The sequence below is a fragment of the Hyperolius riggenbachi genome, chromosome 1 (genome assembly GCF_040937935.1).
Source record: "Hyperolius riggenbachi isolate aHypRig1 chromosome 1, aHypRig1.pri, whole genome shotgun sequence".
Taxonomy (NCBI): domain Eukaryota; kingdom Metazoa; phylum Chordata; class Amphibia; order Anura; family Hyperoliidae; genus Hyperolius; species Hyperolius riggenbachi.
In genome coordinates, this window is record NC_090646.1 from 548,111,531 (window position 1) to 548,183,619 (window position 72,089).

Sequence of the window (72,089 nt, forward strand, 5' to 3'; positions counted from 1 at the left end):
CAAGCCTACCGCCTGTCTACCGCCAGCTTAGCTCGGGGAATCTCCGCACTGCTTCCGCACACGGATACATCTTTATGAATGCCCACCCAGAAGTCTAAAAATCCGCCAGCGGTGTTTTCCCGCACTGATTCTCTTTACCGACAGCCTGTTCATGAATGATAGCCTATGTGATCTAAACCTCTATGAACATGTTAGTGCAAACCTTGAATACATTCTACGTGGTTTTAAATATATGGCGTGATGAAAGATTTTTAATCTTCGAGGAATATATCCGGGTATTAAAGTGACACTATTGACAATTGGTGGCTGCAGCAGAGAAAGAGTGGCTCGGTTAGGCGTGGGGAGCCTGTGATTACCCCGACTGCGCAAATGACCATGATAGTTTGTGGTCCAACCTATCTGGTGAGTCGCTCTCCACTTGGTGTTGGAAAGTGAGGTGAATTGCAGTGCTGATCAATATATTGTTACATTAGGTAAAGTATTGTAATGCACATGCAGCACATTTACATTTGGGGGGACAGCGGCTAGAGGTTTAGTCATGTTCATCGTTTTCGATTATCCTACGCCGTTACTGCCGCACACTAAATTTACAATGTTGGCCCGAGATTTCCCAGCATGCCCGATCAATACATTCAACCAATTTTGGCCCTAAATCAGTCGAACTATTGGCGATCGGCCATCCTTGTGGCGATACTGATTTTCATGTGACTCAATAAAAATTATTAAATCAAATGGTCAATCGGCAGCCAAGTTGCTAGATGTATGGCCACCTTAAACATTTTTAAAGATAATTGTAACACTTTAACATTCTACTGATATAACGTGTGTTTATTGTCGCATATGACATTGTCCATGGGAAATATTGGGATCCAGACAGCCATGCACAGAAATGTTTGCAGCAGATCTTGTGATTGTATGGATGTCGGCTGCCCCTCAGCCTACAATCTCTTCCACGTAACCAGGTCACAGAACCCCTGGCACGCCGATCCCCACATTCCAGAACTATGTTGGCCCGACCCATCCATGACGTCATGTATGCGCCCTTCCCCCGCCGCACACTATTGTGGACTAACTTCCTCCGCCCTGCCTTACGAAGTCGCTGTGACTTCTCAGTCAAACTTGAGACGGCTGCACGCACGATGCGCTGGAGAAGACTCGTGCGTGCCGTCCTCCTACCGCGCCTTTATGCTCCAATTGGCTGGGGAACCTCCTGCTAGTGACCAACGGCAGGTAGCAAGTTAGGTGCGTCTCATATCAGACGGAGGAGAGCCCCGCCTGCACCGTCAGAACGGCTGCAGCGCAGGTTGGAGCAGTGCACAGGGTGACTTGGGGGGGGAGACCCCGGCTACAGGAAGCGACCATGGCCGCGGTAATGTCAGCTTCGCCTGGCTGGAGCTAAGTCTGCGCGTGTGACTGTCTGCTTCCGCCTACATTCCAGAGCTTCTGTGTCTTTCCGAGGGTTGGATCCATCCGCGTACAGCAGTCTGTTGTGGCCCGTGGCTCTCCTACTGCTGTGGAACTACAAAACCCAGACTGCCAGGGAATACTGCGCTTTATGGCTATTCCGTATATAAAAGGGGGCAGACGCTTTATTCTGGGCTTTGTTGTACAGAAATATAGGAAGAATTGTGGTCTGACTCTCATTTGAGGAGATAATATATAAGAAATAGTGGCGAGTGATTTGATGGGTTTCCCCACAACCAAGCAGATGGTCAAATCAGCCACACGTTATAATCTTGTTTTTGTTAACAAATTAGACTGTAATGAACTTCATTTCTGTACAAGTCTACTAAAATATGGCAGATTGTATTATGGGATTAAAATGCCTGGTACACACTGCAATTTCCCATCAGATGGACATCAGATGATAATTTCAGACAGGTCCGATCAGTTTTCTGATAGATTCTTTTTGCAGAAATGATTGGAAAATTGATCAGACCTATTGGATTTGAATTGACATGTTGATTTGACAAGAAATTGCACGGTGTGTGCCATACAAAATGTGTTAGGCCAGAGAGCCACAGGTCATTATAGACATTGTTGTTTCCTGAATTGTGTGCTTCACCTAGCTGGGGGTTTTCCATTCAGAGGCTTTGGTGTAAAAATCCAGGTTTGCATTGCTGCTGTTGATCTTGAATGCAGGGATTTGACTTTCCAATAGTTTTACATAAATCCAAAGTTTGTGGGACTGATCCTGAACTTTGCACACAGCTAATCAGATTTCGAAAGCAAATGATTCTTTGATTAATATCAATCAAGCTGTTAAGTGATAATTTGCATTGTAAACTAAGACTATACATCTCCTGATTCAGTCCCTAGTAATTCTAAAAATGGAAAAAATAGACCTAGTGCACGCCAAAAAGCCTCTAGCAGATCTGCAAAACGCTAGAGGTGTTTGAAGCAGATTTCAGAGCGATTCTAGGCATGTTTTCTAAACCTGCCTAGCGTTTTTGTGTAGCAGATTTCAAATATTGTTACAGTAAAGCGCTTACTGAATAGCTTCTGTAACAAAAACGCCTGGAAAACCGCTCTGATCTAGCGTCTACAATCTTGGTTCCCTTAAAGCCCAATCTACACGATACGATTCTTTGTGTGATTCGATTACGATTCTATTTACGATCTGACATGTCCGATCGGGATTCAGTTCGATTTGCTATTGTTTTGCAATGTCGAATCGAATCCTGATCGGACATGCTGGATTTAATTGTATCGTAAATAGAATCGTAATCGAATCGTACAAGGAATCGTATCGTGTAGATTGGGCTTTAGCCTCATTTACAAGGTACAATTTTCTATCACCTGAATCTATTAGCTTTCCAATAACAGATCGGATTGAAATAGATTTTGGGTACTTATCAATACAAAAATCTATCTCAAAATTGATCAGAAACAATTTGGATGCCTACACACTATGCAATTTCTTAGCAGATCACCAGCTGATCCAATGGAAAATGGTACCATGAGGCTTTAAATTCGTCACTTTGAATTTTATTTGCGATTGCTTTGAATGACAGTTTAGCATGATACACACTCACACACTCACACTCTTCAGTTATCTGCGGGACCTTTAACAGAAGTTGCCTTAAAGAAGAACTGTAGTGAGAGGTATATGGAGGCTGCCATATTTATTTCCATTTAAGCAATACCAGTTGCCTGGCAGCCCTGCTAATCCTCTGCCTCTAATACTTTCAGCCATAGGCCCTGAACAAGCATACAGCAGATCAGGTGTTTCTGACAAATTTGACAGATATGACAAGATTAGCTGCATGCTTGTTTCTGGTGTGATTCAATCACCTGGTGTGATTCAGACACTTCTTCAGCCAAACAGACCAGCAGGGCTGCCAGGCAACTGGTATTGCTTAAAAGGAAATAAATATGGCACCTCCATATAGCTCTCACTACAGTTCTCCTTCAAGAAAAATGGTGGTCAGTGATTCAACCGAAAAGATTGCTAACTACCTCCTCGGGGGCGTTTGGAAATACCTGTACACCTTCCAAAGTTTTGCCTGAGGCAATCATGAACAGTTGTTCTTCTGAACAGGGTTGTGGAGTCGGTACTCCAACTCCGACTCCTCAGTTTATGAAACCCCGACTCCGGGTACCCAAAATGACTCCGACTCCTTACTCTAATATTTAACAGGGCTGTGGATTTTGTACAAAAATCATCCGACTCCTCAGTTTATGAAATCAACGACTCCTCGACTCCGACTCCACAGCCCTGCTTCTGAGAAGAAGTTTTAAAGGCTGGCAACGTTTTTTTTTTTTTTTTCGAGCGCGAAATCGCATTTCAACTGAAAACCAATTTTAGTCAATGGAATGGTTCACGGTTGAATGAAATACTTCCCATTAATTGTGTACATCTCATGTATAACGCACAATGTGACTTTTCTATGTTTTTCGTATAGTGCATGGCATGCGACATCCTAACATGAATCTAACCTAAGGGATTTCTTTAGTTTCAGACACAGGAACGCTCACTATAGGTGATACCATATTACTAAAGTACAGGTAAATTTTCTTACCAGGAAATGGATTGTGATAGAATATTTTAGTAATTTCATTTGTCATCGCATACGTGACTGATCATGATTTAATGTCTGATCATTCAAGCTGTTGAGGTCATGTTTTTTTCATAACCTTTTGGCACTTAGTACTGCTATTTTACAGCTTTTCTTTACAGCCCACATTATCTGGTATTCAGGGTACCAGTATTGCTTACTGTGAAACTAATTGAAAGCTTTTGATTGATTTTCAAGGACTGAATTTACTGAAGAACTTTCCTGATGTTAGAAAATTTTGATTGAATGGACAGTGGATCTGTTAGCTTTGTACATCTAGTGAGGCTGGGCAAATTCGATCAAAAGACAGATCTATCTCTGATCAGTGAAAGAGATGTTGGCTGCCCACACACAGATTCCCAATCGATTTCAGCATGTAACTTTCAGGAATCGTCCTTGTGACGCCACCAGATGTTACATGTGCATTTATAGTTGACCTGTTACTTCGTCACCAAGTGTCCACTCTTTACTTCTGTGACGTCACACAGGCGCCTCGCGTGCTATATGCCGGTAGTCAAGTGGGGCCTGAATGTGGAAATACGGCGTGGACGCACTGACACTAAATCTGTCTGGGGTGTATGGGCAGCCAGCAGTTCTCTCTGACCAACTGCAACTGTACAGCATTATGTACTTCATATTGAATTCATGCGCGTGCATGCCTGCCTGCCTGCTGCAATGTATGCTGGGAGATGTAGTGTGTGGATGCCAGAACAGAGATCTTTTGTTTACAAATGTATTCAACTTGCACCACACAATATTAGATCAGATACCCATAAGAATCTGAGTTAAGGTTCCAGTAAAGGTGTGCACAGGCACCTTGATCTTTGTCGCCAGTCAGGGATCAGGGCCCGATACCTTAGGGTGATATCGCTGACTGGCCTGTACAGACGAGTGACAGCTGTGTAGCTGATGACATGTTCTGTTGTTTGTTGAAGCGGACAGAGCAGCATATGCAGGATGTCATGCAGTGGCCAGGGGAGCGCTGCAGACAATGTGATTGGTTGGGGTCGGCGGCTGCTGTATCTGCTCAGGCAGTCCTTATCGCCCACTTTGGTCAGGTGTATGTACAGGCCTTAAAGGAGTCATCAGGCAAAAAAAAAAAGGTTTCACTTACCTGGGGCTTCTACCAGCCCCATGCAGCCATCCTGTGCCCTCGTAGTCGCTTGCTGCTGCTCTGGTGCAGGAACATTAACACGTACATTTTTACGCGTTAGTGGTTCAACGCGCAAAAATTTACACGTTAAGCCACTAACGCATAAGAATGTATGTGTTAATGTTCCTGCACCCGTGGGAATGCGTAAAAATGTACGCAATGTGGCCCGCTGACCCCAAGGTCGGCAAAAACTAAACTTACTGACAGAGGGGGACCAGAGCAGCAGTAAGTGACTATGAGGGCACAGGAAGGCTGTATGGGGCTGGTAGAAGCCTGTTAAGTGAAACTCATAATTTTTTTTTGTTTGCCTGATAACTCCTTTAAGTACCTGATGTAATACTGATTAAGTTGCTGCTAGCCTTGTGCTGCCCAGTGCATTATAAAGCTGATTGTGTACTGCTCCAACTTGATTGCAAAATGAAATATCCTTACTCGATAAAACGTTCATTCAATAAAAGGATTGTACTCCCAAGAGAGCTGACATTTTGGAATTTATCCAACCATCTATCTGACGAAAAAACGTATGGTGTGTACCCAGCATAACACACCTTCTGGCAGTATAATCTCTAGCTGTCCTTTGAGATTCTACCTAAACAATCTTTTCAAATTGTATTCAACCCATTGACCTTCATGGTGAGCAACTGCTTGGCAATTCTGAGCAAAGTTAGTGCAATCATATTGTAAGGTGTTGCCCGCTGAAAAATGCTGTTCCTCTGTGCTTGAGGTGTATCATAGGAGATAACATGCCAGTTAAATACAGAACTGACACAGGTTTAAGCACATGGCATTCCATATTGGTTACCATGTACACAAGCATTGAAATAGAAATGTGACTAATGCAGACATACAGAGCACTGACAACTATGCGTGATTATAAAGGACCAGCTACATGCACACTTCACTGATAGTCTCCGCAGATTGTCAGAATTGTTTCCTCTCCTGCAATCTGGCATGCTGGATCTCTCTTGCCCATCTGCTTTTATCCTTGCTGGAACTTTCTTGGTCATGTTTGCATCAGGGCACCACTCACTCCTGCTCCATAGAGCAGAACACACTGCTTAGCCAAAAGCTCTTGTTCAGAAACTGCCACCTGAAACAAATGGGAATAATCATATTGGCAAAAAATGTCTTAAATGTTTCCATAATTGTAGTGCTGAAAGAATAGGAAAGGTTGTTTTTAGCTTCTTGACAGGGAAGCACTTGTCAGAGTATGCTGGATATTTTCTTTACTACAAGTATCCTGTATTAAAAACAGTTTCAATGAACCACTGAGGTAAATGTCACCTTAATTTGTATTTTATTACCAAAGGAGTTGCTGATCTGAAACAATTATTGTAACTTTATAGTATCCCAAGCTTCTTGTTTTCCAGATCAGAGATGTGATGGCCAGTACCAGATCAGTGATGTGATATTTGGTGCAGTTAAAGTGCAACTAAACTAAGAGCTTCCTCTTTGCTCTAAAACATATTAGCCATAGGATGATGACCTTTATGGAATAAAAAAATTCTTCATTACTATGAAAATCCTAATACCCACAGCTGCCCCCCCCCCTCCCCCGGAGTTTTAACTTGGTTTCACTTTGCAGGGAGCACTGAAAGAGTTAAGCGTCAGTGTTTATGGTGAGAGCTGCCTTGGCAGAGCTCTCCTGCAGTCTATTTAGGCTTCTTTTCAGATGGAAGGCTGAACTGCGCATTTATCGGGCAGTTCAGCTTCCCGGTTGCTGCCCAGGAGCGTCATTGGGGTTACACAACTCCACATTCCTGCTCTGCTGATGAGAGCTAATTAGACATTTCAATTTTGCTACACAAACACAGAGCAGTGAATTGCCTTATAAACTATATTTAGATTGAAACCTTTTAATTGTGTTCTGTGGAAGAGTTCGGGTCCACTTTAAGTGTGGGTTAGCTGAGGAGGCTATTAATGAGACTCGTATGAGAATCTAGTGTGGATCCCTCCCAACATCACTGGATCCTTTATCAGCGAAGCAAAAATCCATTGTCGTCGTCCTCATCCAACCTGCCAGGAGCTGCTCTCCCATCCCTCTAGGCTAGCAACTGTACAATCATTTGCCCCAAACTGTTGCCCACGTTATCGAGTTCCAATCTCTGCAAAAGTTATAGAGCTTATGTACACCGCTTTAGACTTGGTATGCTGGATTTAGGAATCCACAACTGACACTGGCCAAACATCAGGTAACTTGGCCGATCTGATTTGATTATTATAATGAATTATTATGATAATCTGTGCCACCTAGAGCATGCCTAATTGACGATACAATCATTTTTGGACCGAAAGTGTGACATCCTACACGCCCCCACATTATGCCAACGGCCATGTGGGGCACGTGTATATGAGGCAGTGCAGATTTGTATCCAGTAGTGGTAGGTAAAGTATTTGCACTGGGCACCAGGGGTACATTTTACACTGGGCGTGGGGGAACAGACAACGTGGCAGCGTCTCTAGGTCGATTCCCACAAGATTCGATCAGGAATTGGCCTGAGATGTGTGAGCAGCTGACATATCTCTGTAACTAGATTTTATTAGAGAGATCTGTCTCTTGGTCGAATATGCCCATCATCGCTAGATGTTTGGCTACCCTAAAGCTGCAGACCACTAAGAGAAGAGTATAGGTGCCATTTCAAGCAGCTTGAGTGCTGTGGTCATTTAGGCCAGGTTAGTAGGGCCTAGGGGTTAGTAGTATAGTTAAGATTTTATAGCTGAGAAAACAAAGTTTATTCTACTTCTCAGATTGTAAATGTATCTTGGATATATCGGGCATGATTAGTGTCCTTATTAGATTGCAACAAAGCAGTCTGACTTGTTTGAACAGTTGTTTAGTTGGCCAGTAAGCATCATCACTTATCATAGCTGAACTCTGGACGGGATACAACATTTGTCCTTTAACTTCTGCAGTTCTCCGAATTTAATTAAACTGTATTTTGCACGTGTACAGTGCATGTTCAAATAGCCAGCAGTGAGGGAATGTTTTACAAATAAACTACAGAGTTAAGGGGCCCATAAACTTAGCAATTTTCCCTCCGGTATACAGCCGATTCGATCACAGCTCCACAGATTGAGATCGGTTTCATGCTGAAATCGATTCACAATCTGTGTGCAGTAAAGGCAGCCATACGATCCCTCTCTGATCAGATTCGATCAGAGGGATCTATCTGTTGGTCGATCTGATGGCAAATCGACCAGTGTATACCCACCTTTACCTGACTCTGCCCCATTGTGCTCATGATTCCACAGTAATACCTTATCTGAAGTGGTGTTTTGTCTCTTCCACTCCCCATGAGACCATGGTCCCAGCCTGCTACCTCCCTCCGCATGAATGCATGGGCACCCTATGCATTAGCGCAGATGGCAAGGCAGAAGATGCCTGCTGATTGGTGGTAACCTTGCACCTGCTGTGTTTTCTCTCTAGGCTTGATACGTGAGCCTACCTTCAACCTGCACTGTAGTGTGCTGCAGGGGGGGAGTGAATATGTTGGTCATGTGACTGCCAGTGCTAGCTCATTATATACAATGGACATAGTAATAATCCCTCCTTTGAAATAGTCATATTTAGTTGCATTGTAGCTTAAAGCGGAATATAACCCTGCTTTTCAACTTTGCTCTAAAACATTTACAGCATATTATATACAAAAAGCATTTTTTTTTTTTACTAGACCAGCATTGGAAGGGATAAACACAGAGGTTTAAAGTTCCGTGGAGAGATATGCAGAAGTTCAGATTGTTACATTCTATTTAGTTAAATGTATCTATTGAGAAATGTTACACTCTTTGGCTGTCCTCCAGCTCCTTCTCAGTCAGAGACATTAGTGAGTCACATTCAACACTTAGATACATTTATGTAAACAAAATGTATCTATGTCAGCTTCGGATGGGTCCTGCAGAAATCTACAGGAACTTTAAAGCCCTGTGTAACCCTTCCAATGCTGGTCTAGTTAAAAAAAAAATGCTGGTTGCATATAATATACTGCAAATAATGTTTTAGAGCAAAGTTCAAAAATGCAGGGTTATATTCCGCTTTGAAACACAAAGGCATAACAAAAAATATATTTACACAGTATAACTTGTAGCAGCCAAGTAAAAGATATAATGGCCTCAGATCAAAAATAAACAGGATCAACCACCTAAAAAGTTTGTCAACTCAAGTTTGTCAGGTGTAACGAATCAGCCCGTCAATTACACCCTAAGCGAATTGGCTTCCACCTATGATCACCTGTTATCATATTGATTAGTTCAGTGTAAAAATAGCTATTCCTGGAGCACTCCCTCCAAACTGGATTAAAGAATGAAGAGAAAACTGGTCAGAGAGGCTTCCAAGAGGCCTATGTTAATGCTGAAACAGTTATGGGAATTTATGGCAAGGAGTGCTCATTATGTGCGTGTTACAACAAGGGCTGTGGAGTTGGAGCAATTTTTTGGTACCTGGAGTCGGGAAAAAAATGCACAGACTCCTAATGAATTTAAACTGTAATTAAAATACAAAATATGATAACATTTTCTATTTCTTAGATAGTCGTCATAAATAATTTATATATACAGTAATAGCTGTGCTTAGTCCACAAAAATGAAATGAACCAATCAAAAAATAGTTACTTGTGCTGCTTCAATAAAGCAGTCCCCGTATTTTTTAAGTCAGTTATGCATATCTGATTGTGACTGTGTATCTATGTATCTCTATATCTCTTATATATGTTACGGCCAGAACCCGTAGTGTGGCCACTTCGGGTTCTGGCCGGCCAATGTGCGAAGTGGCCGCAGCGGAGCGGCCAATGTCAGAAATGTAATGACTACACTAAGCTACAATGTATTTTACGGCCGTCTCGCTGCGGCCAAATATATAACAACTTGCTTAATTTTATTAAATATAGCCGGCGGCAATGTAATAGATTAAGCCGCCGGCTTTCACACTGCCTCCTCTCCTCCTCCCCTGCCTCCTGAACGATACGGAGCAGCCGGCGGGGACACGCGTGTCCCCGCCGGCTGCTCCGTATCGTATAGGAGGCGGGGGGGGGGGGGGGAGGAGGAGAGGAGGCAGTGCGAAGCCGGCGGCTTCATCTATTACATTGCCGCCGGCTATATTTAATGAAATTAAGCAAGTTGTTATACATTTGGCCGCAGCGAGACGACCGTAAAATACATTGTAGCTTAGTGTAGTCATTACATTTCTGACATTGGCCGCTGCGCTGCGGCCACTTCGCACATTGGCCGCCCAGAACCCGAAGTGGCTGGCCAGAACGCGAAGTGGCCACACTTCGGGTTCTGGCCGTAACATATAGTATACTAAATAACATCTATGCTGTAAGAATAAAGCCTGATGTGTAGCCATGTCACTAATAAAGATGGTCATTGAGATAGAAATAATTCTGCTCTGATGCTGGTTTATGCAAATTTATGCACTCCCTTTGCTCATGAAATCAAATAATTTGATATGTTGTTAAAATTTGGTTTGATGAATACGAATTAAAGGGTACCCGAGATGGATGAAAATAAGTATTTTTTTTTTTTTTTTTTTTTATTTTATTTTTTTTATACATACCTGGGGCTTCCTCCAGCCCCATTCAGGCTAATCAGACCCTCGCTGTCCTCCTCCACCACCTGGATCTTCTGCTATGGGTCCAGGTACTTGAGCCAGTCAGCGTAGTCCAGCCGTGTGACGCTCCCACAGCCAGGAGCATTCTGTACCTGCGCAATAGTGCTACGCAGGTGTAGTACGCTCCCGGCGGCGGAGTGTGTGCATGCGCATTACGCCCGACTGACTCAAGTACCTTAACCCATAGCAGAAGATCGAAGATCTAGGTGGCGGAGGATGACAGCGAGAGACTGATCAGCCTGAAGGGCGCTGAAGCCCTGGTTACAACATTATCACTTCCAAAATCTGGCTTGTATGGGATGATTAAAGAGAACCCGAGGTGGGATTTACTTATGCTAGTGGGGCACAGAGGCTGGTTGTGCACACTAACACCAGCCTCTGTTGCCCCATGGTGTGCCTCCAGGACCCCCCTGCTTGCCGCTAAACCCCCCTCCCCCCCCCCCCCCCCCCCCCCGCAGTGCTGGCGACATGCAGCGTGTCGCCAGCACAATGTTTACCTCTTGCCTGTTAGCACCGCACCCCCGCCTCCTCCGTATTGGCGCTACCCGCCCGCGTCCCTTGCCTCCCGCTGTTATACATGGCAGAATCCAATACAGCTAACCAAGCCTACTGTAAAGCACAGAGGTGTTAACAGTATGTTTTGTAGATGATCCTCTGCCGCAGGGAGTAGAGCATTTGTCCGGATAGAAGGAAACCTAGATGGGGAGAGATGCTGTCAAATTCTTGAGGAAAACCTGATGCCCTCTTGTTTTCAATAGAATACATATGATTTAAACTTAAAATCCATTGAATATCAATCCAAACGATGGCATTTTACAGTGCTTCCCAGTGAAAGTAAAGGTGGCAGCATCTGCAGTGGTGAGAGCAAGGTTTTGTTTAGCTTTGTGCAGATGCAGTGGTGAGATCAGTATTCGACAAGGTTTCTGCTGAAATCTTGTCTGTCAAATGGTAGAATTTGGTAGAACAGGTAAACTATCCGATATATTTGGAAGATGTCGATCGTTTAATCTGATCCACTATACATTGAATGGTTTATGGGGTACCATTAGGCCACATTTGCATGCGTTAATTGTGAAAATGTATAGCTATATGTGGGCCATTTACATTTCTATGCATAAACACTTATTTATATTTTTTAAACAAATGTTCCAGCAATTTTGGTTATTAAACAGCGCTAGTGGTTTTGGAGAGAGTTTATAGAGCTTTTGGCTGGATAGTGTAATGGTTAAGGGCTCTGCCTCTAACACAGGAGACCTGGGTTCGAATCTTGGCTCTGCCTGTTCAGTAAGCCAGCACCTATTCAGTAGGAGACCTTGGGCAAGTCTCCCTAACACTGCTACTGCAGTGTTCTCCCCAGGCTCTTTTAGCCAGGTTCTCCACCCGGCTAGTTTTGGTGAGCACCCGGCTGTCATTGGCTCACTTCCTACTCTGCTGTAAGCAGATTTGTGCTGAGAAGTGTGGGCCCTGTATTCTCTCATCTCGCCCCACCCGGCTACTTTTTCATGCCACCCGGCTGGAGAAAAATTCTGGGGAGAACACTGTACTGTCTATAGAGCACGTCCTAGTGGCTGCAGCTCTGGCGCTTTTAGTCCGCCAGGAGAAAAGCGCAATATAAATGTTCTGTGCTTGTTTTGAATCGATTTTCACTGTACTTTTGCATTTTTTTGTACTTGTTACTCAGTGTCAATAGCTCCAAAAAGGTACTAAGTGATTCTTTCTGGTGTGAAATGGTCTTTAAAGAGGAACTGTAACGACAAAACGTCCCCTGGGGGGTACTCACCTTGGGTGGGGGAAGCCTCAGGATCCTAATGAGGCTTCCCACGCCGTCCTCCATCCCTCAGGGGTCTCGCTGCAGCCCTCCGTGCAGCGGTGACGTCAATATTTACCTTCCCGGCTCCTGCGCAGGCGCTCTGACGGCTGTCTGCTCCGAAGTAGGCGGAAATACCCGATCGCCGTCGGGTCTGCTCTACTGCGCAGGCGCACGTTTCCGGCGCCTGCGCAGTAGAGTGGACCCGACGGAGATCGGGTATTTCCGTCTATTTCGTGCCGAAAGCAGCCACAGCACCCCCGCTGGAGCCAGCAAAGGTAAATATTGAATCTACAGTCGGGTCTGTCGCCGGCTGTTCGGAGGGCTGCAGCAAGACCCCCGTGGGACAGAGGACGGTGTGGGAAGCCTCATTAGGATCCGGAGGCTTCCCCCACCCGAGGTGAGTACCCCCCAGGGGAGGTTTTTGATGTTAGTCTCTTTAAGAGTTAATTGTCCATGTGATTATCAACATGCTGGAAAGCGCCGCAATCGGAAAAGCTCTTCAAAAGCGCTCTGTGTGAAACAGCCCTAATTGATTAAGTGGTTAGTTAGGGTGACCTATTTGAGAATGAGCACTGTACAGGCACATTGCTTGGCTATACCCAAGCAGCCGGGGTTTTTTTTTTTGTATATGGAGAGCGTGATTGGGGGGGGGGGGGGGGAAGGAATACTGCTTGGTAATTGCCAATGTGCTCATTATCTTGCTGGCCTATTGTGCTTACTGTTGTGGTAGGAGAGATGTATCTGCTTCATATACTTCCTAACACAGGTAGCCGGATACGATTTTGCTGTTCGTAGATTGTGAAAGAGAAGAATCCGCTCACCGGTGTTCCATAACCACTCCATTCTTTATTTTGTACAGACACAGATGAGCTCGCTCATACCCCGATTGTCACTGTTTGTACAAAATAAAGATTAGGCTTTTTATGGAATACCAGTGAGCAGATCCTTCCCTTTTACTGTCTCTGTTCACTGTCCTTAAAAAAACCTACTTGAGCAAAGTCTTCAGCTGTGAAATAGTAATGGGCATATGTAACGGTTACTGCCAGTGACATTGTGCAATAATTGAACAGCTTGCTTTTGGAGTTTTGTGAAGCTTTAATCGTGACTGCAATGTGTAGATCTGTGTGAGGCCTGAATGTTGTGCATAACTGAAAGTTTAATTTTAATTAAGGCAGCAGTAAATGTGTGTGATAGAAAGCAGTGACCATTTAAATGTGCTAACAGTTGTCTGTGCTTTCTTCTCTCTGTTCAGCTTTATGCATCCATAAATCCACATTTATGCTTCTCGTGAGACAACGCAGAGGATCCCATTCATATTGCTTGTGCCTTTTCTGGATATTTCTGGCCGTCGATCTGGTCTCTATTCACATACAGAAGTCTCCCAACGTAGAGCAGCCATGGATCTTAAAACGGCGGTGTTCAATGCTGCCCGTGATGGCAAGCTGCGCCTTCTTTCCAAATTGCTGGAAAATAAGGCCAAAGACGAAGTATTTTTGCTTATGTCTGAGAAAACCAATGGGGCAACACCACTTTTAATGGCAGCACGATATGGCCACCTGGACATGGTTGATTACCTGCTGGATCAGTGCAGTGCCTCTGTGGAGATTGGAGGATCTGTGAATTTTGATGGGGAAACCATAGAAGGAGCACCGCCACTGTGGGCGGCCTCTGCGGCCGGTCACCTCAAAGTGGTTCAGTCCCTACTGGATCATGGAGCTTCCGTGAACAACACAACCCTCACAAACTCTACTCCCTTGCGAGCTGCCTGCTTTGATGGTCACTTGGAGATTGTGAAGTATCTGGTAGAGCACAAAGCTGATTTGGAGGTGGCCAACCGTCATGGGCACACGTGTCTGATGATCTCCTGCTACAAAGGTCACAAGGAGATAGCCCAGTTCCTGCTAGAAAAAGGAGCAGATGTGAATAGGAAAAGTGTGAAAGGTAACGCCGTCTAGAGATCTGCGCTGGAGTTTTCAACTCTAAAAAAACCTGAATCCCTCTCCCTAATTCCTTTTTGTCACAGTCCTGAAATGCTTAATTAACTTTTGGTATTAAATCTGAAGTGATCTGTTTCTGGATGGTCACACCAACCAATTTGCTTTTCCCCCATAAAAGACCTCTAAAATGAGGATATGGAGGCTGCCATATTTTCTTTTAAACAATACCTGTTGCGTGGCAGTCCTGCTCATCTCTGGCTGCAGTAGTGTGAATCGCACACCTGAAACAAGCATGCATGTAATCCAGTCAAATTTCAGTCAGAAACATCTGATCTGCATACTTGTTCATGGTCTGTAGCTAAAAGTAATAGATGCAGAGGATCAGCAGGACAACCAGGCAATGTGTGTTGTTTAAAAGGAAATAAATGTCAGCCTCCATATTCCTCTCACTTCAGGTGTCCTTTAATATCTGTAGGGTACCTGATTTTGGCAGTAAAATAACACACACATATAAAGCTGCATGCAGATTCAGTTTGTCAACTTAAAGGTCAACTCCCATGAACAAATGTATAATACATACATGTAAAATGTAGATTTCTCCCAGAATAAAATGCACTATAAATTATACTTCACATCCCCCCCCCCCCCCCCCTTTCATATGTCGCCGTTAGCGGGCAAGCAGGAGGTATCACACAATAGTGTCTGTCTGTATTTTCTTGTTAAGCAGTTTCATGGCAGTTCTCTGTACCTGTTAGGCCACCCGTCAGCTTCTGAACCTGATCGCCTTGGGTGACATCGCTCGTCCTGGCTGCACACACATGTCAGCTGTGTAGCTGGCGACGTGCTGCATTGCTATGTGGAGGGACGAGGAGTGGAGCATGCGTGGCGTCATGCAATGGTGGGGGGAGCCTCGCAAATGAGATAGATGGGAGGGGATTAGCGTTGTTTGGGTTGATGAGATCCGCCCGGTGCATCGCTCGGGCTCCCTGGCTGCTGTATACACACCTGATTGAAAAGCTTTTACTTATGTAATGCTGTTTGGTTTTAATAAATAAAAAAAAAAAATGCACCGCTCAAATGAGAACACACACATAGCATTACATTATCAAAAGCTTTTCAAAGCCCTGGTGGTTAGAAAAGCATTCTTTGTGTGAAGCAGCCCTAATTCTGGTAAAATAGGAGACTGGCTACAAAATTGGCACAACTGTAGAGATTGCTTATTGCTACCACTGAAGTAGTAAAAGTTAGGAAAGGGGGGGGGGGGAAGTGTGTGTACTAGGGCAAAGGTCAAATTCTCGCCACAGAAAATAGGTCTCTGAAGTCCACAGTACAGAGCTGTCATTTAGTTGGTTCATTGTTGGAGTAAATATCTTATAGCATAAACGCTTTTTTTTATAGATTGTTGATGTTTCTATAGTTGTGACAATTGTCAATAATTTGTGATTGATTGGTGGAGCACTATACTGATACATTACATTGTTTTGTCAAAGTGTAGTGTGTGTGTGTGTGTGTGTGTGTGTGTGTGTGTGTGTGTGTGTGTGTGTGTGTGTGTGCGCGCGTGTCTCGTCTGTAGACCTAGTCTTGAACCCGCATTCCTCCATGTAGTTGTTGGATGTTGTAACTTGCGGAACTTGATCTCCAGTTTGAAAGATGACAATACATATGATGTACTTTATATGTATTGGAGGTGCAGTCCTAATATCTAGCCATATGAAACATAGAAAATGAGTTATCTGGTTGCCAGGGACACATGCTATAGAGTGGCAGGTTTATGTTTGTTTAAAATACTTTCCCTGCAATTTAAAATATTAAGAAAAAAAAAAAAAAGTCCTATGTATGTTAATTGTAAATTTTGAGTTAAGATATGGTATTGCCTCAACTCCCTAGGGTTAAGGAAAGCTATCCTATTGCTAGCTGGCAGACAACTGAAGTAGTTGCCATTAATGTACCCTCTGTTACTTTGTAGATGGTAGAACTACATTGCAAATTAAGGCTGTCCCTTAGAATTTTACACCTAGCCTGTGCCCGTGATTATTGTGCAGCTACTTTTCATTGTCCGCTTTTGGGCTGGTTCAGATGGACGCTTGCAGAGCGTTTAGCGCAAGCGTTCGGAACGTCACGATAAATGCTCCCATTCAAGTGAATGGGAGCGTTTACACCGAGCTTTTGCGCGCATTTACACGATCGCGGCGTTCGTGTCCCGATTTTCGCTAGCGTTAGAGCTGCCCCTGGAAGCGACATGTAGCTTCCAGGGGGTGGCCAACCGCGGCGGCTAATGTTAACTTAGGGAAAGAAAAAAAAACGCGACCGCATCGGAACGCGACGCAAAGGCTACTGAAACTGACCGCGCAGCCGCCGCAACGCCCCCAAACGTGACGCCACGCAGACGTCCGTCTGATCCAGCCCTTAGTTTTGTGTGATCTTTCCGTGCATCATCCAGACTTCTATGCTTTTTCTTTTCAGTGTGGAGTATCAGGAATCCTGTTACTTGGTTCTAGTGATTGCCTTAACCTCCTGGGCGATAATCCCGAGCTGAGCTCGGGGTATGTCACGCAGGAGGGTTTCTCAGGCCCTGGTGGGCCGAATTTTTTTTTTTTTTTTTTTTTTACATGCAGCTAGCACTTTGCTAGCTGCGTGTAACTTCCGCTCGCCGCTACCCGCCGTGCCGCGCAGCCCCCCCCCCCTCCAGACCCCTTGCGCAGCCTGGCCAATCAGTGCCAGGCAGCGCTGAGGGGTGGATCGGGACTCCCTCTGATGCCACGACGTCGGTGACGTCATCCCGCCCCGTCGCCATGGTGACCGGGGAAGCCCAGCAGGAAATCCCGCTTGCTCTGATCGCCAAAGGCGATCGGAGTGGGTGGGGGGATGTAGCTAGCACTAGGCTAGCTACAGGATTTAAAAAAAAAATAAAATTTAAAAAAAGTGCTGCGCCCCCTCCTGGGTGATGTAATTCTATCGCCCAGAGGGTTAAAGAGACTCGGAGACGAACTAAGTTTTATACATACCTGGGGCTTCCTCCAGTCCCATCAGCCTGGATCGCTCCCACGCCGCCGACCTCCGCTGCCTCTGTCCGCCGGTACAGAGTCCCGTCATTTCGGCCAGTTGGCGCAAGCGCAGTGTGCTCCCTCCGTACTGCGCATGCGTACAGAGCCGGAGGGAGCCCCTGCACATGCGGAAGACTGGTTGCGTCCGGCGGAAGTGCCGGGACCCGGGTACCGGCCATAGAGGCAGCGGAGGACGGCGGCGTGGGAGCGATCCAGGCTTATGGGGCTAGAGGAAGCCCTAGGTATGTATAAAATCTTTTCCTATTTTTTTTTTTCACTAGCTTTGTCTCTGGTTCCCTTTAAAAGCAGGGCTGTGGAGTCTGTACAAAAATCATCCGACTCAGACTCCTCAGATTTTGAAACCTCCGATTTCAGGTACCCAAAATGGTTCCGACTCCTTAGTCTAATACTTGCCGGAACTAAAGATTTGGTACAAAAATCATCAGACTCCTCAGTTTATAAAACCTCCAACTCCGACTCCAGGTACCCAAAATTTCTCCGATTCAGACTCCTCGACTCCTCAGCCCAGACAAAATGATTTCCTTTTCAACAATATCAGTTGCATGGCATCCTGTTGATCTTTCTGGCCAGTAGTGTTGGATTTAGGGCCGGTTCACGCTGGCAGTTAAGTGGCAAATGAATCCGTGAAAATGGCTCCCCCCAGACCCCCATCACCAAAGTGGATTTTGCTAGCTAGAACGGTCTGTTTCTCCACTGAAAGAACGTTCTGTTTTCTCATTACCCCCAATACAGTGCTTCAACTTCCGTTTCCGTTCCGCTGGGCTCAGGGGTCCAGAAAAATTGCTGCAGCAGGAAATTTGCGGATTGCGTGGAACAGATCCATTCTAACTGACCAATGTGAACAGATCCATAGGTTAACGTTGGATCAGTTCCCATCCCTTAGGATCCGTTCCGATCTGCGAATGGACACTTTTTTGAATAACAAGTGTGAAGCAGGCCTAACCTGGAACAAGCATGCACCTATTCTTGTTGGATTTTTGTCAAACCTCTGATCTACATGCTTGTTCAGGGTCTTTGGCTTAAAAGTATTAGAGGCAGAGGATCAGCAAGACATCCAGGCAATGTGCTTTGTTTTAAAGGAAATAAATATCTCGGCCTCCATGTGTCTCTTACCAGTTACCACCTGTTCCCTTTAACCTGCCCCTACCCACTGACTTGCTTATCTCAGGCCCTTCCAATGCCTATCATTACCATTTTGCTTTTAAGCCATAACTGGCCACATCCTAGTAGGCAGTGCTCTGCGGGTTTTTTTTCCTTTCTATGCATTTGTCCCTTAACCAGTTCACCCCCAAGGGTTTTTACCCTAACGGACCAGAGCAATTTTCACTTGTCAGTGATCCTCCCTTTTATTCGCTAATAACTTTATTACTACTTATCACAAGAAAATGATCTATACCTCGTTTTTTTTCGCCACCAATTAGGCTTTCTGTGGGTAGTACATTTTGCTAAGAATTTTTTTTATTCTAAATGTGTTTTAATGAGAAAATAAAAAAAAAACATTTTTCTCAGTTTTTAGCCATTAGTTTTAAAATTAAACATTCTCCTGTGGCTAAAACAAACACATTTTATTTGCCCAGTTGTCCCGATTATTAAACCATTTAAGTTATGTCCCTATCACAATGTATGGCGACAATATATTATTTAGAAATATAGGTGGTGGTCTTTTCTTTTTTTTTTTTTTTTTTTTTCTGGCCATAATTACCAGCCCCAATGTAATAAACTAAAATTAATTTTCCCCCATAAAGTCTAGATTAAAAAAAGCTGAGTCCCTAAGGCAACTATTATTTTAAGCTTTTTTTTTTTTTTTTTTTGGAGGGGGGGGGGGTTGGAAGTTTAATTTTATTAATTTTATTAATGTGTATGTACTTGTATATGTATGTATTTTGTATGTGTAATATACTTTTGGGCCACAAGATGGCGCAAGTGAACACTTCGTTATAGGAAGTGATCACTTTTTTTTTTTTTTTTTTTTTTTTTTTACACTTTATTAAAATGTAACAATTTCCTGTTTTTGTGAATGGACGTAGCCACTGTTCGCGGTCACGTCCATTCACTCCAGGCACAGCGATTGGGTAGAGGACCGCTTGGTCCTCTTCCCCAATCACTCAGCACGGGATCCCGACGGAAACTCCGGCGGTAGCGGTGCGCACACGGCGCTAGCGGCGGGAACACGTGACGTATTAAAACGTCATGTTGCCGTTAATAGGGTAAAGCATGACGTTTTAATACGTTAGTGTCACTAAATGGTTAACAAAATTCCTTCTCACTCTTTGGGCAGGCTTTCTCCTTCTATTAACTTGCTTAATCTCTGCTTGGTGATTATCCTGTTTTCCTCCCTGTGCTTTAACTGTTGCCTCCACCTTTTAAAGCTGTTCACAGTTAAAACTGAAAATTAAACAGGAGTGTTCTTCTGTGAGTTGGGAGTGTGACTTTCTGCTTTCCCTTGCGCCTGTATATGCCACCTAGATTTGGTAGTTCAAGCTCCCGCGAGGTGCCTACTACTTATGCAAACTTACAATTCTATGTAATATGAGGGTCTACCTAAAATATCCAAAGTATATTCACTCAGTTTACCCTTCATTAGTCGTGGGAGCCAGGCCTGGCTAATTCTAGGCAGCTGCAAGACAAGGTAATACTAGCTCCCAGCAGGACACTCGCAACGGCACCAACAAACAACGGTTTAGGCTGGCAGACAGAGCAGTAGAATTTTGAAAAAAAAAAATGCAACGTGAAAATAAGTGCATTGAAAGCAAGCAAGGTGCAGATTATTTTTGTGGTGTTAGTTTTGAGAGGTGTTTATTAAAACTTTCTCCGTTTATCTTCTACAAACTCTTATTTTCACTGTTATATAATGCAACAGGGTGGAACCCGACGGGAAATAATATGCACTGTACGTTAAAATGTGTCTGACAGTTACCTCAGAACGCACAACTGTACTGTGAATAGTAACATGGCAATTGCCTTTTCACGTTGCCATGCGTATCACACACAATGTGCAGGGCATAACTAAGCAGCACCCCACGTAGTGTGAACGAGCCCTTTATAAAGTGCAGATTTGAAAAATACCTCTCCATGTCCTCCCCAGGCCTCCTGAGCTGGATGTAAATCAAGGTTTTTGTTTGCTTTAGATTGACTTACTGTACTGTTCCAGACATTTTGTGATGTTTGACTTCTTTCTTTTTAGCAATGACCTTTGTATCCTGGAATGCCAGCAAATAGTACATGGCAGAACCACTGGCCTTTTGTAATCTTGAATTAACTTTGACTTGCGTTTGATCTAGGGTAGGAACTTCTACACTAATGAAGCTGCACCATGTCAGTCGTGTTCCAGTGCTAGCTGTCCTAACGTTTACATGCTAACTGACCCCTCTTTGTCATATTTCTGTTGTGTACATGAACTGACAGTGACAGGGGATACACAAGAGTGCATGTACTACCAGTCCTAGCAAGAGATTGTCTATATTTTTTTACAGAGCAAGGTTTAATGGACAGGTCCAAGGTAAAAAAAAATCTCCTTACCTGGGGCTTCCGCCAGCCCCTGGCAGCCTATCTGTCCTTTAATGCAGCTGCGCTCCCCACCGTTGCAGATGCCGACCTCACTAAAATGTCTTCTTCTGCGGCCACTTTCCTCGCAACTACTCTCACGTAGACTGGAGTGTTCTGTGCAGGCGCAGAAGACATCTGCAACGGAGGGGGACCCAGGACGCCAGCTGGTAGCGGAGCTGCATCGAGGGACAGATAGGCTGCCAGGGGCTGGAGGAAGCCCCATTTAAGTAGATCTTATGTTTTGTGTGTGTTTTTCTGTACACCGGATGTGCTCTTCAAGAAAACCAGTACTTTTTGTAAAGAAGGCAGTTGGCTTGCAGGGGAAAGCAGCAGCAACTCTTATGAAAACTAATCAAAAGGGGTTTTGTTTGGGGGGGGGGGGGGGGGGGGACGTTCCTTTGCTTTTCCTTCTTCCCTAACTCAAAGTTCAAATCGACAATTTTTTTGAATTCCTGTTTGAGAACTCCAGTTTTTGTTTTTCTGTCACAGAAGGTGCAGGAAGCATGTCACTCTTGCACTTGTCTTTATTGGTGTATGCGAGAATGACTGTTAATTTTCCTGAAGTGTTTGAGCTGTTATGGCCCATTTTACATGAGTAGATGAGCCTAAAAGTGCATTTTCTTCGGATGTGATCATTCAATCAGATTTTTACTATCAAAATTGTATAGAAAATTGCACAGTATGTGGAGAAAATTAATTCTATGGACAATTGGAATACACAATTTTATCAATAGTAAATTTGGATTTTACAATCATGTTTGAAGAGAGAAAGTGCCCTAATCTGACCTGTTTGAGAGTAATTGATGATTTAACTTCTAAAAGGGGCACTTGAATAACAATAGTTTTCAAGCATCAAACTGGTATTTAGGCCTGGAACCCACTTGCACTTGGTTGAGAGCGATTTTGTCTTTTAAAAGCGAAAGTGAAATATAGACTACGCAGAAATACTATATGGTGGGTTTTTTTTGGGGGGGGGGTTTCCGTATTTTTGGGACTATAAGTTGAACCTAGGTGTAGAGGACAAAAATCGGGGGAAAAAATATAAAACCTGGTTCGTCTATGATACAGGGGTGTCTTATGGACCTGTGATCCTGCTGCTGCACTCCCCTCTGGTCTTCTTGCTACTGTATGCTCTGCGGGTGCCGTCCTTGACGCTGTATGACCCCAGCCGACACACTCCTCTTCCCCTCTGTCTCTAGCCGCTGTACATCTTGTTGCTGTACATGCACCGTCCTTAAGGCTAGTACACACTAGCAATTTTGATTGACCAATGATTGCTCAATTTTACCACCTCCATGTAGTATGACCATTTACCTATATAATCTGCATAGAATTGAAAATCTGTTTGGCCCTCATACTACATGGAGGTGGTAAAATTGAGCAATCATTGGTCAATCAAAATTGCTAGTGTGTACTAGCCTTAAGTTACGGCATCCTTCTTATTTTCTATTGCCCTGACACTTTGTGACCTGATGGCGCACATTGCGGCAAATGTAATGCGGGGTGCTGCATGTACATCGTTAGGTCACAAAGTAACAGGGTGACAGTAGCTAGGAAGGATGGTGTATGTACAGAAGGATGGTGTGGTGGCTGCAGGCAGAGAGTGAGGGGAAGAGGAGCACAGTGGCTGGGATTGTGTAGTGTGAAGGATGGCGCTATCGTAGAAGCGGAGCATACAGCGGCAAGATGAGGAGAGGCGCGTAACAGGATCGGTAAGTGCTTTCCTGTGCACTCTGCACCATACCTACTGAATATGACACATCAACTTGTTTTTCCCTTTATATTCTGAAAAATACGGTAACATGGGGAAATTACTTGCATAAGAAAGAAACATTTAAAAAATCTAATATCTGGGCAACAGTTGTGGTTATCCTTGGGGCCCGTTTGGCAATTTGTAACAGTTTTTTCAAATGGACATCATATTAATATACAGCATAAGTCATATGTTTGCTGAAATGTGGAAGTTCTTTACCTGTTGAACATGCTGTTATGTACGTTCTTAAACAGGAAAACGCTATTGACTTGGGCATACCCGGTGACCTTGTTAGCAAAAATTATGCTATGCTTTGTGACCTGTCTCAGCAATAATGTCATATAATGGAGTACAAGAGCAGAACATGATTGCTCACTGTATTGACCTGTAGTGGAAAGCTGTAATGAATATGGAAAACAAGTGAGAATATAAGCTCTAATAATGGTATCCTGGTAGCTTTTCCATCTCCTGGGAATTTGATGCAGCATTGTCTTGACATTAGTCAGTGGAACTATTGATGAGACATGATTGCTCACTTAAAGTGAACCTCCAGACTAAAAATCGACTCAGCAGCACTGAAAAGGCTTGGTGTTTCTTTATCAGTTTCACAGCATCAGAACTTTGTTTCTCTTATACAAGCCTCATTTTTAGCTGCACAGAAGAAAACTGCCTGGGCTTTTTCCCCTGATGCTGTGCAAAGCATGATGGGATTTCTGATGTTGTTGTTCTCGTTCTACTGTTTAGGTGCAATTATTTTTTTTTTTATTTTTTTTTACATTTTGAATTTGATATTTGAAGCCTAGCGTGTGCAGCTGGGAGGGGTAATCAGGACACAGGACAGTTGGAACTGTCTCCTGCTCCTTGTCACCTCCTTTCAACCAAAAAGATGGCTGCCCCATGACAAAGATGGCAGCCCCCATGAATCACAAACATTTGCCTTTTTTTTTTTTTAAAACAGGGTGGGTAAGAGATTAGAATACCTATCTATTCTAATTAACATAACTAATGTAACTTGATGACAGTATGTTTGTTTAGGCTGAAGTTCCCCTTTAAGTACCAGAAACCTATAGGTCTACAAGATGAATAATTTTTAACAAAGTTTGGGAAACCCTTTTCTTGAAAGCAAACCTGAAGTCTAAAAAGGTTGAAGCAAGCCATTGCATGTATAATTCTAAATAGTACTTTCCTGAAATCCCATACTCTTATTTATAATTAAGTTGGGATGAAAACTGACTTGCGCTCAGTCCACACCGGGGCTGGATTGCAAATGGCCAACAGGAGCAAACAGTGCAAGACCACTCAAGTGGTCGTTGAGGTCCTTGTAGAGATTATTTTCCACCATAGGCTTCTATGAGAAACTCATCCACTTGTCTGGAAAAATAGTGCAGGTTGGGACTTTTTATTTTGGCCACATTGGATCCCATGGATCTGTTTCAACCACACGCCGTTTCAACCACATTCAATCCACGCTGTCAGGTTTTGCAATCCGTAAAAACGAACAAAAACATTTCAGTTTTTTGGCTCTAGTACTTGGTGTAATTTGCATTCTTAAAACAGAAGGAAGCTTCAGCTATAAGTGAACATTTATGATTAACCACAATGCACCACTACTGCATATGCAAATTATCTTTTTGCCCCTGTAAGCCAGGCAAGCATCCAGAACCGCTGGTGTATAGCAAGCCTAGAGCTTTCAGTTTTACACAGCCACATCAACCCCACATGTAAACAGCCTGTTTCTGGTTTTTGGCCCTTATCAGTACTTGGCAGGGATTGATATGGCTGTATGGGATAGGGCTTGGACCAGTGCAAAAAAGTAACCAAGCAGCTCGGGGTGACCCAAACCACTAGGAAAGTATAGGGGGGGGGGGGGGCAAAAGAGACCGAAAAGCCCTCCTACTCAAAAGCAATGTTTGGTGTAATTTGCCTTCTTAAAACAGAAAGACTTGCAATAATTCAGCTATAACTGAACATTTGTGGTTACGCACAATGCAAAAGCCCGAAACAGGCTGTCTACATGTGGGGTTGACGTGGCTTTGTAATATTTAACTTTATAGGCTTGCTGTACACCAGCGGTTCTGGATGGTAGCCTGGTTTACCGGGGCAAAAAGATAATTTGCATATTCAGTAGTGGTGCATGGTGGGTAACCACAAATGTTCACTTGTAGCTGAATTATTGCACGTTTTATTCTGTTTTAAGAAGGCAAATCTCACCAAGCAGTGCTCATTAGTAGGAGGGCTTTTCGGTCTTTTAGCCCCCTATACATGCCTAGTGGTTTGGGTCACCCCAAGCTGCTTAGTGACTCTCTTGGCTCTAGTGTAAACTGAGCCTTAAAGACACTGTAACGAGAAAAACGTCCCCTGGGGGGTACTCACCTCGGTAGGGGGAAGCCTCAGGATCCTAATGAGGCTTCCCCCGTCCTCCTCTGTCCCACGGGGGTCTCGCTGCAGCCCTTCAAAGCTGGCGCGACAAATCCGGCAGCCTGTTCAATATTTACCTTTCCAGGCTCCAGCGGGGGTGCTGTTTCGGTTCTTCTGACAGAGATAGGTGGAAATAGCCGATCTCCGTCGGGCCCGCTCTACTGCTCCGGCGACTTATGCCTGCGCAGTAGAGCGGCCCGACGGAGATCGGCTATTTCCGCCTATCTCCGTGGGAAGAGCGGATCCTGCGCTGGAGCCAAGGAGGTAAATATTTACATTGCCGCCGCTTTAGGAGGATTTTTGCCGCCACCGTGGGAACGAGGACGGGGGAAGCCTCAATAGGATCCGGAGTCTTCCCCACCCGAGGTGAGTACCCCCCCAGGGGACGTTTTTTCGTTAGATTTTCTTTAAAACATTTGACTGTCTCTGTTGCATAGTAGTCCCTATACAGACAAATCTTGAACTACTGACCTTATCTGTTCTCTGCAATCTTGATGCAGTTTCTTTGGTATTTGGTTATTTTTCAAGCTACACATTTTGCATAAAATTAGCATAAATATTTGCATCAACTCAAAATGGTCCTTTTGATCATCGCTAGATTCATCTTGCAGGGCTTCTTTGGTCCTCTTCTGAGAATGGGCATGTGTGATTTACATTGAACTTTTTTTTTTCTCTCCAGTATATTTGTCATACACTTACACAACTTATTAATTTTTTTTTATAAGGTGGTGAGCTATCACAGCTAGAGGTCTGTTTCCTGTTAAGGACAGGGTCTGCATGGCGTTTTGCCTAGTTCTCCTCGCAGCATCTCAGATATTCCACTTGGGTCACTGGCTTCTCTCAATGTTGGCTAGACTGCAGACAGACTGGGATGTCAGCCGAATGGCTTTTGTGAAACGCTGCAGAAAATGTCATCTCTGTATTAACGTTTGTTTCTTACGCATCTTTTTGCTATTGTAGCCCTTTTTAAATAGTGGCTCTCATTATTATATTTTATTTTTTTTGCTGCTGTTTTCTTAGTTTGAGCTGTGTGTTCTTGAAAAGCTCTTGACATTTTTAGCACTACACAGTGCCTGTTTGGAAAAGGGAAGACTTTCCAGTATCCAGCATCAGAGGCTGGAATACTCCCAGAACTTTGAAGGGAGTCCAGCAGGGATCAGCTCTTTCTTTTTTGAGTGCTGTTACCTGACAAGGATTTGTGTGGCAACAGCAGCTTCAAAAATAACTCCAGCAGCGGCATCTGCACAAGGCTTCTCCTCAAGTGTAATTTATTTCTCAGGAGTAAGGAAATAGCTGTACCTGAAAGCTATATGGCTCTGACTAAATTAACACATGCCATCTGACACCTATTTAGGTTATTTCAAGCTGTTGCAGCAGCAAGTGCAAAGGACATATTTCATGCCTGTCTGTACGTTTCTGTGGATGTATTTAACCTTTCAACTGCCTATTTAATTAGTGGCTTGCGAAGGCTACAGCAAAATTATCAGTTCCCATCGAGGCCAGTCCTCTCCTCTGTACCTACCCTCTACCCCACACATAGTGGACAATCACAGTATCTTTAACTTGGTGCAGAAAGTTGGATTCTTTTGGCCTGTTCTTCAATCCCAAATCCTTTTTATGACCTGGAAGGAATAACATGGGCAAATCCTCATTCACTTCTTGACTTACTTTGGAGCTGCTCTGATTGGCAAAGCAATCATTTAAATGCACATTCCGAAGCATTTTGTTATAACTTAGTGGAGTAGATGGTGGCCCTGATTAGGGGTTTTCCAAGTATTGCCCAAAGGCAGAGTAGCACTGTGATATTCACCTGATCAGGTACACTGCATCTCTTCTTTCCTGGAATCGCGCTGTATGTTGACATCCTCTGGCTCCCGATCACATGTCATGTTGCAGCATACCCGATCAGGGTAGACATTAAAGAGCCACTCTGCTGGGAGGGAGGAGGGGGGGCATGGTGCACTTTTATCTCACAGGAAATTACCTTCTCATCCAGTACTAAACACCCCCCCCCCTTCCTTTTTTTTATTATTATTATTTATTTATTTATTTTTTGTTCGTGTATTTGGTGCACTATGTTATCGGTGTGGAACTCTGCATTAAAGACATCTAGTTGGTGCTCATGTGCTTATTCTCTCCGTGCAGTTGCCAATCCCCCTCATTCCCTTTAATACATATTAGATTTTATAGAACAGCATTTTTTGCCAGACTCTGCTGCAGTTCAGTTGCTGTGTTTTAGCACTCGCCAGTAGTACTTTTCCTCAGGCTGGCCAAGAAATGACTCTTTAACGTAATCCTGAAGATCGATCCATGCATGTGCATACAGCCAGAGATAACGAGAGCACATTTGCTTTGCTTATTATGGGTGATAAGTGGCTTCAAAAGCTGCTGTCACGTGATATGTTTATGCATTGTGTGCCAGTTACAGTATCCAGGAGGAATGTATCGTGTAGGGGAGATTTCAAACGCATGCCACATGGACATTCATATACCAACAGCAGCAAAAAAAGCAACACACACTTGTAAAGGTTCCCATTTTATTCTAGTCATGGTAAATCCAATTGATGTCTTATTGCTTTGAAAACCTTTCATCACTATGTCGGTTAATCACTTCTATGTAGGCCTTCTGGTATCTAAAATGAACACTGGTCAAAATGTATTTCCCTGGGTATTCCTTTTCCTGAATTGATGAAGACTGTTTTTGTGATGACACCTTTTTAAAGTGGATCCGAGATAAACTTTTACTTATTGCATAATTGTGTTCCTTTTTTATATAGTTGTTTTAATACTCGAATTCCCTATAAACTTAACAATGCTCGCCCACAGCTCCTTTTGTACACTGTAGCAAGGACTTATGGGAGCTCAGTCTGGGCAGGAGGAGGTTACTAGCCATTGATTTCAGAGGCAGAGGGGAGGAGGAGAGGGGACTGAATTTACACACAGGCAAGCGGATGGCATCTCCAGCCCTCAGCCCGTGACAATGTGACAAACAGAACATGGCTGCCCGCATTGTATCACAGGAATAAATGATCAAACTTTTGAAGCTGTTTGCAGCTAGATATGCTATGTAAACTATATCTAAACCTTAGATAAGATATATAGACAAATTACTTGTTATAGTTAGTTTTTCGTCTCGGATCCGCTTTAACCACATTTTCCACCACTACAGTATATCTGCATCCTCTGTGACTTATCTAAGCCATAAGGATGTAGATAGAAGTCGTGCAGCTGAAGCACTGCTGTGCACAATTGGACTTGCTCATGTGCAAAACCTCCAGCATTATCTGCTGCAGCACTAATTGGTGAAAGTGAATATATATTCCCTGAGCAATAAGATTGATTTTTACGATTAAAAATACTTTTATTTTCTCAGTTCGTTGTGCAAAATGCACACTAGCAATATTTCAGAATCTAATATCTTCACCATAAATTGACAGGAGCGTAATTTAAAGAGAAACTCCGACCAAGAATTGAACTTTATCCCAATCAGTAGCTGATACCCCCTTTTACATGAGAAATCTATTCTATTTCATAAACAGACCATCAGGGGGTGCTTTATGACTGTTGTTGTGGTGAAACCCCTCCCACAAGAAGCTCTGAGTACCGAGATACTTCTGGCAGTTTAATGCCTGTGAACACTGTTACATTGTGGGAAATAGCTGTTTACAGCTGTTTCCAACTGCCAAAAAAAGCAAGCAGCTACATCACCTGCCAGCAGTAAACATGTCACCATGTAATGGCAGAATATAAATCAGGGATTTAAAAAATTTTTTACAATGGGCAAACACTGTCTAAATCATTTATACATAATTATTGTAAAAATGAAGCACTTTTTTATTACATTATTTTCACTGGAGCTCCTCTAAGTTTTGTGATAAACAGTAGAAATAGCCGAACAAAATTTGTGTTTTTTTATCTACAATAGCGCTTTTTATTTTTAAACTGGAATTGATAAAACTGAGAAATGTGTTATATTTTTTTCCCCTATTTTTCATATTAATCATGGAAAACCATTGTTTGAGGGGGGGGAAAATGCCATACAATGAAACCCTAGTATGTGTGATAACATTATTACTAATTAAATAGGGACATACCAGTAGCTAAAATGCCAAAACTGCTCTTGTCCATTGGTTGGGAAACAATGTCTGGATGCAAAGTGGTTAAGGATACTAAAAGAATAGCTATTTGAAATTGTCCCATTTTTTTTCTTTTGGGCATATGCCATTGTTTACTTTGTCAATAATGATAGTTGTCTTTATGCTGGCCGCACATATAGTGTTTTTAATAGTCATCTGCTGTAGAATAATCTAAAACTATGGTTTTGATTGTGTTTTTTTTTTTATTATTTTTTTTTATTAATACAATTTGAATGCATTCCACATATTCCAAATTTCCCATTTTTGGTTTTTTTTGGTTGTTTTCAATCACCCAATTCAGTATCGTACAGATGCTCTTGTTTTGTCGATTTTGAAAATGCCAATCACCATTGAAAACGTGTCTTGCAAGGAGTAATGACATCAGTAGGAACGTAGTCTGGACTTTGTTTGCAAACCTTGAAACCGCACAAATGCACAATTATGCTGAATCTTGGCCATCAAGTGCCCCCTGAAAGCGGTGGTACATGCGTACCTTTGTGCCTACGTGATAGAAAGTAATTTACATCTTTATCTCCCGTACACACTAGATTTTTATAGTTGCAGATGGCCATTCTTGATTGTCTCACATGAAAATCTATCGTCCGCTTAGCCATCCCATGCTGTGAATAAACCGGGGAGCTATTTCTTTTCTTTTACTGCATTTGAGTCATTTTGAGGCTCAAAGGAAAACTGAAGCAAGCGGGGAAATGGTGGCTGCCATATTTCCTTTTTAAGCAATACCACTTGCCTGGCTATTGTAGCCTATCAAATGTTTGACGTTGTCAGATCTGACAATTTATCTGCATGCTTGTTTCTAGTATGAATCACTTTCTGCAGCCAAATAAACCAGCAGGGTTGCCAGGCAACTGGTATGGTTTAAAAGGAAATAAATATGGCAGCCTCCATTCATAGCCCTCTCATTACAGTTGTCATTTTAAAGAACAAGTTACACCCATGCTAACCTAGGAGAAAAAAAACATTGAAGTACAGTCCTGGCCAAAAGTTTTGAGACTGTCAAAAATATGAGTCTTCACAAAGTTTGCTGCTAAACTGCTTTTAGATCTTTGTTTCAGTTGTTTGTGATGTACTGCAGTAGAATTATAAGCACTTCATACGTTTCAAAGGCTTTTATGGACAATTGCATGAGATTTATGCAAAGAGTCAGTATTTTGCCGTGTTGGCCCATCTTTTGCAGGACCTCTGCAATTCGACTGGGCATGCTCTCAATCAATTTCTGGGCCAATTCCTGACTGATAGCAACCCATTCTTTCATAATCACTTTTTGAGTTTCTTAGAATTAGTTGGTTTTTGTTTGTCCACCTGCTTCTTGAGGAATGACCACAAGTTCTCAATGGGATTAAGATCTGGGGGGTTTCCAGGTCATGGACCCAAAATGTCAATGTTTTGGTTCCCGAGCCACTTAGTTATCACTTTTGCCTTATGACACAGTGCTCCGTCGTGCTGGAAAATGCATTGTTCTTCACCAAACTGTTTTTGGAGTGTTAGAAGAAATTGCTGTTGAATTCTTTATTCATGGCTGTGTTTTTTGGCAAAATTGTGAGTGAGCCCACTCCCTTGGATGAGAAGCAACCCCACACATGAATGGTCTCAGGATGCTTTACTGTTGGCATGACACAGGACTGATGGTAGAGTAGTGCTCACCTTTTCTTCTCCTGACAAGCCTTTTTCCAGATGCCCCAAACGGAAAGGGGCTTCATCGGAGAATATGACTTTGCCCCAGTCCTCAGCAGTCCATTCACCATACTTTCTACAGAAGATCTGCAATCTGTCCCTGATGATTTTTTGGGAGAGAAGTGGCTTCTTTGCTTCCCTTCTTGACACCAGGCCATCTTCCAAAAGTCTTCGCCTCACTGTGTGTGCAGATGCGCTCACACCTGCCTGCTGCCGTTCCTGAGCAACCTCTGCACTGGTTGTACTCTGATTCCCGCAGCTGTATCCTCTTTAGGAGAAGAATTGAACTTCTCACCTTGAAGTTCTTGATGAATCCTATAAATTGTTGATTTAGGTGCAATATTAGTAGCCACAATATCCTTGCCTGTGAAGCCATTTTTATGCAACGCAATGATGGCTGCATGCGTTTCTTTGCTGGTCACCATGGTTAACAATGGAAGATCAATCATTTCAAGCATCACCCTCCTTTTAACATGTCAAGTCTGCCATTCTAACCCGATCAGCCTGACATAATGATCTCCAGCTTTGTGCTCGTCAACATTCTCACCTGAGTTAACAAGACGATTACTGAAATGATCTCAGCAGGTCCTTTAATGACAGCAATGAAATGCAGTGGAAAGGTATTTTTGGGATTCAGTTAATTTTCATGGCAAAGGACTATGCAATTCATCTGAACACTCTTCATAACATTCTGGAGTATATGTTAATTGCTATTATAAAAACTTTTAGCACCAACTTTTCTAATTTACAATATTTTTGACCGTCTCAAAACTTTTGCCCAGGACTGTAGATAAATACTACTTGCATAACAGATGTATTGCACTGTCCATGTTATGATTCCTGTGAATTTTATAAAGGAAAAGCAGAGAATCCTATTCTACACAGTTTCCATCTTGGTTAACTTTGACCTCCTGACATAATTTCCTCCCTCACTCTTTTTCCCCCCCTCTTGCTAATTGTGTATTTGTTACCTGCCCTCCTCCCAGAGTCTTCAGACACTCCCACTGAGGTCTATACAAGGAAGTGCATTCTCTTATGTCATTAGGAGGGGGAAATAAAGGGAAGAGGAGGAATAATATACTAGATAAAAAGAACTCTCAGCATGCAACTGAATGGCAATGGCTATTAAAGGGCCAGTGCTTCTAAGGTATGTGATAACTCCAAACCATAACCGCAGAAAAAGTTTTGAATGCAGGGTTAGTTAGCATCTTTATCACTTAATACACTCAGACCAGTTGCTGTTGAAATTTGATTTTTTTTATGGTGACAATCCCGCTGCCATTCAGTTGCATGCTGGAGGTTCTTTTTATCTAGAATATATTCCTCCTCTTCCCTTTATTTTCCCCTCCTACTGTGGGCAAAAGACATGGTTCCCACCAGGAACAGAATTCTCTTCATTTACCGTATACAATTCACTGAAATCAAAACGTGGACAGTACAATACATGTTATATAAGTAGACCAAGTATTTATCTACTTGTACAGTATATGTTTTTTTTTTTTTTTTTTTTTTCCTCTGGCATAGTATGGCTAATCATCCTGCTTCAAGGATTTAAGCAGCCTGCTTTAATATTCACCTACTTTATTTCCACTGCCATCCACCCCATCACTTTACCTAAGACAGGCTTCACACTTGGCAAAATCGTGTGCCCGTGATGCAGCTCTCTGCCCACTGTTTTTTTTATAACCGTTGCATTCCTTGTGGTGTGATTTGGGTACGTGTTAAAATTGACTACGTGTACTTCTTTTTCGTATGCGAGTCACGCATAATGTACTCAAATGGGCCAAATGACCAAAAAATGCATCCGAAATCGGGCAATGAAAAACTAGAAACGATTTGAAAAACCACAGTACTGCAGTAGCAGAAAAACGCACGTTTGACATTGTGCAAGTGTGACCCATGCCTCAAACATGCACTCCTCAAAGCTGTCCAGACGTGGATGATTTTTTTTTTTTTTTTTTTTTGTGCGCTGTTGAAATAAGGGTTATAAGGTTGCTGGAAAGAATAGGATTGGGTCATCAAACACTGAAAGCAGCCTTTCACATACTGGGCACTCTGTCAAGTTTGACACAGGCTTGGTTTAAAGGTTGAAAGTTAGTATTTTTGAAACTAGCAAATACACCAGTAAGCTTTTAAGTTCCGTGCTTTCTAACAAGTACAGCAGCACCATGCGCATTTAAGTCAGGGGCTACCTTTAAGCCTCTAAGTTCAGATCATTTTAGAAAAGTATCTTTTTGTAAAATCTTGGCGGTCAAGTGATGTGTGACCATCCTTGTTTTGTCACTCTATTGGTTTTCGACTCGTGGTGTGACTTTTGTGTTCTTGGTAGATTGACCTAACCTAGAGAAACTAGTTTATTTCTTGATTACATATTTGTTTCCCAGCTCTTACAGCCTCATAGAAGGCTAAGCTCCTAACACACACATGCACACAAAAAGTGGGGGGTGGGGGGGGGGGGAGTGTGCTTTTAGTTTGCACACGTGTGAGAGGTGCATTTGTACCACACACATTTAATGTAATACCAGAATAATGCGTACCATTAAAAGACAGATGTGAACAGCCGCATAGAAATGTATGAGCTGTGAGTTGACATGCAAGATTATTCTGCACCATAACCGATGCAGTGGGAATTCAAATTCTTTGCCGATTGGAATTGGCCTAGTCGAATGCACTTATTATCTAACTGACCGTCTCCAGCTTTAGATGTGTACACACTCGCAAAGCATGTAGCCTGCATGAATCCAGACTCTGTCCCTCTGAGTCTGTGGCAAAGCTACAGCCCAGCGACTTCTGCCTCAGGTGGTGAGGGGTGACTGCTTGGCTTCTAGCAGCAGGAAGAGAACAATGCATATGGCTGAAACAATACATATCTCTCAGCAGTTCATTGGGGAGAATGCAAAAAGCAAAAAAAAGTAATGCAACTATATTGCACAACTGTTTAGAGCCGCATTTTGAAGAGGAGCTGTCAACCATATCTCATAAAAACCCCCACATAAGTATATAAAATGTGTCACTATTCACTTTTTCTTTTTTCATGTGCTGGCTTTAAATGCCACAATTCTCTTAAAGTGACTCTGTAACAAAAATTACAACGTTTTTTCTACCATCCTACAAGTTCCTAAACCTATTCTAATGTGTTCTGGCTTACTGCAGCTCTTTCTACTATAACCATCTCTGTAATAAATCAATGTATCTTTCCCCTGTCAGACTTGTCGGCCTGTGTCTGGAAGGCTGCCAAGTTCTTCAGTGTTGAACTGTTCCTCTATGCACACTCCAGTGTGTTTTTTATTTACATAAGCCAGCAGCTTCTCTGCTATCTTATCAGTGATAGAAGAGAGCTGGATAAAAATCCTCCTGGAGGCTGTGAAAGGAGCTGGTCTGTCACATACTGAGGAATTAACGACATAGGCAGAGCTGTCTGCAGGAAGCCTGTAATGTTCAGTGCATGAGAGAAGCTGGGGACAGAAGGTAAACACACACAAGTGATCTCTTGAGATTCAGAAGTAAGGCTGTATACAGCCTGCTTGTGTATGGATGTATTTTCTATGTGTGGACATGCTGTACATCAACCTACTTCCTGTTTTGGTGGCCATTTTGTTTGTTTATAAACAAACTTTTTAAAGCTGTTTTTGACTACTTTCAATGCGGCGGGGAGCGGTGAAATTGTGACAGAGGGTAATAGGAGATGTCCCCTAACACACTGGTATGTTTACTTTTGTGCGATTTTAACAATACAGATTCTCTTTAAGCTAAGAATTAATGGTGCATGTAACCAGGCCAGTTACCATTTAAACTCGGAATTTACGATGTCTCCCCATCACCAGAGTCTGCTTTATGTCATGTTGAGGATTCTATTGATCTTATCAATTTAGATAGGATGCCTGGGAAAGCCTCCTCAGTAACAGTTAAGCTGGCCATACACTGGCCCGATTTGCGGCCGTTTCGACAGCAGATTCGATCACTGGGATCGAATCTGCTGCCAATCGTTCGCGCTAAACGCACCCGCCGATCCGATTTCCTCCCGAAATCGGATCGGTACGTCGATCGCGCCGTGCGGAAAAAATACAGTCGATCGCCCGCGGGTAGGGAGCGCGTCGCTAGCGGCATCCGATCAGGTATACATTACTTGATGCTGGCTCCCGGGCATCTTCTCCGCGCTGCACCGCTCTTGCTTCCATCCCAGCGTACATTAACTTCCTGTGTCACTGCAGTGACCAGGAAGTTCAAATAGAGGGCGCTCTATTTGAACTTCCTGGTCACGGAGTGACACAGTGTACGCTGGGATGCGGTGTGGGATGCGGTGCAGCGCGGAGAAGAGGACCCGGAGCCAGCTTTAGGTAATTTATACCGGGGGGGGGGGGGGGGGACAGGCGGCAGGAGCAGCTCAACAGATTGAGATCGGTTTCAGGCTGAAACCGATTCACAATCTGTTTGCAGTAAAGGCAGCCATACGATCCCTCTCTGATCAGATTCGATCAGATAGGGATCTTTCAGCTGGTCGATCTAATGGCAAATCGACCAGTGTATGGCTACCTTTAAGGCATCTAATTACATTTGTTTGCTAAAGAATGTTTCTCCTCCTGTATGTTAGTGTATATAAGCTGTGTTATTCAGTTTTGGTCAGGAACCAGTCCGACGAAGGCTTTTTATAAGTCGAAAGCTCACTGTTTATCCATCTCTAAGTTAGCCAATAAATGGTATCATCCTGATTCAAAACTTCATAAGTATATAGAGAGAGGGACAGACTAACCAGCAAGCTCATGGTGACCCAGAACTCATTGGAGTGTGTAAGTATATAAAGGCCTGGTTCACATCTGCAAAATGAGCCAAAAGGATCCGGTGAGCGGATTCGGTCTCCGCATCACCGGATCCAGATGGGTCAGTCCGTGGCTCGGTTCACATATGAAAACTGATATGATCAATGATCGGATCAGTTTTCACTCGGCATATACATACCTAATCTTCTGCAGCAGCTGGCGGTAGAGGATTCCTCTTCTTCCGCTGTGACTATACAGCGTGTCATGTGACTAGTCACATGACGCGGAAAAAGACAGACGACTCTACCGCCGGCTGCCACGGAAGATTAGGTATGTATAAACCCTCCCTAGCCCACCCACCCGGCTGCTGCACCCTCCTATCACCCTCCCGTCGCTAGATTTGCGTCGGCCCATGCCCCCATCCCCCGTGGAACGGTTTGTTTCCCATTGCCCCCAATGCTGCTGTATTTTTGTCCGGATCCGTTCCGCTAAGCAGAACGGTCCGGAAAATTAGGGCCTGCAGAAATTTTTAGGTCCGGGGACCAGAACGTATCCGTACCAATGGACGCATGTCAATGGATCCTTAGGTTAACATTGGATCCATTCACATCTGTTCCGTTTGTACAGTATACCTTCCTGTTACGTTCCAGAAAAAAAACGCTGTGAAACGGGCCAAATACTTGCGCTACTTGCATACCATATGTGTTGTACTATCCACGTTTTTGATTTTAGTGATTTTTCTATAGTAAAAAAAAGAGAAAATCCTTCTTGGGATTCTCCATTTTAACTGTCTTATGTTGAAGCCAACCTGATGTAATTTCCTCCCCTAAAGGTGGCCACGCACAATAGAATAAAATGACTTTTTTTTTTTTTTTTTCATTCGACTGAAAAATCCGATTGAATTTCCCGTTTTTTCGATTTTATATCGATCCGGAATGCCATTTTTTTAAAGATTGTATGGTGTTTGCCAATTTATTAATATACACACCATAGCAATTTTCTCAGTTTCCAATCAGTTTTATCATAATTGGGGAAAAATTTAACATAGGTGTGTGTGTGGTACATTGGTCATATTTTTGAAATGTTACAATCAGCCAGAAAAATTGATTGCAATTCTTAAATTGAACAGATATTTAAAAAATTGTATGGTGTGTGGTCACCTTTACTCTCATCTGCCTGATTGTGTATGCATTGTCTGCCCTCCTCCCAGTCTTCAGGCACTCCCACCCCGCTCTGCAATAGTGCACTTTGTGTAATAGTGCATTGTCTCAGCGTGAGAAATATTGGCCAATCAGAAAAACAGAGGTGTGGCAGGGGAAAATGGAGGAAAGCGGCTTCAGCCAATCAGGTTGCATTAGTTTAGGCCTGGTTCACATTAGCGTTCGCTGTCCGGATCCGCCTGATCGGATCCGGACCGTATACTGTACAAACGGAACGTACGTTCCGCATAGCAATGCAAAGTCTATGCGGACGTTCACATGCGTACGTTCCGTACAGAACGGAGCCGGATCCGGACTCCGGACACTTTTCCAACACGCGCTATTTTTCGGGTCCGGATCATCTGGCCCACGCACCCGGACCGGAGCCTGACTGCATCATCAGGATATAGAAAACAATGGGGAACGGAAAGCACAAAACACACTGGCTATCAAAACCGGACGTTCTACCCCACTTCTTCTGCATATTCTAGCGGCCATTTCGGATGGGGACACATGGGCCCAGCATTCCTGGAGTGGAGCAGCAGTGACTTTTTGCTGGAGCTGTTGGCAGTATGTTGGACGTGGAGGTGAGGCCTAAACAGCGGAGGAACCCTGATTCTACAGGTGCACCTTCTGCTGACTTCCCACACCCCAACAATTTTAATAGTTTTTTTCGCTATTTTTACCACACTGATCCGGATGGCAGCCTGATTCATGCCTGATGCAAACGGTCCGGATCGGAACCGTAAGGTTCCAATCTGGTCCCGATCCGGTCCGTTTGCATCCCAGAACGCAAGTGTGAACGGGGCCTAAGCCTGAGAGGAAAGTAAAGAAGCAATGAGACAACCCAGCCTGCCCTGCAACTTCCTTTTGTGCGGCAATGTACCAAATAAGAGTCAGGCAAACTGATCATTTATCAACAAGAAAAGTAATAGTGATTTTTTTTTTTTTTTTTTTTTTTTTACTTTTAGATTGCCTGATTAGCATCCTTATTACTTGTTTACCAAATATAAATGTATTTTTATTGATTTTATTCCCAACAGTTACACTTTAAAGAGTCAGCAGGGGCATGTGTGCCCCTGCTAAACCGCCGCTATCGCGCCGCTAAACGGGGGTCCCTTCACCCCCAAATCCCCCTCCGTGCAGCGCATCCCCTCTTCCTGGTTGGGGCAGGGCTAACCGCCGCAGCCCTGCCCCACGTGCGTCTGTCAGCGCGTATCTCCGCCTCTCCCCCGCCCCTCTCAGTCTTCCTTCACTGAGAGGGGCGGGGGAGAGGCGGCGATGCGCTGCTGATAGACGCGACTGGAGGCAGGGCTGCAGCCGTTAGCCCCTGCCTCCAGGAATGACCATATCTACGACCAAGGTTTGCGGGGGTGGGTTTGGGGGTGAAGGGACCCCCGTTAAGCCGCGGGATAGCTGCGTTTTAGCAGGGGCACACATGCCCCTGCTTACTATGAGCTCTGAAGCGAGATTTATTCTCGCTTCAGAGTCTTTTTAAGTTATTATAAGCACACTGCAGTGTAAGTAACCTATCATGTTAAGTGGACCTGAACTCTTGCACAGGACAGAAGGAAAACGGAGAAATGCATCCTGTGTGTATTTGTAGAGTTTAGCCTGTCTAATTCCTCTCCCACAATCTGTGTCTAATCACAAGTTGTAACTTGTTCTCTCCACTGTTTCACCTGACTGCTACGGCAGATAAGCTCATTTGAAAGCACAGGATGTTAACATGTCTGCTCCCATGAAAGCAGGAAGTAGAAACAATGCAGATTTATTGCAGGATCTATATCAGCTGTAACAGACATTTTCTTTAAAGATTATTATGCTGTTGCGTATCTTTTAGAGCAGAGAGGAAGTTCTGAGTTCAGGTCCACTTTAATATGAAACACCAATATTGCTTGGAAAAAGGAAGTCCTATCTGTTCAGTAAAAAACATTACAGCAGTGTTCTCCCCAGGCTCTTTAACCGGATGCTCCTCCCGGCTACTTTTGGTGAGCATCCGGCTGTCATCGGCTCTCTTCCTCCTATGCTGTAAGCAGAGTTGAGCACAGAAGCACCAGCCTGGCATTCTCATCTCACCCCACCCGGGTACTTTTACATGCCACCCGGCTGGAAAACCGTTCTGGGGAGGACACTGTACAGGGTATAATGGCTGATCATATTTCACCTAGCTTACATTTAAACCAACAAAATCCTACCTGTTAAACACTGTTCCTAATGCTAGATACACATTATACAATTTTCAGACAGATTTACTGTCCGATTATACAGGGCTGTGGAGTCGGAGTCGTGGAGTCGGGCAATTTTGGGTGCCTGGAGTCGGAGTCGGGAAAAAATGCACCGACTCCGACTCCTAATGAATTTGTAACTGTAATTAAAATAGAAGATATGATAAAATGTTCTATTTCTCAGATAATAGTCATTAAAAGTAATGTATATATACAGTATAAATACAGTAATAGCTGTGCTTAGTCCACAAAAATGAAATAAACCAATCAAAATTAGTTCCTTGTGCTGCTTCAATAAAGCAGTGCCCGTATTTTTAAGGTCAGATATACATATCTGATTGTGACTGTATATATGATGTGTACACAGGAATCTCTTATATATGTTACGGCCAGAACCCGAAGTTTGGCCACTTCTAGTTCTGGCCGGCCACTTCGGGTTCTGGCCGGCCAATGCGCGAAGTGGCCGCTGCGCTGCGGCCAATGTTAGAAATGGATTGATTCCTCTCAGGTTAATGTATCTTCTGGCCGCAGCGCAGCGGCCAAACGTATCACAACTTAGTGAATTTATTGCAATTCAGCCGGCGGCAATGTAACAATTCAAGCCGCCGGCTTTTTCTCTGCGCCTCTCTCTCCTTCCCCCCCCCCCCCCCTCGCTCCTCTTCTATGGGCAGCCGGCGGGGACATTCGTGTCCCCGAGAGTCGTTCGTGGCGCCAGGGCAGCAGAGCGGGGAGGCTGCAGACATTGCTTCTGCCAGCACCCGCTCTGCAAGAACGGCAGGATTCCCCTGCCGCGACGAACGACTCCAGCTGCCACTCGTGTCCCCGCCGGCTGCCCATAGAAGAGGAGCGAGAGGGGGGGGGGGGGGGGGGAAGGAGAGAGAGGCGCAGAGAAAAAGCCGGCGGCTTGAATTGTTACATTGCCGCCGGCTGAATTGCAATAAATTCACTAAGTTGTGATACGTTTGGCCGCTGCGCTGCGGTCAGAAGATACATTAACCTGAGAGGAATCAATCCATTTCTAACATTGGCCGCAGCGCAGCGGCCACTTCGCGCATTGGCCGGCCAGAACCCGAAGTGGCCGGCCAGAACTAGAAGTGGCCAAACTTCGGGTTCTGGCCGTAACATATATACTAAATAACATCTATGCTGTAAGTATAAAGCCTGATGTGTAGCCGTGTCACTAATAGAGATGGTCAATGAGGTGGAAATAATTCTGCATTGATGCTGATTTATGCAAATGTATGCACTCCCTTTGCTGATGAAATCAAATAATTTGATATGTTATTAAAATTTGGTTTGGTGACTACAAATTAAAGGGTAACTGAGACGGATGAAAAGTAAAGTTTTATACATACCTGGGTCTTCCTCCAGCCCCCTTCAGGCTAATCAGTCCCTCGCTGTCCTCCACCACCCGGATCTTCTGCTATGAGTCCTGGTAATTCAGCCAGTCAGCGCTGTCCAGCCGCATGCCGCTCCCACAGCCAGGAACATTCTGCACCTGCACAATAATGCTGCACAGGTGTAGTAGTAAGGTGTAGTAAGTACCTGGACTCATAGCAGAAGATCCAGGTGGTGGAGGAGGACAACGAGGGACTGATAATCCTGAAGGCGGCTGGAGGAAGCCCCAGGTATGTATAAAACTTTAATTTAATCTGTCTCAGGTTTACTTTGTTACACAGTAGTATTATACTCTACATATGCACTCCCCACAGAGCTGCAGGGAATCCACTGAGAATGTTGTGCACATTGAACACAGAGGTGTTGTCTGTTTACAATCTCCTTCTTCCCCTGCAGAGTACCTGCACATCATTCTTACATGTACCCACACTTATGCTACGTACACACATGCGACAACGATCGTTCGTTGTTAACGACGAACGATCTTTTAATTGACGAAAGAACGACCGAAGTAAAGTTAGTTCTAAAAAGTGTGTAACGATCACATCGTTAGAACGAACGTTACACCACGTAAAAGCACTTAATGCGCCTGCGCATAAAATTGTAAAATTCCATGGAGAAAAAGTGAAATGCGCATGTCCAGCCTGGTACGAACGATCGTTTCCAACGATGTACTACTTTTGCAAACGATCGTCGTTGGGAAAAATCCGCCGAGACAGAACTTTCTTTTGTAGCGATTTGGCTCGTTCGTCGTTAGACTTAATAGTCGGTGGTTCGTTTTTTGTAACGATCGTCGTTGGTAAAGATCGGGGAACGATCGTTACAAACGACTATAGTCGCATGTGTGTACGCACCTTTACATTGCCTAGGGCCTGATAGATGTTCTTTGTTCCGGTTTGTACCTTTTACAAGTACTCTTACCAAGGACTAGTTTTAGTCTAAAAGGAATAAATATAGTAGTCTACATATCCTTCTCACTTCAGTTGTCTTGTAAAATTCCTAAGCGTTGGCAGTTAAGAGACGAATTTCATGTTACATACTTTTAATCAACAAAATTGTAATATGCAAATTAGAGGAGTCTGAGTCGTGGAGTCGGAGTCGGTGGAATCCTAAACTGAGGAGTCGGAGTCAGTGGATTTTTTCGACCGACTCCACAGCCCTGCGATTATATCAGTGTCCAATCTGATTTCCAATCCATTTTTCCATAGAAGTGAACGGAAAATCAATTGGAAATAAGATCAGACATGTTGGAAATAATTGATCTGACATTAAATCTGTCAGAAAATGTCATTGCGTGTACCTAGCATAACAGTGAGTGCTGTGGGAGTGTCCACGTTTGCTGCCAGGCAGTTGATAGTCCAGGTGTGGAAAATGAGTAACAGACTATGGTGTCCAACTAATTACTTGTGTAACAAGCTGGGAAGTGTCTAGACTTGCGTATACTTCACAGCGAGTACAGACGCCAGGCTTACAGAGAGGTGCTAGTTCAGCTTCAGCCAGGTTTGGAAATTCATAGCTCACTGTAAGTTGAAATTAACCACTTAGTGACTGGACGGCTCTGGCCCCTTTTTAAAGGGGAACTGAAGCAAGAGGTATACGGAGGCTGCCATATTTATTTCCTTTTAATCAATACCAGTTGCCTGGCAGCCCTGCTGGGCTATTTCTCTGCAGTAGTATCTGAATAACACCAGAAACAGGCATGCAGCTAGTCTTGTCAGATCTGACTTTAAAATCGGAAGCACCTGATCTGCTGAATGCTTTTTCAGGGGCTATGGCTAATAGTATTAGAGGCAGAGGATCAGCAAGGCTGCCAGGCAACTGGTATTGCTTAGAAGGAAATAAACATGGCAGCCTCCATATACCTCTCTGCAGTTCTCCTTTAAGACCAGAGCCATTCATGCCCTTTTAAGAAATGTGATTGTCTCACAGCAATCACGGTCAGGAGGCAATGGAAGTCTTTACCCCGACTACCATATGTACAGGGGTTGGACAAAATAATGGAAACGCCTTTAAAATCAACAAACTATATTAATATGGTGTAGGTCCACCTTTTGTGGCAATTGCAGCCTCAATTCTCTGAGGTATTGATTCATACAAATTGTGAATTGTTTCCAAAGGAATTTTAGCCCATTCTTCAGTTAAAACACCCTCCAGGTCTTTTAGAGACAATGGCGGCAGAAATCGACTTCTTACTTGAATCTCTAATAACGACCATAAATGCTCAATGTTGAGGTCTGGGGATTGTGGTGGCCAGATGAGATGAAGTTAGTCTTCAACAAGTGAAATGCATGCTAAGTTGGGTTAAGATCAGGTGACTGACTTGGCCATTCAAGAATACAAGAATATTCCACTTCTTTGCTTTAATAAACACCTTGCTTGCTTTGGCTGTATGTTTTGGGTCATTGTCCATTTGTATCATGAAATGCGTCCAATCAGTTTGCCTGCATTTAGCTGGATTTGAGCAAGATGGTAGGTGTCTGAACGCCTCAGAATTAATTCGGCTGCTTCTGTCCTGTCATGTCATGTCATGAAGCTGTTCCACCCCTTCTCCATACTTTTTTCTTGCCCACATTCTGGTAGAGGTTGATCTCAGTTTCAACTGTCCAAAGAATGTTTTTCCAGAACTGTGCTGGCTTTTTTTTTTTTTTAAAGATGAAGTCTCTTTCACATTAGACAACACATGCAGGAGCCGTTCTCCTGCACGTGTTGAGTATCCTGCGACGTGTCGGGATACTGCGGTGTGACTCAGTCAGCGGCGGTAGCTATTATTTTCACCTGACGGGGAAACTGCCGGCGGTTCAACGCTCCCGGGTGCGTTGCACCAAAATGCAGCGTCGGGTGTGAAAGGTAAAATGAAAGTCTATGGACTTTCGTTTTTGCCTTGGTAAACGCAAAGTATTGACTTTGCGTTAAAACGCAGGAAAAGGGCTCTAATGTGAAAGAGCCCTTAGCAAAGTCCAATCGAGCCTTTCTATTTTTGAGGCATTTCATTGGCTTGCACCTTGCAGTCCACCCTCTGTATTTACTTTCATACAGTCTTCTCTTGGAGAAGAGACTTGAATATGAATATGCCTAGCCCCTGGAGAGTAGTGTTCACTTAGTTGGCTGTTGCGAAGCGGGTATCGCTTCACCATGAAAATGATTCTGTGAGTATCCCCACTGTAGTTTTTAGTGGACGTCCAGGTATTTTTTCGTTGCTGCGTTCACCAGTGCTTGCGTTAGTTGCCTCACATTTTTCTGCAATCGTTTTGTTCACCCTGCTAAATTAAAGCCTGGGTCACACGGACGGCCTGGGTTCTGCGATGTTAGAAGGTCTTAGCACTCGTTGTTTAACGCTGTTATTCAGATTAATGAACAGCCATCGGTGCGATTGCTAACCGGTGCTTGCACGAACACTGCGTTTTGAGCCTGGTTTTGCCATCCGCCCAGCGTTTTAGCTGACCCTGGAAGCAGGATCTACCGCCACACTTCCGTGTCCCGTGTGTTTGAAAAAAACAAAACTGCATGCCTGGAAGTGTCACCGAAAGTTGACGAATGCTTTTCTACACACTTGCAGAAAAGCATTGAAACGAGAGGCCAGGCTCAGTCTGAACCTGCTATTAAAGGGAACCAGAGAGGAACGGGGGGAAGGGAAAGATTTCAAACATACCTGGGGCTTCTTCCAGCCCCATAAGCCTGAATCGCTCCCACGCCGCCGTCCTCAGCTTCCTGGATCCGCCGGTACCGGGCCCGTCACTTCCGGCGGACGCGGCCAATTGTCCGCATCACAGGGGCTCCCTCCATACACGTACGCATGCGGCTGCGCAGTGGGCAGCCACATGCGTATCTGTATGGGGAGAGCACCCTGTGATGCGGACAATTGGCCGCGTCCGCCGGCCGACTCGCCGACTTGCGGCAATGAGGGGACCCGGTGGCGGCGGATCCAGGCAGCGGAGGACGGCGGCGTGGGAGCGATCCGTGCGTATGGGGCTGGAGGAAGCCCCAGGTATGTATGTGTCATCCTCTCTGGTTCCCTTTAAAGAGAATGAGACGAGAAGCGTCTCAGGTTCCATACTTACTTGTGGCTTCCTTAACTATTTCTGCCGGCCGGACGTGAAGCTCACGTCCGGGCGGCTGCTCTGCTGCGGTGCCGCGCTTCGGCGCGCCCCCGGTAGCCCTGGGATCAGTGAAACGGGAACATGGTTCCCGATCACCTATCCATCTTCCCAGCAGAAAAAAACGAAGCGCTCTAACTAGAGGCTTCAGTCTTTCCACCGAAGCACAAGGAGGGGGGAAAAAATTCAAGGTGGTCAAATAGTAAAACTACATCTACATATTTTTTACATTACAATCTACACATATAATATTAAAAATTAACTGTTTATTTCCCACGCCAAAATATTACCCAAATAAAATTTTTAATGGAAGAAAAAATTACAATGAAAAGACATAAATAGTTAAGGCTCTAAACTTTTTAAATATGCATTTGAAGGGGGTATACTACGAACTTTTTTTTTTTTTTTTTAATTATGCTTGTAAATAGTGATGGACACAAAACGGAAAAAAATGCACCTTTATTTCCAAATAAAATATTGGCGCCATACATTGTGATAGGGACAAAATGTAAATGGTGTCATAACCGAGACAAACGGGCAAATAAAATACATAGGTTTTAATTATGGTAGCGTGAATTATTTTAAAGCTATAATGGACGAAAACTGAGAAATAATACCTTTTTCTTATTAATCCTGTTAAAATGCATTTATAAAAAAATATTCTTAGCAAAATGTACCACCCAAAGAAAGCTTAATTAGTGGTGGAAAAAACAAGATATAGATCAATAAATTGTGATAAGTAGTGATAAAGTTATTAGCGAATGAATAGGAGGTGAAAATTGCTCTGATGCATAAGGTGAAAAATCCCCGCGGGCTGAAATGGTTAAATGGAACCTAAACTGAGAGGGATATGGATGTTTCCTTTTAAATAATACCAGTTGCCTGGCAGTCCTGGTGATATCTTTGCCTGCAGTAGTGGCTGAATTACAGACCTGATACAAGCATGCAGCTAATTCAGTCTGACTTCAGTCAGAGCACCTGCTATGCATGCTTGTTTAGGGGCTGTGGCTGAAAGTATTAGAGACCCAGGATCAGCAGGAGTGTCAGGCAACTGGTATTATTTTAAAAGGAAAAATCCATATCCTTTTTCAGTTTAGGTTCCCTTTAAGCCCCCTTAAGGCCGATAAGTCCCTCACTGTCTCCCCAAGTGGCTTTTGTCACCTGCAATACTGCCCAGAAGCCTGGCCGAGTCTTGCTTCATTGCAAAGCCTGGCCAGGCGTCCTCCTCTGTCGCGCTCCCATCCCTGGGAGTGTTCTGTGCAAATGCAACACGCAACCAACCTTGGGAGCGCATCTAGCTGTGCAATCGTGACTCAGCCAGGCTTTCAGGCAGTATTGTTTGTCAGTAGCCACCTGGGGAGGTGGCGAAGGACACGTAGTATGGTATCTGGGACGCTTGCTGTCTCGGGTACACTTTAAAGAGGAGCTGTTAGGTATAGGGTCTCAGAGAAAATAAACACATATCAGTAGCTAAAGATTGGCTGTACTTACATTACATATGCATTTCACTGTCCACGTTTGGATTTCACAGAATCTTTATATAGTATTTGCAGAGAATGATGCTCCTGACAGCTCATGGCAGGTTCCATGTTTGTCTGTCTCCTATGAAGTCAAATGTGTCGTCATGTCCTGCCTGCTTCCTGATGATTAGACTCACACAAAAGATCGGTAATGTAAAACACTACTGTGCAGTGAATATTATTTAGCCATGTGGCTAGGAACAATAGCGGACTCCTGCAGTGTACTCTGCCGGGAGTTTTTTCAGTGCTGTGGGCTGCTGCTGTTGTAACCCGGGCTGTGGAGTCGGAGTCGTGGAGTCGGGCAATTTTGGGTGCCTGGAGTCGGAGTCGGGAAAAGATGCTCCGACTCCGACTCCTAATGAATTTGTAGCTGTAATTAAAATAGAAAATATGATAAAATGTTCTATTTCTCAGATAATAGTCATTAAAAATAATGTATATATACAGTAATAGCTGTGCTTAGTCCACAAAAATGAAATAAACCAATCAAAATTAGTTACTTGTGCTGCTTCAATAAAGCAGTCCCTGTATTTTTAAGGTCAGATATACATATCTGATTGTGACTGTATATAAGATGTGTACACAGTAATCTTATATATACTAAATAACATCTATGCTGTAAGAATAAAGCCTGATGTGTAGCTGTGTCACTAATAGAGATGGTCAACGAGATGGAAATAATTCTGCATTGATACTGATTTATGCAAATGTATGCACTCCCTTTGCTGATGAAATCAAGTAATGTGATATGTTATTAAAATTTGGTTTGGTGACTACGAATTAAAGGGTAACTGAGACGGATGAAAAGTAAAGTTTTATACATACCTGAGGCTTCCTCCAGCCCCCTTCAGGCTAATCAGTCCCTCGCTGTCCTCCACCACCCGGATCTTCTGCTAGGAGTCCTGGTAATTCAGCCAGTCAGCGCTGTCCGGCCGCATGCCGTTACCACAGCCAGGAACATTCTGCACCTGCGCAATAGTGCTGCACAGGTGTAGTATGCTCCTGGCGGCGCAGTGTGTGCATGCGCACTACGCCCGACTGGCTCAAGTACCTGGACTCATAGCAGAAGATCCAGGTGGTGGAGGAGGACAACGAGGGACTGATAATCCTGAAGGCGGCTGGAGGAAGCCCCAGGTATGTATAAAACTTTAATTTCATCTGTCTCAGGTTTACTTTGTTACACAGTAGTACTATACTCTACATATGCACTCCCCACAGAGCTGCAGGGAATCCACTGAGAATGCTGTGCACATTGAACACAGAGGTGTTGTCTGTTTACAATCTCCTTATTCCCCTGCAGAGTACCTGCACATCATTCTTACATGTACCCACACTTACATTGCCTAGGGCCTGATAGATGTTCTTTGTTCCGGTTTGTACCTTTTACAAGTACTCTTACCAAGGACTAGTTTTAGTCTAAAGGGAATAAATATAGTAGTCTACATATCCTTCTCACTTCAGTTGTCTTGTAAAATTCCTAAGCGTTGGCAGTTAAGAGACGAATTTCATGTTACATACTTTTAATCAACAAAATTGTAATATGCAAATTAGAGGAGTCTGAGTCGTGGAGTCGGAGTCGGTGGAATCCTAAACTGAGGAGTCGGTGGATTTTTGGACCGACTCCACAGCCCTGGTTGTAACGAGCCATGTAACTTATCACTAGCAGCCGAGGGGAGGGCCCCAGAATGCTTTGCTGTATGGTATGCGGCTCTCGGCTTCTTAAGAGCTTGGGTCTAACATCCTTGCAGTTCAGCACACATCAAAACTAAGAGAGATTTTTAACTTCAGTATTGCCTTTTTGGCTTCCTTCTAAACTGTTTAACACAGGAGAATAGAGGTTTAAATTAGCTTTTGCAGCCTGACAGTTCCTCTTTAAGCTGAAAGTCTGCACTTCAACTGCATCTGAGTTGTTTAATTTAAAATTCCTTTTGGTAATGTACAGCACCTAAGTTTAGAAAAAAATTGTCCGTCCAAATATTTATGGACCTAACTGGAAGTTTCACACTATGCATTAGCATAGCCTGAGCTAGAGCATTATTAAACTTAGTAAACACTGAAGAGGAGGAGTGAACCCAGTGTTGCTCAAAAGGTAGCGATAGACTGTGCTTCCTAGTGCAAATACGCTTAAAACCTTCCTTTAGTGATGCCATGCCATCAACTCATACACTGTACTTCACACCCACTGAGTCAGTGCATGTTTCCTGGTTTCTGTGTGACATACAGAAAATAGCCCACAGAACATTTAATTGCTTTTCAGTTGTGTTATCTTTTGCAGGAATGTGATCTGCGAAGCTAAATGGAAGAGGCCCATTAGACAGCTGCCCTTAAAAAGTTCATTTATTTTTAAATTTGAGTGATAAGTAGAAACCATGTGCAATTTAGATAACTGTGCCCATTTTTCCTTTGTAATGTGTGTTTACCTGAGACTTTTAGTGAGGCAGTAAATGGTGTAGGAGTAAACTGGGGCATACATGAGGATATAGGCAGCACGCCTTGCTACCTATCCTCCACACTTCATTCTCTATGAATAGATTCACAACTAAACTGTCATTGGGGAGGGGGAGTTGTTCAGCATTTGTATTGATGTCTTGCAGCTTACCACTGTTAACAAGCCAGAGAAATGCAGATCTTCACAGCAGTACAACAAAAGAAATACAGGAGCAGTATGGCTCTGCTTTCTCTGAGTGAAAGAGATCATTACATGACGCCATCAGGGGAACAAGAGAAATCCAATGGTTCGATGCACTGAACTTAACATTTCATAGATTCATTTTGCCTGATATCCAAATGTGAATTTAAAGCAGAACCAACAGCAGACTGTTGACCTCTGTTGGTCTGAGGAAAGTCCATGATCAGCTGATTCACCAATTGGAACATTCATACACATATTGGTGGGGGAGCATAGGTGAATTAATATGGGTTTTTGTTTTGTTTTTTTCTATTTGTGCATCTTTTTCTTTAATGGGTCACCCAGTCATATGAATTTAACTCTGACATTCAAACCAAGAGCATACAACAGTGTTTGAATAACACCATGCCTAGGAACACTAATATGCATTCCCTGTGGGAAAGTATGCGTGTTCGCTGCGGCAAAATGTATACAAGCATATTCAGTGTGAACAAACCCTCAGCAACGACCACTGTCAGGTTTGCAGCATCACTTAAGATTAGGGCTGGGTTGTAATAGTCTTGCTAGCTTCCTCTTCGGTGCCCCCATAGCCATTATGCCACAGAGGGGTATTTGAAGTAGTTGGTCAACCACACTCCCTGCCTGCCCACATGGCCATACACAAATATGCATTGGAGAGGCTGGCTGTTGCCATGTTGGTTTCAAGGCAGAAGGTGTGGCTTTATAATGTAGCCATGTCCCATTCCCACCTACATTTAACACTTGCAGCCTTTTTTAGATCTAATCAGGCAGGTAAAGCTGTACAGTACAGCCCTTCTTTTAGCAATCTAGGTGCCTAGTTTGATAAAGGCTAGCTGTAGGCGTTGTGCACTTTATGCTCTTTCAAAAACCAATCCAAAAACAAATTGCTAACAAAAATAAAAATTTGAGACCGTTCTGTTACTAGTGTTCTATTTACCATTAGTACTACACATAGAGCTAAGTTTTTCACATCCGATTTGTTTTATGGAGAGTTGGGCGCTGTTCCCATTTAAGATTAATCCGTTCTCCACAAAGCGAAGCGCACAGTTCTGGGTCTGCTCTGCTTGTTTTTTTCGTCTCTCCAGGGAGGCGGCAGTTGCGCTGCACCATAGGATCTGCTTCTTGCACTGATCGGAGCTTGCAAAAAATGTATTGAACTGGTATGGTTTTGCTGCAAGTGGGAACCAAGACTTAGGTTCACTTTAGTTGTACCCACTTGTTCCCTCCTATGTGCTTCCATTATCTCCCGGTGCCCGAACTGTGTGACCCGGCGGCACTACCTTACCAGCGTATGTACATGCAGTGTTATGTGAGTACATTTCAGCTGGGCATGAATCAAAATTGCGATCAGGCAGCCATGTTGGGGTTGTAATCGAATCCGCTGGGGAATATTGCATAGTGTATGAGTATCTTTACCTCCTCAGTGCTGTAAGTATTGGCAACACAATTAATGGCATGACCATTTACGTCATTGAACCTGTTCAAACAGTGAGCAAAACTCTTAAGGATCAGGACATGAAAAGTAGAGGTGGCTGAGATGCTGGTAATTCCAGTCTGCATGCAGACCGAATACAGATTTTATGCAGCTTGGAATTGGGCCAATCAGATGGACTTTCTGCTGACTTTGATCATCTCCATAGCAAGCTGCATACAGTTTGCATTAAATTAACAACCATTCCAGAAGTAATTGGATTTCATTAAGCATTTCTGATTAAGACTACCCAGATAATGCTGGTAGTATTGCCACATATTTGAGATTTATAGTTCAATCAAGCAGCGCTCAAATCCAGTAACTCAGATCCCAGACGGATAAAGGTCACGAATCACCCTACAGAGAGAGAGACTCATAGTGCAATACTGATTATGTACAAGAAACACCCCAGTGTTCACTGCAGGACAAGAGAGTTGTGCCTTCACCGGAAACACTAAGTGGGGGCAATTCCCCTCAAGTGGGTTACACTCACCGTGTTCCCACTTGTCACTAAGCACTTCAGCCCTAGGTGAGGGTTCCTTAAAAATAACCTTAAAACCCAAGCCGAGACACTTTCATAGTGGAAAACTGTCAAAATTTTAATTGCTAAAACCACATACCAGATCCACGAAGTGTACAGGCACATCTGATTAATGTCAAGCATCCGCCGCGGTCGGATCCCACTGCATGCCTCAGTCGCCAGACACCGTCCCACTCTACTTCCTGGATTGCTCCGGAGCTTGGAGACACGCAGGACGCAATCCAGGAAGGAGAGTGGGACATTGTCTGGCGACTGAGGCGTGCAGCGGGATCCGACCGCGGCGGATGCTGACATTAATCAGATATGCCTTTACACTTCGCGGATCTGGTGCCCATACTTTTATGTGGTTTTAGCGATTACAATTTTGAAACAGTTTAACACTATGGAAGTGTCTCGGCTTGTGTTTTAAGGTCATTTTTAAGGACCCTCGTCCAGATCATAGGAGAGCTGAAGTAGTTAGTGACAAGTGGGAACACGGAATTGCCCCACTTAATGTTTCCAGTGAAGGCACATCTCTGTCCTGCAGTGAACACTGGCGTGTTTCTTGTATATAATCAGTATTGTACTTTATCCATCTGGGATCTAAGGAGTTACTGGATTTGAGCGCTGCTTGATTGAACTATATTGGATTGAGAATTTGTGGCCTTGTGAGCAAGCGCCCCCCCCCCCCCCCCTGAATATCGTTGGTATTGTGGTGACTATATACATATAACATTTGTCTTTTTTTGGGGAGAAATCTCTTGTGTAAGAAGCGCAACTTCTAATCCTTTGGATTTTATACAACACATTTGAGATTGCTTACCTTGTATGTTTTGCACTTAGGCCTCTGTCAGACAGGCAGCTGACAAGCAGTAAATTCAGGCCTGTCAGCTGGCTCCCCTGAATTGGCTGGGCTCTCGCTAGTGCTTTGTATTGATGTTAGACAGGTGCCCCCTCCCACCCACACCCCCTGCCATATGGAGTAGTCAGACTCTTCTTGCCGTGGTCCTCTGCCACCTTGTGACCACTGAGTGTCAGCGCTTGACTGTGTGGTGGCACTTATGCTGCAATTCGGCTGCATTTAATTTGTGCCCAAATTGCACTGGCAGACGAGACGCTGAACTGCTCAGCAAGTGCGCAGTTCAGCCTCCTGTCTTAAAGAGTCTTCAAAATTGGCATGCTGACATTCAGATCTCTACACAATGTCTGCCCCGGATACCTGAAGATTTGTCACACCTCCCACAATCTCAGATCTTCAAGCTCTACTAACTCGGCAACCCCCAGAGTCCAACTCAAAGCCTTTGGAGCCGCAGCCTTCTGTCATGCTGTCTCTATCCTTTGAAACACCTTGCTACACCCAATCAAGACCACTCCAAACCCGCAGTCATTTAAATCAGAACTGAAATGCCACCTGGCATTGATGATTACATAACTTTTTTCTAGTAACACATGACAGACCACAACTGTTTGCGCATCTGAGGCAAACCTATGCTCTTTGGGTCCTAAGGGAGAAAAGCGCTTTAGAAATGTGTTATCAGTACAGACATGAAATATGATACAATACATGATAAATATGGCTTACTGTTTTGGAAAATCGCAGCAAACGGGAATTTTATAATGGAATCATTTTTAATGTTCCAACTGCAAAAAAAAGCCCTACAAATTGTGTAGTATTGAAACATGTTCATACGTTTTTATCACCTGTAAGCTACAGTGCCTTATGGGAAGGGGTGTGTCATGTGACCAGGACTTTGTGGCCTTTAAGCCACTTGGGAGACGTGCGTGTGTGTTTTGGCTTCTTTTTACAGTATTTTGTGTCAGAAGCCTCTGGCACACTGATGCCAGTTTGTGACTTTGGGAATCTCACAAGCAGGTGAGGGGTTAAAGTGTGGATGAAATATTTGGCAAGCTGCTATGTAAATAGACAGCGTACTGTACATTAGGTTCTGGCTTAGGTACAGTTACATTCCTGGCACTGGGCGTGTCTGCATGTTAAGAACATGAAAAGCTTGTACAGCCTGTATAATTGCTTGGCAGCAACCTGGGATGGTTCAAGTTATGTCACTTGAGCGGTAATAATTGGAGCTGTTAACGCTGTGTGTGAGTGTATAATATATAAATGAAAGAAGGAAAAGATTATATATGTGCTCCAGCGGGGCTAAAATTCAGAAAAATGTGCTTAGTGCCACACCCCCCTCCCTCCGTTTACTGTAAATCTTCCATTTGCTACCTTTGATTAGTGGGAATATTCTAGGTCAGTGGGATAAAACAGTAGGTAGGTAACCTGACTTCTGATTTGTCCATCCCCAGTGGTATTGGATCACTATTGTGCATGTATTCTTAAAGAGAACCTGTACTGATTAAAAATATTTAAAATAAACACATGAGGTAACTTCAAATGAACATTACATAGTTACCTTGCCATCAGTTCCTCTCAGCAGCTCACCAGTTTCTTCTGACAATAATCCCTTCCAGTTCTGACAATATTTTGTCAGATCTGAAATATATCAGTTGCTGTCAGTAAAATATCAGTTGCTGTCAGTTATAGCTGAGAGGAAAACTGATGTACCAGGTAATGTCCATGTTTCCCTATGGCTCAAGTGGGCTATGTTACAGTTTAACTGTGTGCTGACCAGAAAGCTGTTATGGGTAATGGCCATTTTCAAAATGGAGGATGGAAAATTCCCTTGATCAGTGGACAAACAGCACGCAGGACAGGAGAAAGACACTGAGGAGTAGACTGCATGGAAGGTAAGTATGACTTGTGTATGCTTATTTTGACTTTTAATTTTCAGTTCAGGTTTTCTTTAAGGTTGGCCATACATCATGCGACTTGGTGGCCAATCGACCTTCAATAATTATAGCCGGATCAGACGAAAATTGATGCTGCCAAGAGCATGCCCAATCGACAATGGGACTAATATCTGGCTGAAATTGGTTACATTTACGATCGGCCATGCTGCAGAATGTAGGGCCAATATGCTCAATAGGTTGCGCAGTGGTAATGACGCGTGATATCGGGACGGCCAACTAACACAACTTCCGACCCCTTAAGTAAGTAATGCTGATCACCCCCACCACCAGCCCACCCATTTTCCAAGGAGATGATAATTTTATTTATTTTTGTATATAGGTGCTGAGTTGCCTTTAAAGTTAAAACTCCTCCCAAGTGTGATTCAGGTCAGATGACAGGGAAAAATAATCCGTCATGTGGTGTTCTATCAGCATGGCTTGGCTTATCCAGATACCCATTGCACAAGTTGAGTATTTTGGGATCATTTTTAGGTTGGTAACAGTCAAAGGCCAAAAGGAATAATGTGGTGTTGAGTTATGAAATGACAGCTATTTTTGTTGCGTATGCCTTTCATAGGAAACAAATTGCCATCTTTCTCTCCTCCAAAACATCCCCAACAATAATGCTTATATTATGTTTAACTGAGGATGTACAGCCTCGTACACATGTACAAGAAATGGCGAGCAACAGTGTGTACAGACTCTTCGCTAACCTTTGCCTTTGTTCTGTTTCTATGTGAGGAGGTTAAGGGCTGATAGAGCAGTGTGTGAGTTACGGCAGGCGGGGTGTGTAAGGAGAACAATGCTCTTGGCCAGTGATCGGCCAGCTGTCCACCCATCAGATCACTGGCCAGGGTGTCTGGTCTGCTGAATACAACGTTCTGATTGTCATGTCAGCTGGATAGGTAAAAATTATAATTAATTGTATCACAAAATTATAGTTGTGTTTTGACCCATCTTTGTGTGTGTGTGTGTTATATATAACATTTTGGTGCTAAAATTTCTGCAAGTGATTTGATTCAACAGCTTGTTTGGATCCTAAGAGGATAATGTACATTTGTGACACATGCTGTTGCCTTCGTGCGATAAGTCTGTTCTTAGGAATCAGCATCTTCTTACCTCTGATTAGTTAATTAGGATTCTTTTGCTTAGCTTGGTCTATTTTCAGCTGTGCAGAATGATAAACTGGTTGGTGGTTAAAGTAAAATTTAGGGTAGGAACACACTAGGCAGAATCGCATATGCGGTTTCCACTATGTGCTATGGGGGAAATTAATGCGATCCTGCCTAGTGTGTTCCTTCCCTAAGGGCAAGACCTAGACGTTTCACTATTTTCGTATATTGTGAGCTTTTTATGTGAATTTCATGAATAATGTACTAGTGAGTGTATAGTTTTAAATAAATTAAAAAAAAAAACTTGTGCTTATAGTAAAAGATTCAACACTGAATTGAGACCTAGTTTTATCAACTTCATACACTACAGCTGAAGAAAAGTTTCACATGGTGCTGAGAAAACAGCTCAGCATCCAATTTGTCATCGCTGTCTGATTTTCTACCTTCATGCTCCATTAATTATTTACCAATTTAGGCCTTATTTACACTGTTTTTACCATCTTAAAGGGATACTTAAGTCAAAAAAAAAAAATGATTTTTACTCACCTGGGGCATCCCTCAAGCCACCTGAAGCCCCGCCGGCGGCTACTTCCGGGTTCGGGAACACGAGTGATTCTCCGCGTTCCCAGCCGCTATATCACCCTCTATGCTGCTATAGCATATAACATATACGCTATAGCAGCATAGAGGGTGATATAGCGGCTGAGAACGCAGAGAATCACTCGCGTTCCCAGCCTGTCGGCGGCTGTCGCCGAACCCGGAAGTAGCCGCCGGTGGGGACAGGAGGATCAGAGCGAGGCTGCGAGGGCACCATACAGCTTCAGAGGGCTGAGGGATGCCCCAGGTGAGTAAAAATCGTTTTTTATTTTTGACTTAAGTATCCCTTTAACTACGAACCATGAAATCCAATGAGGCCATACACACAAACAGTTTGAGGGCATCATGGTAAACGATGGGTAAAAATACTTGCATGTGCAGAGTTTGGGTTGTGGCAGCCGCTTTTAAGACTTGGTGGACACTGGATGTGTAGTTTTTGCATCTCCCAGATGATGATCCATGGAAATTGCACTGCAAAAGACGTGATGTATGTGCATAACCCTTTCGCTGTAAACCAAGCCTAAGGCTGTATTTACACGGTGTGCATTGCATAATTCAGATGTTGTGTGAAGTGCAATGGATACAGCATGCATGATACCATACACCTTCATTCAAAGCCTAAATACAGCGAGTTAGAATATGTTCAATTACAATGCAGAGTTGAGAATAGTATGAGCAGTGATTTGACATGCAGAGAATTATTCTACAACTAATGCAGTGTGAATGCACCCTAATCATTGAAAACTGGCGCGTGCACTTCTGAGCCAGTGGTTTACAGAGGTATGGGAGAAGTCAGAGGAGATACAGTTCCTTCAGTATATTGTTGTTGGTTTTTTCTCTTTTTTTTTTTTTTTTTTATTTTCCTTTGAATTGTTCCAGGAGTACCTTTAGTCCGAAGACCCTGACAACAGTTAAAGGGACTCAAAGCACTTCTCATGGGCATGCCTTTAAACCAGATGACTGCCAATAAACTCGTGCTATGACTCCTCTGGAGGAGCTTCTTGCAATGGCCATGTGTGTCCCTTCCTCTTCCTGCTTCATTAGTGATGCGCTTCTCTAACAGAGAGGGACATTGCAGTACTGGTTGGAGTCTTAATGGCATGCCTATAAGAGGAGCTCAGTCCCTATAAAGCAAAACTGAAGCTAGAGGGGGAAAAATAGCTCTGGATCCTATAGAGCATTCTCTATCCGCTCTTGGGGTCCTGGTTCCAGTGGTGTCCCCGCTTGAATTTTCCACCTCTGAGAGCCATCGGAAGGTTTCGAGATCACTCATTGTCTCTGAAGAGGTATTCGACCAATTGTTTGAATACATGTAACTGGGTGACTGCACTAAAACAAAGGGTCCAAAAGAAGACTGAGAAAGGGCTATAGGATCCTTTCCTCTCCATTGCGAAGTCCTTTCCTTATTTTTTTATTTTGGGTTCAGTTTTATTTTAAAATCATATTTGCTCTGAGATCAATTACCTATGAGAAAATTCTCTAGTAAGGAGATTGGTTTTCCTAAAATTTTCTTTTAAGAAGCCATGGACATTTCTAAGGCTGTTTCAGTTAAAAAGATTTGTCCAAGCACGTTTTAACTAGATTTTTACTAACTGGTGCTATTTGTACTGATGGTTTTTTTTTCTTCTTTGCTCCTTTGTTTCATGTACTAACATCTATCTTTGCTCTGTTTGCAGGTAATACTGCTTTGCATGACTGTGCTGAATCTGGAAGCCTAGAAATCATGAAGATGCTTCTGAAATATGGAGCCAGAATGGAGAAGGATGGTTATGGAATGACTCCTCTTCTTTCCGCCAGTGTGACTGGGCATACCAACATTGTGGACTTTCTGACTCAGCACCCACAGACCAGTAAAACTGAGCGCATCAATGCTCTTGAACTTCTTGGAGCTACATTTGTTGATAAAAAGCGGGACCTTCTTGGTGCCTTAAAGTACTGGAAGAGAGCTATGGATATGAGATACAGTGATAGGACTAATGTTATCAGCAAGCCTGTGCCGCAAGAATTGATTATGGCTTATGATTATGCCAAGGAGGTGAACACCGCTGAAGAGTTAGACAGCCTTATTGCTGACCCTGATGAGATGCGAATGCAAGCCCTTTTAATTAGAGAACGAATTTTGGGCCCATCTCATCCGGATACATCCTATTACATCAGGTATCGAGGTGCAGTCTATGCAGATTCTGGGAACTTCAAGCGATGTATCAATCTGTGGAAGTATGCCTTGGACATGCAGCAGAACAACTTGGATCCTTTAAGTCCAATGACCTCCAGTAGCCTGCTATCTTTTGCTGAGCTTTTTTCCTTCATGCTTCAGGATCGGGCTAAAGGTTTGCTTGGTACTACAGTTACTTTTGACGACCTCATGGGCATATTGTGTAAAAGTGTTTTGGAAATAGACAGAGCTGTCAAGCAAGCGTTGATGCCTCCTGACCAAGTCCAGCTAAATAAGGCACTCTCTATTATTTTGCACTTGATCTGTTTGCTGGAGAAGGTTCCCTGCAGCTCGGACCAAGACCACTTCAAAAAGCAGAATATATATAGGTTCCTTAAGCTGCAGCCCAAAGGAAAAAGCAACTTTAGTCCTCTACATCTGGCTGTGGATAAGAACACCACATGTGTTGGCCGCTACCCTGTTTGCAAATTCCCTTCTCTTCAGGTGACAGCCATCTTGTTGGAGTGTGGTGCTGATGTTAACGTCAGAGACTGCGAACAGAACAGTGCGCTGCACGTTGCTGCTCTTAATAACCACCCAGATATTATGAATCTACTTATAAAAGCCGGGGCACATTTTGATTCTACCAATTCACACAACCAAACTGCCTGTGATTTGCTGGATGAGAAAGAAATGGCAAAGAACTTAATCCAGCCTATCAACCACACAACCTTGCAGTGTCTGGCTGCACGTGTAATTGTCAAACACAATATATCATATAAAAGGCAAATTCCTGAAAAGCTGGAGAGCTTTGTATTGCTTCATAGATGATGCATAGCCCGGAACCTCTAGTGCAACCGAAGGATATGCGCTTTGACTGTTGGCTTCTTACTAAAAGCACTGTTGATAGGAGACATCAGTTATGCTCCAGCTGGTCATATCACAGTACATCAGTCTCCAATATGGCGTCATCTCCTCTGGAAGGATTGGTTACCCACGTTTAAATCTGAGAATATATCAAATTTGGTTTTCTATTTCATCTTAAATTGTAATTTCTGCACCCTTACTTGTACAATCTGCCAAATTCTTTTTCCACTTGATTTGAGTTCTGCCTGTTAGGGTGGGGAAAGTTGAAAATTTATTTTTTTCTTATGCCTTTTCTGGTGGCTTCCTGCTATTTGCTGGTTTGTGGATTTCTTTTCTTTTTCTTTCTTTTCTTTTCTTTTTATGAGTTTAAAGTCATTTTCTGCTCTTGTAATCTCCAAGCCTTTCACTCCCAGTGTTTGAATGGGTATCTTTCTATGGACCATTGCTAAACTGTAAAAGCTTTATGAACATATTAATGTTTGCAATTACCATAAGTGCTTTATCTCCTCTATGCACTGGCTTGGACATGACTGTTGTGTGTTAGCATACTTCTATGCAGCATTTTGCCAGCCCAATTAGATCACAATCCGTAGTTTGTTTTTCAAAATCATCTCTGTTCTGCACTGAACAGCATGGCTATTTTGTGGAAGGTTTTGCTGGCTTTTGCAGGCAAAACAGCATTTGACTTTATACTTTCTTTCCCTTGACGTGGAAGTACAAGATATCTTGTGGGTTGGGGCGTATTCTGGCTTTTGGAGTCCATTTAATTAAATTCAGTGCTTAAAATGTTACCACGGTTGTGCAGAAAGCCTTTTATTCATTAGTCATTCTCATGTAGAACTTGATTTTATCTTAGATTCTAAAGTAAGACCTCCCTGTATAGCAGCCAATCAGATGTTTGTTCTGAGACTGTCATTCTGCTTCAGGTTTGTTGCTATGAGACAGTTATTTCAAATGCTCATAAATGAGCCTCATAATATTTAGGGGTGAGCTTCAAATTGAGCTTTGCATGAACATTTCTAGGGTTAAAGGACAACTGAAGTGAGGATATGGAGGCTACCATATTGAGTTCCTTTTAAACAATACCAGTTGCTTGGCAGACCTGCTGAACTATGTGGCTGCAGTAGTGTCTGAAACCAGAAACAATCATGCAGCTATCTTGTCAAATATGACAATTATGACAAACACCTGATGCATACTTGTTCAGGGTTTATGGCTAAAAGTATTAGTGGTAGAGAATAAACATGACTGCCTGGTAACTGGAATTGCTCAAAAGGTAGTAAATATGGCAGCCTACATATCCCTCTCCCTTCAGTTTTCCTTTAAGGGCCTGTTTCCACTAAGTACAATTTCGCAATGTGAATTTTCCCATTAAAAAGACCAATGCATGTCAATGAATGCAAATTTCCGTATGCAGTACGTTGGATGCAGAAATATGGATTGCATGCTGCAGATTTCTGCACCAAGCTTACGTTTACCTTGAAGTGATGGCTGCAAACGGAAATTCGCATTAAAACGTGATTGAAAATTTAATCTAGTGGAAATTAACTGAGCTAATCAAACCCAATAGGTACTAATCCATTAATTGTCAGCTGATTTGCTGACCAATAGCCACTGGGCTGGTTTGGTTCAGTGTAATATCTGTGAGCATTTGCATGCAAAGTTAGATTTGAGGCTCCGTTTTTAAAAGGACACTTGTCAAGTTTTAATCCAGAACTTTCAATTTTAACAAATAGCGCATTATCCCTACTTTGTAAGTGGAGGAACTGCTTATTAGCTATAGTCTCATCTGCTGATAAAGGAAGGAAACCTTTTCTGCTGCCACAGACAAAATGGTCACTTTGGCCTTGATTCACTAAGCTGCGCTGCTAAAGCAGTGCAACTTAAATTGAGCAGAGCGAGTTAATAAAAAAATCCTGTGCGCACGCTACGCACTGTAGTGCTGCCTAATTTATGCCCGCGCCTTTAATCCCACCATCACCCCCGTTGGATTCTGCATCTTTGTAGGACGTGATCCCCACACTTTAATTGGCGCAATAGGCTGCCTGTCACGTGGGCCAAACAAAGTGCAGGGATCATATCCTACAAAGAAACTGAACACTACTGTACTTAGGATGGAGTATAGGAGCGGCTGGTACTTGGAAAGGTAGCGGGCATAAGTTGGTAGCGCATGCTACGCAGCACTACACTACAGTGTGTAGTGTGCTCAGGATTTTTAACTCGTGGTGCTCAATTTAAAGAGTCTGAAGTGGAATTGTAAGCAAAAAACTGATACTTGCCTAAGGTTGACTAAAAGCATAAATGGACTCCAGCACTCTCCAAGCCGATCATTTTTATTGAAGTCATGAAGCACAGGCACAACCAATGTCCCAACAGTCTACAGCTGTTTCGCTGGTACAACATGCCTCCTCAGGACACGTGGGGCCCGTCAGTCCCACCTCTTACTCCACCTTTATACAGGTAACCTTCCTGACACACCTCAATGGAGGAGGGGAGGAGAAAAAGGGCAGAAGAGGGCTGTAACAGTGTAGTGCAAATCACTAATCCCAGCCCAGACATTACCGTATATACCTGCATAGAAGCCGAATTTTTGGGACAAAAAAAAGTGTCCCAAGTGAGGGGGGGTGTCGGCTTATATGCGAGTCATGTGTATAGTGGGTGTCCCCCCCGAGTACAACTCCCACCGCAATGTAAAATAAAGTGCCCGCTGCGTCTCTCTCCCCCGAGTGTCTCCACAAACTTATGCAAAGTGGTGCACCTCTTGCCTCTGGGCCGGCGCCGAGACTCCTCCGTAACGGAAATCCATAAGTCTCGTCTCTCGTTGTTGCCCTGGCCCACGTTACACAAGGCGAGACTAGAGAGCGTCATGGCAACAAGACTGCTATGGACTTCAGTTACGGAGGAGTCTTGGCGGCGGCCCGGAGGTAAGCAGCTGCACCACTTTGCTATGCTTGCAGAAAGTCTAGGAGGGACAGAGACACAAACTGGACACTTCAAAGCTGCCAGACATTATTGTCTGGTGGCACGCTGGGGGTAACACGGCCACCTGATTGTACAAATAAACCACATCACGTTGCATAAGTCTGCGGAGACACTCTAGGGGGAACGCGGTGGGCACTTCAATGCTGCCAAACACTCTTACATTCTCGTTTGGTGGCACGCTGAGGGGGGGGGGGGGGGGGGGGTAACAGGCAGCAGATAGGTTTGTCGTTTACATTGTGATGGGTGCTGCACTCGAAGGTCACTACCTGGGGGGGTCATGCAGTCTTCACAGCATAGTTTTGTCTTTTACCGTATACTGTATTGTAGTGGGGGTTGCATCAGGAGGGGGAGGCACGAATGACTATCCTGAAGTCCATAAATGCACCCTCATCTTTTGCCAAAGCCTGCAACAAATTCAGCTCAGTGGAGCACTCTTTTAGCATTTTTCTGAGTCTTGGATTATCATTTCCATCTGCACCAGTCCAGCATTTCTTACCCTCTGCTTATATGCGGGTCAATCATATTTTTTTTAATGTTTTTGGGGATAAAAGTTGGGGGGGTTTGGCTTATATGCGAGTATATACGGTACTTAAAAAAATGCATTAGTCATCTCTCTCATTAAAACCCAGATTCCTCATTGCATCAGTATGTGAAATCATCCAGGCCTCTCTCTTTAAAAGTTTATCATCTCTCATTCTGCCTCTGCCATCATTTTGCACAACCTTCAGTCCAGTGAAGCAGAGACGACCAGCATTGCCCATATGGGCCATATTAATATCTTTGATCAAGCAGGTGGAGCCCACAGATACTAGAGGAAAGGCTCTGGGTCCTAGAGAGCCTGCCCGATCTCTGCGTTTCCCCGCATGCTCCCCCGTTAGTAGTCCATGATTGTTCAGTCGTGGACTGCTCTCTTCCAGGTTGGGCTGGCTTTGGCAGTACTCAGGCTTCCAAAGACTGACCGCTTCGTACTGCACGTGTGCGAGCGCCCTCTGGCGCACTTGCTCAGTACAGAGCCGTCTGTCTTCGGAAGGCCGAGTGCTTCTGAAGGCTGCTGAAATCTCCTGTGGCTGGAGATTTAAAATGAGAAGCCTGCGGGGAAACCCGGTGACCAGGAAGAGAACGGAAAGACTATTAGGACCCAGAGCCTTCCTTCTCCTTAAGTATCTGTTTTTGTTTTGTTTTTTTCTCCTTTAAATTTCACTTCAGATTCATTTTAAGTTGCGCTGCTTTAGCTGTACAGCTTAGTAAATCAAGGCCTTTGTCTCTAATAGTGTTGGGGTGCTAGTGCATTTTGCAGGGTGCTAGTGCATTTTGCAGGTTCCTGTGTCACGGTTCAAACATGCTGAATTATTTTTTTTTCCCCTTATTAGTGCCACTAATTAAATACAGTATATAAAACAATTACATACACAAACATTTAATATGTGCATAGAAAGTACTCACATAATTAGTATGTACATATTTAATTAGTGGTATGCAGAAATAAGGGAAGTCTTGGCAGTTCATACATTTTTATACAGGAGAACTTGAACACGAATGCTAGCCTCTAATGCACTTTAGGAAAGGAAGGCTAAATTTGCATGGCTTCCTCTTGGGCCACACCCAGTCTTCCCTTTCCTTTGGTCTGATTTTATAAATCTATGCATTTTTCACTATTGCGGAGACATCATGCGTTAAAGGATACCAGAGCCGAAAATCTTCAGCCTCTTCCAGGTTGCCAGAGTCGGATTCCACTGTGCAGGCTCTAGCCAGGCTTGCGTGCGACCACTGCTGAGAGCGCTCTGCGCATGATGTCACGAATACATCACGTGCAGAATGCTCTCGGCCGCGGTTGTGCATTGAGGGATGCACACAAGCTGGTCTACCGCCTGTGCAGTGGAGGCTGACGCTGGAGACCTGGAAGAGGCCACCGGGGAACTTTAGAAGTGAAAGGAGTGTGCACAGGAGAGCAAGTGGTACGGTGGCGATCAGGACAGGTGATTTCCACCCCGCCCCGTTTTTGCTGAAGATTTTCGCTCTGGTATCCTTAAAGAAAACCCCAGACTGGTGTATTTAATTTTTATACACCAGCAGTTTTTAGTGTAAGCTGGTGGTTTATATTGCAGAGGTATGACAGTGTCCCTTTAAAAAAAAAAAATGGCAACAATAGTAGAAATTGGTGGCTCTGTGGTGGGCTGAGTTGACGGTCAATACTAATGCATATGTAGTATGTTTATGTAGTGGATAGACGGACTGATGATGGCCAGGGCTTGTTTGTATTCATGTTCTGTTCTCGGTAATCTGTTCAGGTACCCTGCATGCCTTGGTATGCCTCGTCAGCACAATGCCTTCATTTCACTCTTAAAGGATCCTGCTTTGTGTATGGCGTTTATGCATCCAGTTAATTTATCAAGTCTACCCATCATGCTTTTCTCATAGCAGGAAGGGCTGTCTTGGTTTTATCTGAAGGAAAGTACTGTGCACAAGTTAAATCAGGTGATTTATTTAACACAGCACCTTATCTTTTTTTTCCCCCTGAATAACATTTATACTGGCCCTGCAAATGTCTCACAATAAAACCATTCATTGGAAAAAAAAAAGTCTTGCTTATTTGGGCAGTATTTAATTCAAACACCTGGAAGCTGATTCATTACTTTTTATAAAAAAAAAATTCTCCCATCGTAATTAAAATTTGTTCAATTCACATTGTAGATCATGGCCCCTAAACAAGCTTTTTAAATATGTATACCAGCATTGTGTCATTGAATATGCCTGTATTCTCCTTACACAAGTGAACAATTGTTCATCAGTTTAATTTAGGCATGCTCTAGTCCTTAATCACGGACATTGTGTTTAACTGCACTACCAATAAATATACTAATGGTAGACTTGGTATGACCCATACCAAGAATGCATATAAACAGGATAAGGTCATAAACTGCACCAAACCACAGTTTAACAATATGATCATTTTATATTCCAAAACTAATAAAAACCTCTAAAAACAGAAGAACAATGACGATAAGTGGTGATCAAAAAAAAGCAACTCTTATATAAAAATACATAGTCTAGGCAGCTTACTTTGTTGTGGACTGTACAACGCACCTAGGTTTAAATATTATACTAAACTTGGTGCATCCATGCTGCAGGGGTGCCTTGGGGATCCCCCATTATTTAGTCACCCTTGTTCCATTTGTGCCCCTTGTCATCCTCCACCCCCCCCCCCCCCCTTGTGGCCTCCTCCTGTCCTCTTCCATGCTCCTCCTTTGTGACCTTCTGTCCTCCTGTCTGTAGGTGTTTGTTAGCTGGGAATACAAACTATTCTAATTATAAGATGCAGTGACTTTTTCCCCACTTTTGAGGAAAAAAAGTGTGTCTTAAGGTCTGTAAAATAACATTTCATAATACAATGGTAACATAATTATACATACAAAATCCATAAACCAATATTTAATGAAGTAAAATGCTAGTGCTTCTGCCATAAACTGGTTGCTGCCAGCTTTTGGCTAAAGCACTAGTATCACATAAGAAATAATAAAAAAAAAAGTATACATTCCTTTTGAAGGGTCTGCCCATCCAACACTTTTTGAGATGACATTGAGGTTGACAGGTACAGTTGCACACTTTTTTTGGTAGCACTCCCTTCAAGGTCCCTACATTGGAGCTCCTGGTTGAGCCGTTGCAGCTACTATATTAAAATATATCTAAGTTCACAATGACCTGTACATTGCAGTGGTACCAACCCTATGAAATGGGCTTAGGCGGGGTTCACTCTGCACAGGATTGACAAGTGTGTTCACAGCGTATCTGCTCAGGTTATGTTGTGGGCTGACTCAGTGTCTGTTGCACATCTGGTCTGCTGTTGTCGCCCATCCAGTACAACAGCCACAGTCGGTGCCACGGCCGCTTGGGCTTCCTGCAGCTGACAGTTGCTGGTATACATATCGGGGCTCCCTATTGGTTTGTAACAGACCAATGGGAATCTTCCCTCCTTTAAGAAAAATTCCATAGGTCTGTTGAAATGCAGTGGGGATGCTAAATGCTTATGCCGGGGCTCTGATCTGTATTCTTGCGCTAGTTCCCTGTAGTGGACTTGAGCAGTGGTGGATCCAAGAAGACAGGAGAGTTAAAAACAGTGCAGAAATGTGGTGACCAGCCTAGTGATCTCTGTTCTCATAGGCTTCCATATATTCTGTATGCATTAGCTGTGTCAGCTATCTGTTTTAGCAAAAGTAGTGGACTGTGACATCTTCAGTTCCACTCCTGAGGCCTGAAACCCACTAGGAGCGCTTTTCTGAGCACTTTGTGATTTGAAAAGCTTTTGCTAATGTAATGCTGTGGGTGTGATCCCGCTTGAGCTATGTGATTTTATAAAAATCCCCCATCGCATTGCATTAGCAAGAGCTTTTTCAAATCGCTAGCTCTTAGAAAAGGCTTCTAGTAGGTTCGAGCCCTGAACTGAACAAATCGATCTGTTGTGAAAGGTTTCTATTGCCTTACATTGAATCTAGTCAAACTTTTTTTTTTAAAAATATATACATCTAGCATTGTGAACCTGTGTCCAACTGTTCGGGGCCGTTCACATCACAAACGCGGACTGCCACGCATGCGGAACGCAACGTATGCGAACGCACGCCATCCGCGTTTGTATGCGTTGCGTGGCTGATCCCATCACTGAAAAGTGAAGGGGATAGCCGCACGGTTTTGCAAAATCTGCGTGCAGCATGCGTTCCCGGACCGCACAGGTCCGGAACGCATGCAGTGTGAACATCACAGTGCACTCTATGCACTATCTGATGTCGTGCGTGTCGGCCACCTGCACGCGTTTCCAAAACGTGGCTGGAAACGCGTGCAGTGTGAACGGGCCCTTCGTGAATTCTATTTTCTATCACCAAACTGCTCTCACCAGCCAGCTGTCACTAGACTTCAGTCCTCTTGCCAATACCACATGATTAAGACGGTGACAATTGGCTAATTTCTGACACAGGTTCACTTTAGCACACATGATTGAGCAAAATGTATCAACATTTTGAAACCATGGCTTTCTTTTGTGTAAAACACTACTACCTCTTTGCCCTTATGTTTTCAAAATATAGGAGTGCTACACACTATACAGGATCTTCTCAAAAAATTAGCATATTGTGATAAACTTCATTATTTTTTGTAATGTACTGATGAACATTAGACTTTCATATATTTTAGATTCAAATACACACATATGATTCAAATACACACAACTGAAGTAGTTCAAGCCTTTTATTTTTTTAATATTGAAGATTTTGGCATACAGCTCATGAAAACCCAAAATTCCTATTTCAAAAAATTAGCATATTTCATCCGATCAATAAAAGAAAAATGTTTTTAAAACAAAAAAAGTCAACCTTCAAATACTTATGTTCAGTTATGCACTCAATACTTGGTCGGGAATCCTTTTGCAGAAATGACTGCTTCAATGCGGCGTGGCATGGAGGCAATCAGCCTGTGGCACTGCTCAGGTGTTATGGAGGTCCAGGATTCTTCGATAGTGGCCTTAAGCTCATCCAGAGTGTTGGGTCTTGCGTCTCTCAACTCTCTCTTCACAATATCCCACAGATTCTCTATGGGGTTCAGGTCAGGAGAGTTGGCAGGCCAATTGAGCACAGTAATACCATAGTCAGTAAACCATTTACCAGTGGTTTTGGCACTGTGAGCAGGTGCCAGGTCGTGCTGAAAAATGAAATCTTCATCTCCATAAAGCTTTTCAGCAGATGGAAGCATGAAGTGCTCCAAAATCTCCTGCATTGACCCTGCCCTTGATAAAACACAGTGGACCAAAACCAGCAGCTGACATGGCACCTCAGACCATCACTGACTGTGGGTACTTGACACTGGACTTCAGGCATTTTGGCATTTCCCTCTCCCTAGTCTTCCTCCAGACTCTGGCACCTTGATTTCCGAATGACATGTAAAAGTTGCTTTCATCCGAAAAAAGTACTTTGGACCACTGAGCAACAGTCCAGTGCTGCTTCTCTGTAGCCCAGGTCAGGCGCTTCTGCCGCTGTTTCTGGTTCAAAAGTGGGTTCATGCTTCCAATCTGCTGAAAAGCTTTATGAAGATGAAGATTTCATTTTTCAGCACGACCTGGCACCTGCTCACAGTGCCAAAACCACTGGTAAATGGTTTACTGACCATGGATGGTATTACTGTGCTCAATTGGCCTGCCAACTCTCCTGACCTGAACCCCATAGAGAATCTGTGGGATATTGTGAAGAGAGAGTTGAGACGCAAGACCCAACACTCTGGATGAGCTTTAAGGCCACTATCGAAGAATCCTGGGCCTCCATAACACCTGAGCAGTGCCACAGGCTGATTGCCTCCATGCCACGCCGCATTGAAGCAGTCATTTCTGCAAAACGATTCCTGACCAAGTATTGAGTGCATAACTGAACATAATTATTTGAAATTTGACTTTTTTTGTTTTTAAAACAATTTTCTTTTTTTGGTCGGATGAAATATGCTAATTTTTTGAGATAGGAATTTTGGGTTTTTATGAGCTGTATGCCAAAATCATCAATATTACAACAATTAATGGATTGAACTACTTCAGTTGTGTGTATTTTAATCTAAAATATATGAAAGTCTAAGGTTTATCAGTACATTACAAAAAATAATGAACTTTATCACAATATGCAAATTTTTTGAGAAGATCCTGTACATCTGTTTGTGCTAGCAGTGCCAGCAATGGCCTTCTATGTCAGTGTTCGTCAACCTTATTACACAACGTACCCCATATGGACGGTATTGTCCCATATTGTAAACATCTCTTGTACATCTTTATACACAAATATGGAATGATCTTAACAACGCCTGGGCACATTCCTGATGAGGTGGAAGATAGTCTCCTGGGAGATCTTGTCCCAGAACTGGACCAAAGCATTCACCAACTCCTGGACAGTCTGTGAGGCAGTTGCTGCGGTACAACGGTATACCGCAGTTTGATAATCATACCATGCACCACCGCGGAGATGGAATGAGAGGGTGCTGTTACAAGAAGATGGAACGCAAGAACATGAAGAAGAAAGTACATACGTGCTGGACCCCGGCAAATGGGTATTTGTTTTACACCGCTATTGTCTTCCCACCTGACTGCACCTATACTGTGGCCGCCTATTCCTGGCTACCTATACTGTGGCCATCTATTGCTGGCTACACCTATTCCTGCCTGCCTATACTGCGGCCACCTATTCCTGGCTACTCATACCGGCAGTTTGCGTGATAATTGCTGTGCTAGCAGTTAATACACTTTAGAGAATCAAGCCCAAGGTGTGCACCAGCCCAGACTTGAGTTACGGTACATTGTGGTGTTTAAAGAGAAACTCCAACCAAGAATTGAACTTTATCCCAATCAGTAGCTGATACCCCCTTTTACATGAGAAATAGAATGATTTTCACAAACAGACCATCAGGGTGCGCTGTGTGACTAATTTTGTGCTGAACCCCCTCCCACTAGAGGCTCTGAATACCGCGGTACTGCTGGCAAACTGCCACAATGTAACAATGTTCAGAGACAGGAAATAGCTGTTATTAGCTGTCTGTAACAGCCAGAGCAGCTAGAAACAGCTACATAACTTGCCCACAGTAACAATGTCACCATGTAATACATGTCAGAATGTAAATCAGGGAGAGGAAAGATTTTATAATGAGCAAACACTGACTAAATCATTTATACATAATTATTGTAAAAATGAAGCACTTTTTTTTATTAAATTATTTTCACTGGAGTTCCTCTTTAAGTGTTCCCTCTATTTATTTGTGTGTGCAGTGTACAAGCCATGCATAGTGTTTTGTTTTTTTTTTAGAGAAACTACCCAGGATTGAACTTCATTCCAATCAGTAGCTGATACCCCCTTTCCCATGAGAAATCTTTACCATTACTAAATAGATCAGGGATTTCTGTGTAGCTGATATTGTGGTGAAACCCCCTCCCCCAGTGTAATGTCATGTCCATGGTTCTGACAGTTTGCTGTCTGTGAACATCATTGCATTGTGGGAAGTAATGACTTTGCAAATGCCCAGCAAGCATTATCTCCCCCTGTGCATAACTTTCAGTAACGAATATTCCCTACAGATCACCTAACAGAGCTAAAGATGTCACCACCAGTGATACATTTCAGAACGTAAATGAATGAGTAAAGATTTTTACAATGGGCAAAAACTGACTAAATCTATAAAAGAATATTGTAAAAAAAAAAAAAAGCAATTTTAGTCATTGTTGTTTTTACTACAGTTCCTCTTTAATAACCATTCATTGTTCTTTACCAGGGAGGAAATACGCATGGACCTTTTTCTTCTTTGTTCAAATAAAATCCCTGCAATACTATATGCAATCCATAAATAACATATTGGCTTTATATTGCACTGCTGTGACACTGGAACATTTCTTGCAGAAAAGTCAGCTTAGTGATCTAGAAGGTTCTAATAATATTTTCTTTTCTTGCTTTCACTAAAGCAAGTTTCCCATTCTGCAGGCTAGCAGATGGGACACTTCTGAAGGAGGAATGGATTATGTATAGCATAAAATAATTGACAGGTTTAGAAGGAAGGTGATTGGGCACCAGTTGCAATATTCCAGTATTACTTTTAATCCAATAGATACAGCTTACTCAAAGGAGTAAAAAGGGTCGGCGGACTCTCTCTACTCCTTTGTGTAAGCTGTATCTATTGGATTAAAAGTAATTCTGGAATATTGCAACTGGTGCCCGATCAGCTTTCCTTCTAAACCTATCGATATTGAATTGTATGTGGTGATGAGCACAGTTGTTTGACCAGGATCCGGCTGTTATCCAGTCATGCTTTGAGTGTCGGCTCTGAACTGTATCTCTACCTACTGTGCATAAAATAATTGACCTTTTCATGAGCACAAAAACCTTCAAACAGGTAGTGCCAACGTTTTAATAGAACTGAGGTTGTGTGCACTTTCATCCATTAACATCAGTTACTTGGGAAGCCTGTTGCTTAGATACAGTCCATTTCCACAATAATAGAAATGCAGGCATTCAAACCTGATCAGAAACCATGATATATGAATGCTGAGTTTTTAGATCTCCCATTTTTTTTTTATTCCTTTTGGGAAAGCGTTTGTCATTGACCTGCACTGCATTCTCAGAGCCATTCTTACTTATATGAATATAGATTTGTAGATGATCGGGTTGAGGCAAAGCTTGATACACAAGGGTTATTTTGTTGTTGTTTTTGTTGAACCACCAGATTGAAGAAAAAAAAATCTTAACTCTAATCCTGAAGCCTTGATATTTCTACCCTGACATTCCATTAAAAGGAAGGTTGAGGGAGTAGCAAAAATAAAAATCCAAATCCACTTACCTGGGGCTTCCTCCAGCCCGTGGCAGGCAGGACGTGTCCTCGGCGCCACTCCGCAGGCTCCCGGTGGTCTCCGGTGGCATGCCTAATCTGGCCAGGCCGGCTGCCAGATCGGGCTTCTTCTGCTCTCCAATCTGCGTCTCACTGGTGCGCGCTGACGTCATCGGACGTCCTCCGGGCTGTACTGCGCAGGTGCAGTAGTTCTGAGCCTGTGCAGTACAGCCCGGAGGACGTCCGATGACGTCAGTGCGCACCAGTTAGACGCAGATTGGAGCGCAGAAGACGTGCCACCGGAGACCACCGGGAGCCTGCGGAGCAGCGCCGAGGGCATGTCCTGCCTGCCACGGGTTGGAGGAAGCCCCAGGTAAGTGGATTTGGATTTTTATTTTATTTTTTGCTACTCCCTGAACCTTTCCTTTTAAACTCTGCAGTGATGCTTATCCTAGGATGTTTAACTATGCAGAATTCTCCCCAAGCATTCTGGGAGATCAGGCATTATTTTCAGCAGAATTCAGAATTCTCCGAATCAAACGTTCTGCAGCAATGCACCTGACAGAACTGAAGATGTCGCACCTGTGATGAATTGCAAATTTAACGTGGTCTGAAACTCTGACATAACATTCAATAAAAATGTGTTTTCCTACTTTTTATTACTCATACTGTTCATCATATTTGCTTTTGTGCACAAGTAATATTGTGTGTCTACAAATTACAAGTTTCCAAAGTTTAGTTTATCTTGCCATGAAACCTGCCATTGTATTTTATTCTTTTTCTATTATAACTGCTTTTTATTATATATGAAAGTCTTCTAATGAGCTATTCTGAAGTTTGTGTGTGCCTGAAGCAGAGACAGCTTTTCAGGGAGTATTTGTTTACATTCCAGTGTTGATACATTTGTGTTTAACAAGTAAAAAATATACTGTTCTCTCCAGTTTGGATGCAGATTTGAAGCCGAATAGCAGGACAAAATGCTTTGTTTAACCATTTCAGTGATGTTCTGCTAGAATTTTTTTCTGCGATAGTTGCTTTAAAGCTGTAAGGAATCTTTAAAGGATACCACAACTGACATGTTGAGATAGACATGTGTATGTACAGTGCCTAGCACACAAATACCTATGCTGTGTTCCTTTTTTTCTTTTTGTGCCTGAAAGAGTTAAATATCAGGTATGTAAGTGGCTGACTCAGTCCTGACTCAGACAGGAAGTGACTACAGTGTGACCCTCCCTGATAAGAAATT

At 43.4% G+C, this 72,089-nt stretch overlaps 1 protein-coding gene across 4 annotated transcripts; it reads left to right on the plus strand.

The window, feature by feature from the left end:
- Positions 1-1,175: 1,175 nt before the first annotated feature.
- On the plus strand, positions 1,176-59,325 carry FEM1C (fem-1 homolog C). 4 transcript variants are annotated; one of them, XM_068247232.1, is made up of 3 exons: positions 1,176-1,242; positions 13,879-14,567; positions 57,189-59,325. In XM_068247232.1, the coding sequence occupies exons 2-3, from the start codon at positions 14,024-14,026 to the stop codon at positions 58,496-58,498; spliced, it is 1,854 nt and encodes a 617-aa protein (XP_068103333.1). In that variant the 5' UTR covers positions 1,176-1,242; positions 13,879-14,023; the 3' UTR covers positions 58,499-59,325. The 4 variants fall into 4 exon arrangements, with proteins under 4 accessions (XP_068103333.1, XP_068103326.1, XP_068103321.1 ...); XM_068247225.1 differs by having other exon boundaries at positions 1,206-1,303; XM_068247220.1 differs by lacking the exon at positions 1,176-1,242 and adding an exon at positions 1,249-1,369.
- Positions 59,326-72,089: the final 12,764 nt, after the last annotated feature.

Bases quoted from the DNA above. Each gene is read 5' to 3' on its own strand.
- FEM1C (XM_068247232.1), top strand. From the start codon at position 14,024: ATGGATCTTAAAACGGCGGTGTTCAATGCTGCCCGTGATGGCAAGCTG. The intron at 14,568-57,188 runs GTAACGCCGTCT...CTCTGTTTGCAG, and splicing joins GAATAGGAAAAGTGTGAAAG to GTAATACTGCTTTGCATGAC.